The following is a 72,089-nucleotide window of genomic DNA, read 5'->3' as shown; positions in this document are numbered from 1 at the left end:
GTTAGAAATATAAATGAAATTTTAATGAATGTCTTAGACAGACATATAGAGAATAGGAGACGATATGGCCTTACAGGATTAAAACGTTTAATTTCTTTTTGGCTAAATTTCATCTTTTCCTGTATAAGCTTCATGCTTTTTTCCTTTTGATCAACAATATTTTTCCTGGTATCCTGTACACAGGGACATTAGCTCTAAAGAAAATGTAAGATGAGAAAACAATCTGAGAGTAAACCTACGAAAGCTTTATCTGCTGGTGTGGAATCACGGAAGAAAAAAGTTATAGCTTCCATAGCCTGCTCGGGCAAGTCTAGACGTAGCGTAAGTCCCATTTCTGCCATGGCAGACAAAAGAGCTACGTGGTCCCCCTTTGACAAAGACAAAAATAATTATTTCTTAATCTGGAAAGAGAAACAATTTGAAGAGATGTCGAACTAGAAATACATAAACAATAAATAAAAGGGTTAGAAATCGAATTCAAAACAAGGTTGTTAAGAAATCACTTGACCTAAAAGATTAAGCTTTTAGGTAAAGGTCAGACAATTGTATTTAAGTTATACCATCCCCTTTCCATGCACTTGCATATAGAGTAGGGGTGTTAGCCGAGCCGAGCCGAGCCGCTCGCGCTATAGTGTCGAGGCGAATTCGAACACGCCAGTACTCAGCTCAACAAGCTCGTGAACCGAACCGAGCTCGACATATTATAACTTATTTTTCCCCTTATCTCTTCTTTCTCTCTTTTACCCCTCTTCTTCATCTCATCTCTTCGTCTTCTTCTTCGTCTTTTCTTTTTTCATCTTTCTCCAGTTTTGCTCCTCATTCTATTATCTTCCTTTCTTTTTTTTATTCCCTCTTCCTTTCTTTCTTTTTATTTTCTCTCCCCTCATTCTTTCTTCTCTCACTTTTCTCTCTCTTTCTTTTTTTTCTTGGTTTACCATGGCTGCCATGTCTGACTGAGGCCATAAAAGCGGCCAAATATGGATGGCCATGTGGGCTACGATGCCGGCCATATCTAGTCAACTGTGTAGCCCATGTGGCTGGCTAGATCTGACTGCCCACATTGGCCATGCCAACGGCCAGTTCTGCTTGACAATGTGGTGAGTTTTGAGTTTATGATGGATTTTAGAATGGGTTTTATGGTGGCTTTTGTTGTGAGTTATGCTAGATTTTAAGGTGGAGGGAGATGTTTGATGGTGGCTGGGAGATGGTGGGACACGATGACGGTGGCTGGGAGATGGTGGGCTTGATGGAATATCATTGGCTCAAGCTCGAGTAGGTGTTATTTGACCCAAGCCCGAACCAAGCTCAAGCTCACCTTTTCTTGGCCGAGCTCGAGTTCAACACTGTAGCAGCCGAGCAGAGCTCAATCGGCCATATACTCTGCTCGGCTTGGCTCGGCTTGTTTACACCCTTATTATGGAGCATACACAATCAAAAACACAACTTATCATAGTTTTCAACAAAAGGCCATTTTGTCAACTTGACTCTGACAGCATGTTAAGCAACCACTTCTCTCAAAAGCTCAAGCTTATAGATAAGAATTTAACAATAGTATTTAAGCTCAACCANATTCAATTTCATATAATTAATTAATTATATAAATATCATAATCATTAATATAAGTAATTAAAATTAAGATAATAAAATTGAAATATAATAGAATTATATTAAAATGAAATTATAAATTCATTACTTTATTTTATAAATAATCAACTAACCTATTAATAAACATAAAGACTAAATTAAGGTTAAACCTATTATATTCTTCATGCATCACCAGCAACAAATGAAATAACTTAAAGGAAATTCATAATGCAGGCAAACACAAGTAATCTCTAATCCTACAGTATTCAGCCTGATCATAGTGATTAGCCTAACAAAATCAAATTCAGACTTCCATAATCTTCTACTATACATTTGTTAATTTAGTTAAACACTCACTGTAATAAAAGTTTATAAATTAACAAAAAAACCCTCACCCATCCAATAATTGTTGACAGTCAGCCACTACCGCCGAACGGTGGCCAAAATTGCTAGAATGGTGCACGACCTGCTAGATCTGGCCTTTTTCGGTCAAATCTACAATCAAATATCCGGCCGTTGACAATAGCCAAACGACGGCCAAGATATTTCCATCATTTGGCCACCAAGATATGGCCGTCAATGGCCAGATCTTTGACAGTAGATCTGACTATTTTCAACCAGATCCATGGTGGATTAACCAGAAACAAACAGATCGACGTACAACTAGCCAGATCCAACCGGTCGTGTGTCATTCCGACGATTTCCAACCACCATCCAACATGGTGGTCGGTTGTCGACAATTATTGAGTCGGTAGGGGTATTTTTGTTAATTTTAAATTTTTTATTGAGAAAACTAATTGTTAAATGTTTTGAGTTAGATATAATAGAATTGAATTTTGAAGAATATTAAAATAAATACATTTTTTATTTTTTAGGATAAGATAGTGGAAGAGGATAGTATTAGAATAGGGTACTAAACGCAGCCTTAATTACCTTGTAATCCAGGAAAACTTTGAAAGCCAGCTTGTACACTTTGATGCGTCTTATGTAAATGTTTCCCCACCCCATCTGAAATAACAAACACAGCCTTTTTAACATTTAAAAGAAATCAGATTTATTATTCATGTAAACTAAACAAAATTACCTCAGCGTCTGAAGTTTGTTGATAGATCAAAACGAAAATTTCTCCTTCTTGTGTTCAGTGTCATATATATAGTGTCATTTCATTAAGAGAATATGGGGTGGCTTAAGCCTTAATTAAAGCTATCATTAATATGTTAATAATTAATAAATAGTAAAATTAGTTTTTGTTTAAGATAACCTCTGTAATAAAGATATTCTTACCTTCTTGTTGTAGTTCCTTCCTAGGTTCGAAGTTAGTATTCCTACCAATTGTATATATTTAAATTTTAAACAGTTGTATTGTACGCTGTTTAATTAGGCTAACTAATACACAGTAAAAAAAATTATTCCTTTCTGCTCGTTTGCCTTAATTAGTTGGTCTCTGCATTCTTATAATATTGAACTGAACTATATCTATTATGTCTCTTCCAAGATGTTTATGTTTTCTCAGTTGAACTGTCCCAAAAAATAAAATCCGACTTCTTATTAATTTACTCCTTAAACCACAAGAACTATAGAAAAAAGCTACGAACGCCATACAGAAATCGACTTAATAACCGATCTCCAATGGATCTCTTACTGCAACAATGGCGTCGGTATGATGTGTGATTGCGTGTTTTATTTTATAGACTTTGTGGTTATGACAACATATAAAGATTAGAAAGTCTATCACAACTGCTATGCTTTTATTTTGATTTCACTGATCAATGAATATGCGGTCTAACTTATTAGCAATATTTTGTATATATGTTATTAGAAATTGTACTTTGATTTAAGAGTTTGGACATATGGTCTTAACAATTGTTATAAACCATGAATTAATTTTCTTTTAATCTCGTTATTTATCGACAGATCCATCATTGGATGATGATAAATTATAATATATGTTCAATATGAGATGACTTAAAAAATTGATTTCCACTAATTAGCCACAATTTCTCCAATACAATGATACATCGAGCACTATTATATTATATATAGTATAACGTTTACGATGATGTTATATAATACTATGTTATACGATACAATATGTGATACACCAAATATGCCCTAAATGAACTTGAGTACCTTAAGGGACAATACAAATATTATACTTAACTTTATCTAAATTGTTTTAATCCTAGATCTTTTAGGGGCCGTTCGATTATGACTTCATGCTCACATTTTCCATTTTTTAATCAAGGAAAGTGTGAAGCGGATGTTCGGTAAGCATTTGCTCGAAGTGTTAACTAAGAAAAATAAATAAATAAAATATTATTTATTACACAAGCGTGCAACTTTTTTTCTCTCTCTAACTTTTAATCCGCCATAATTTATAAACACAATGATCTCTTTGAGAGTTTAGAAAGTCAATATGATCAGAGCCGTAGCCAGAAACTCATTTTAGGGGGGGTCAAGACGTTGATTAAACTTAATAATACAGTTATAAATAAACTTATAATAAATAATATATAGGGTATAAGTTATGCAACAATATGAGTATATATTTATAATGCCATTTATAATTAATATATTTTTGATTGTGTTAGACGATATTAAATAAATTTATAATACTTTAACGAGTGCAAAACAAAACTAAGAAAATTTACTAATGAACAAGTTATTAAGCCAACACAAATAACAACACCTCCAAATTAAACTATAGTAAAATTTCTACTAATAAAATTAGAGGTGGACAGGGACCGGTCCCTTGCGGGCCCAGGCCTGGGCCGGTTTGGGACTGGTCCCAAATGGGACCAGTCACTCATGGGCTTGGGACCGGTCTCAGGCCCATGAGAAAAACCAGGACCCGGACCAGGCCCTAGGCCTGGTTGGGACTGGTCCCATGGGCCCAAGATCGGTCCCATGGGACTTAGATAATATATTTCCCCCCTCAATTTTTTTTATATTTTAGGGGTAAAACAAAAATTTATAGGGGGTTTTTAGTATTTTTTAGGGGTAAAATTTATAAATTTTTTAGACCTGGAAGATTTTTTTTTTTATAAATTTTGTAAAATTTTATTTTAGCCCTCGTAATTTATATTTATTTTAAAATTAACAGGGGATTTTAGTAATTTGGCAGGGGACTATATTGAAAAAATACAAAAAATTTTGGTCCCAAGCCAGGGCCTTGGAGGAGGGCCCAGTGGAGGGCCCGGGCCCTCCTCCTTAGGCCTGGTCCCGTTTTAAGACCAAGCCTCCTAGGTCCGGTCCTCTCAAGGATCAGTCCTAGAACCGGTTTTTGGAGTTGGGCTTTTGGGTCCGGTCCCAAATGCCCAGCTCTAAATAAAATATTCAAAGATTTATCTAGCTTTTATAGTAAAATATTATAACTTTTGTTGTAATTTCACTTTTATGTTTCGACCTCTTAAAATAATGCATCAAAATACATATTTTTATATTTATCTTTTTGCCCTAACTTCAATATTTTGATATAACCCATGTGTGGGTAGTCTAGATGGTTAAAACAAATTGGGGATATTGTGGATAAGCATATGGTCTTAGGTTCGATTCTCCATTTGAGCATCCGGAATTTAAGCGGGGGGCCGTGATGGTGAATTGTAAGCTAGCCTATATATAGATATATAAGTATTGAAACACAAAACAATTTACAGTAATTTAATTTGACAAACAAATTTTAGAAATAATATTTATTGTATAAAATATATAAAAAGATATACAAACTTTCTTCATTTTGTTGTTTGTACAATTAAATAACATACATATAATTCATTATATAATTTATTAAATGTATTTGTGAGATTTTTTTTGTAAAAACTAAAAATTTAATTTGATATATTTGATTAATTTAAAAGTCAATATGATCACCGCTTAAAATCATTTAACTCTTTTTGTTTCAAACAAAATTACATCTAATGAAAGAGTATTTTGAAAAGGTTAAATAAGATTCCAAAGTTGGCGTTTGATCTATGTTTATATTTATTTAAGCTCTATTTAAGTTTGACAAACATATTGAATACGTTTTCATTTATTATCAAAATATTGTTTTGATAACGAATACATATAATTTAAATTAAGACTTTAAAAATATTTTCAATAGTATCACAAAACACAAAATGATTCCTATAAACGAACAAACTCTAATAACACTATTTTTGTTATATGTTCTTGAAAACTCATCCATTCCTTCATGGTAAGAAAGGTGATAGAATAGTGCAATCATACCTAAATTTCAGTCAATGAATCAAGATTGTGCAATCATATATAAATTTCAGGCTCCACAATTTTTTAATATCTCTTTACAAATCTCTTTGAGCCTAAGAGGTTTAATTTTTCCAAATTCCTTAGACCGGAAGGCCATGAGGATTATAATAATTAAGATATGTATATGTTTTAATTTACCAATTGCTTTTAGAATAACTTAAATTGCTAAATAGTGAAAATACACACAAAAAATTCCAATAATAAAGTTGTATCTACTATTTACTTCTACAAGCCATCAACAAATTTGAATGTATATTAAAAGAACCTAAGTTGTCTATAGGGAAAAATATTAAATATGCTGCCACCATATCCTTGTCATGATCAAAAAAATTATATATCAAATTATTGATTTCTAAAGATGGGAAAGTGAGTATAAACAACAATTTGAAGCTTACACATTTGGGGGTAACCTAGATGGTTAGAGAAAATTGGGGATAGTATAGATAAACGTATAGTCTCAAATTCGATTCTCCGTCTGAGCATCCTCGATTTAAGTGGGGGGTCGTGACGGTGGATTATTGTGCTAGTTTTTCTAGATGATTAGTCGAGGTGCACGTAAACTGATCCGAATACCTTGGTTTTAAAAAAAAAAAAAAAAAAGTTTGAAGCATTGTGAAATAGACATATAGTTGATAGTCCTAATGGCAATGTGAAGCCAAGGGAAGAATGCACAATTATGAGACCCAATACGTTGTGGAAGGTATTGAATTAAATAATTAATATCAATTAAAAAAGCAATAAATAAACTCATCCTGACCTTCTTGGAGCCATCGATCCCTCATAGTCTTAGCAATATACATTTTGATCACCTGCATTTTCCATTTACTAATATATCAATTAAAACCACAAATTTTATGTCCACATGTATTGATATAACAAGTGCAGACATTCTTATTTATTTTTGAATGAAAATTTGAACATACATTCTTGACAATAGGAAGCACTAACAGACAAATTGAAAGTCAAATTTTTCGCATCTGAAATCTACGTTTTTTTTTTTTTTTTTTTTTTGTTTGGTCTTTTAAAGAAAATTGAGACATCCGTAAGAGAGAACTAATGTTCAACAATATACAATATTAGAATACCGTAAGTGATACATTTCGGAGCTCAAATTAGAAGCTACAGGTGATTCATATGCATCAATCGTAGACTTTATTTGCTGCTCTTATGAAGGACAGGGCTTTAAAGAGTAAGCCTAATATCAATTTCCACAAACTATGTTAATTTGGAAATAAGATATCAGTAGTGAGATGAGAATTAACAAAGAAGAAAAAGAAAATATCATTAGAGCTCGATACATACAATTTAATGACTATGAAGAGGTGGTCAGATGTACGAACAACTAGTGATTCCTCTTGAATTTCCATATGCCAAGTCAAGGAATCTGAACAAACTAAAAATATAATTGAATAAATTAAAGAAATGATAATATATAAAATTACTCCTAAAATCACGAAACAGGTTGTGGTTAAAAATCTAGCTTCCATTCAAAGTTGTTTTATATAGTTTTGGAAGCATTACTTCAATGCTCAGGCTATTGCAAGCCACAACTCTTCACATTATATAAATGAAAAGGAAGTTAAAAGACAGCAAATATTCTATTTGACATGAAAGTTTGTGTTTAATCTAGTTCATTAAACATTTGTGAAATAGGTTGATTATGTTCATTAGTGCTCGGAGGAATGGTCATTCAACATCAACACAATATCATGCATGAACCAAAAGTAAAGCACTCAAGGATTTTTACGTGGTTCGGTCAATAGCCCGACATCCATGGGACCACTTCCAGATCAAACACTATAGAAATTACTTGCAAGTCAATTACATAGTTTAAGTTAAGTAAAACAATGTAAAACACTCCATGTTCTACAACACTGTAACTCCACCCTCTAATTGTTTCAATGCTCTACTACAATTTGCTTGAGTCCAAGAAACCACCTGAACAGCTCGAGCTCCACTCAAGCTTCAATGGTCGAAATCAACTTTCAACTCTACAACTTGAACAACCATCAAGCTTTCAGCAAAGGAACAATGTTCCAACAAAAACACTCAAACAAGATATGAGAATATTAAAGAACAAACAACAAAAGGAACCTAAGAAAATGAATAAACTCTGTAAAAACTTTTAGAGAACAATTAATGGAATATTCAAGTTCAAAGAAGACACAAGGAAGAAGAAGATATTATATAATCCTTGCTCAACAAACCCTTAGTACACTCAACCGACAAAGCCTTACACATGTTAGACTATTTTAGGAAAGTTCTCAACAACTTTGTTGGACTACATCTGAAAAAGCACAACTTTCCTGGACCACTTCTGAAACATCAGACACTTGTAAATAGACCTTTCATGCGGATTTCAAAACTGGAAAAATATCCTAACAAGTAATGAAAACACGACACTTGTACTAAAATATCTAATTTGAAAAATGTTTACAAAACTGAGTAAAATGTATACATATTTGCAATAAGTTCAGACAAAGGAAATGTGTACACATTTATACAATATATTACTACATGTGTAAACCACAGACATGGTTGTGCTTTAAACAACTTAATGTGTAAACATTAGAAAATAATGTACACACAAATAACTTCATAAGTTCCCCTTCTCAAACTTATGAACAAAACACAATCTTAACCAAAAGAACAACTCTAACAAGTCTAAAACAAAATCAGCGTTATAGCACAAAGACAAGAAATAAAACAAGAAGTCATATCCTCAAGAAACATCATCACCACAAGGCAAAAATATAAAGATATGAAAGCATCATAAACAAATTCAATTCTGAAAAAAATAAATAAACAGTTCAACATAACTAGAAACTTAAAAACAATAACCAAAACCAAACTCCCCCTGAGTGTCAGACCATTTCACACTACAACATCATAACGTCATCAAAACAAAATACCAACAAAATATACCTACTCCCCCTCTTTGTTCATAAGGTTTGAACAAAACCTCAATATTAACTAGATCTTCGGGTAGGTAGCTTTCCTCTTTAGGCTCTTTTATTGATTCTTTTGCCTCCATGAGAAGCAGTTGATTGTTGTGGAGCTGATGTTGAAGCTTGAGGTTGAGTAGACTCAGCAGGATCAGGGGCAGCAAGAGTTGGGGAGGTTGGAACTGGAGTAGACTCCTCTTGATTTACTTCTGGATTTGTTGTTGAAAGGATTGGGATTAGCTTTCTATAGCTTCCAGATTCAGATTATTTCAACTTAACAGGCTCAAATTACGCCATTTGCACTCAAAATCGTCATTTTTGCTCAAAATCATAAGCCTACAATGCGTAATTAATAGAATTAAGTATCAATTATGACTCAAAAAATGTATTAAAAGTAGACCTGGAAAAATGGGTCCATGCCCATGGGTGGACTTGTACCCATCCAAAACATATAGGATACGGTCCACCATTTTGGACTCGTTTTGTTTTTACATGGACCGGCCCCTTTTTTAAACAGGTGGGCCGAGTATACCATGGGTACCCATAAAAATCAAATTTTTTTTTTTTTTACCTAAATCCATAAAATTTCATTGTCCAACTCTCTCGACAGTTCGACTCTTCTCCTCATTCTCTTCCTATCTAAAAAAAACCAATTAAGAAATCTACCAAAAAAATCAATTAAGAAATCAAAAGAAATGTTGCTGAAATTGTTCAGATCTGAAGTTGTGCTCAAAAAAAGAAGAAAGGATTGAGGAAGAAGAATAAAAGAGGAAGGAAAAGGGATCTAGTGTGCCAAAGTTGCTTAAACCATGGCAACCGAAACTGTCAAGAGTTGGCCAACTAATAATCATAAACCCATCCATAAATAATGAAAGAACTTCAGATTTAAACAACCACAAACACAAAAGCAACCCACAAATCCTTACCCATTTACTCAAATAAAGAAAATAAAATAATGGAGTGAAGAAGAAAAGAAAATAAAGAAAAAAGATAAATGAAAGGAAAAATAAGAAACGACAAGGAAATGGATTGTGGAGTGAAGAAGGAGAAGAGGAGAGAAAAGGGAAGGAAAATAAAAGAAAAAAATCATTACCCATTCACTCAATTGCCTTTATTTCAAGTTGATGTGCATAAATAATGGGGGTGTAATTATAAAAAATGAAAACTGCAGGAATTTTTAGGGTGTAACTATCATAATTTAAAACTTTCGTGATTAGTGCAGGTACCAGCAGGTCCACCTGTACCCGCATAGGGTATGGTGTGGGTCCAATATTTTGCATCCATTTAGATCGATCCATTTAGGGCCCGTATCCATGGGACTCGCACCCGTTTTGACCCGACTCGTACTCGATGCACCTGCCTATCTTGCCAAGTCTAATTAAAAGTATCATAAATCTTATTAAAGTTCAATGCAAAATCACTATGAAAAATATGATTATCACTTATCCATAGCAAGCCCCACCTATAACGATCAGTCGCCTCAAGATTGAAATCCTGGATCAGCCACTGATCCCTTTCTTCCATGTGAAACCCAATATCACCTAAGAGACGATTCAAATCATTGAAGAAAATAATAGAAGAAAGGTGCATTTGACATAGAAAAGATTGAATAAATTGGAAAAGATTTTTCCCTTAGAGAGATGAGAAGAAAGACAGAGACCAAGAGGCAAACAAAAAATAAAGAAGGGAAAGCTTTTAACTTGAAAATAGGTTTTTTTAACTTGTGTTTATATGGTTTCCTTTGAAATGACGCATGTGCCCCTGGTCAATGACGCTTGACCATGAGGAAATGGTGCTCAAGGGAGGTAGTTGAGGAAAGCTAAAATGTGAAAGGAGGTTTTTGGGATTTCTTATATGCGGGAGGCACTTAAGAAATTCCGATACCCCAGGGAGTATATGATAATAACTCTTTTTTAATTTATTAACTATGTTAAAATTACATTATGAATTTTTATTTTTTTGAGATTAAATAAAATAATTTTAAAAATCAAGAAGGTGCAGTCGGCTCATAACATTAAAATATGATGAAAATGCAAAGAGAAATGTAATAATTAATTTCTATATATTATTTCAGTGAAAGAATTTCAAAGATATGGCAATGTCATAAAAAATCTTATTAAATAACAGAGCGTTGCAGTTAAAACATCTAGTAAATAACATAACTCTGAGATACCTATATATATTACTGTCCAACTATTTAGGGGGTGTTTGTCGAAACTTATAAGCTGATTAAACTAGTTTATAAGCTCTAAAATTAAGTTCATCTGTTTGTTTATAACTTTTTTGAGTTTATAAGTTGAGCTTATAAGCCAAAAAAAATAAGTTGGGGGAGAATTTTTTTTTTTTTTTAATAAAAATGAACATCGACAGCCCAATATTATATTATCTCTAGTATAACGTTTACGATGATGTTATATATACTATGTTATACGATACAAATTGTGATACCCAAATATGCCCTAAATGAACTGAGTACTTAAGGACAATACAATATTATACTTAACTTTATCTAAATGTTTTAATCCTAGATCTTTTAGGGGCCGTTCGATTTGACTTCATGCTCACATTTTCCTTTTTAATCAAGGAAAGTGTGTGAGCGGATGTTCGCGTAAGCATTTGTCGAAGTAAGTGTAACTAAGAAAAATAAATATAAATAAAATATTATTATTACACAAGCGTGCAACTTTTTCTCTCTCTAACTTTAATCCGCCATAATTTAAAACACAATGATCTCTTTGAGAGTTAGAAAGTCAATATGATCAGAAGCGTAGCCAGAAACTCATTTAGGGGGGGTTCAAGACGTGTGATTAAAATTAATAATACAGTTATAAATAAAACTAATAAATATATATCGGGTATAAGTTATGCACACAATTATGAGTAAATTTATAATGCCTTATAATAATATATTTTTGATTGTGTTAGACGATATTAAATAAATTTATAATACTTTACAGAGTGCAAAACAAAACTAAGAAAATTTACTAAATGAACAATGTATAAGCCAACACAAAACAACACCTCCAAATAAAACTATAGTAAAAATTTTAATATAAAAATTAGAGGTGGACAGGGGACCGGTCCCTTGCGGGCCCAGGCCTGGGCGGTTTGGGACTGGTCCCAAATGGACCAGTCACCATGGGTTGGGATCGGTCTCAGGCCCATGAGAAAACCAGGACCCGGAACCAGGCCCTAGGCCTGGTTGGACTGGTCCCATGGGCCCAAGAGCGTCCCAGGGGACTTAGATAATATATTTCCCCCTCAATTTTTTTATATTTTAGGGGTTAAAAACAAAAATTTATAGGGGGTTTTTTAGTATTTTTTAGGGGTAAAATTATAAATTTTTTAGACCTGGAAGATTTTTTTTTTTATAAATTTGTTAAAATTTTATTTTAGCCCTCGTAATGTATATTATTTTAAAATTACAGGGGATTTAGTAATTTGGCAGGGGACTATATTGAAAAAATACAAAAAATTTTGGTCCACAGCCAGGCATTGGAGGAGGGCCCAGTGGAGGGCCCGGCCCCTCCTTAGGCCTGGTCCGTTTTAAGACCAAGCTCCTAGGTCCGGTCTCTCAAGGATCAGTCCTAGAACCGGTTTTTGGAGTTGGGCTTTTGGGTCCGGTCCCAAATGCCCAGCTCAAATAAAATATTCAAAGATTTATCTAGCTTTTATAGTAAAATATTATACTTTGTTGTAATTTCACTTTTATGTTTCGACCTCTTAAAATAATGCATCAAAAAATATATTTTATATTTATCTTTTGCCCTAACTTAAATATTTGATATAACCCATGTGTGGGTAGTCTAGATGGTTAAAACAAATGGGGATATTGTGGATAAGACATAGGTCTTAGGTTCGATTTCCATTGAGCATCCGGAATTTAAGAGGGGGGCCGTGATGGTGAATTGTAAGCTAGCCTATATATAGAATATAAGTATTGAAACACAAAACAATTTACAGTAATTAATTGACAAACAATTTTAGAAATAATATTTATTGTATAAAATATATAAAAAGATATACAAACTTTCTTCATTTGTTGTTTGTACAATTAAATAACATACATATAATTCATTATATAATTTTATTAAATGATTTGTGAGATTTTTTTTGAAAACTAAAAATTTAATTTGATATTAATTTGATTAATTTAAAAGTCAATAGATCACCGCTTAAAATCATTTAACTCTTTTTGTTCAAACAAAATTACATCTAATGAAAGGATTTTGAAAAGGTTAAATAAGATTCCAAAGTTGGCGTTTGATCTATGTTATATTTATTTAAGCTCTATTTAAGTTTGAAAAAATATTGAATACGTTTCATTTATTATCAAAATATTGTTTTGATAACGATACATATAATTTAAATTAAGACTTTAAAAATATTTTCAATAGTATCACAAAACACAAAATGATTCCTATAACGAACAAACTCTAATAACACTATTTTGTTATATGTTCTTGAAAACTCATCCATTCTCATGGTAAGAAAGGTGATAGAATAGTGCAATCATACCTAAAATTCAGTCAATGAATCAAGATTGTGCAATCATATATAAATTCAGGTCCACAATTTTTAATATCTCTTTACAAATCTCTTTGAGCCTAAGAGGTTTAATTTTCCAAATTCCTAGACCGGAAAGCATGAGGATATAATAATTAAGAGTAGTATAGTTTTAATTACCAATTGCTTTTAGATAACTTAAATGCTAAATAGTGAAAATACACAAAAAATTCCAATAATAAGTTGTATCTACTATTTACTCTACAAGCCATCAACAAATTTGAATGTATATTAAAAGAACCTAAGTTGTCTATGGGAAAAAATATTAAATATGCTGCCACCATATCCTTGTCATGATCAAAAAATTATATATCAAATTATTGATTTCTAAAGATGGGAAAGTGAAGTATAAACAACAATTTGAAGCTTACACTTTGGGGGTAACCTAGATGGTTAGAGAAAATTGGGGATAGTATAGATAAACGTATAGTCTCAAATTCGATTCTCCGTCTGAGCATCCTCGATTTAAGTGGGGGGTCGTGACGGTGGATTATTGTGCTAGTTTTCTAGATGATTAGTCGAGGTGCACGTAAACTGCTCGAATACCTTGGTTTTAAAAAAAAAAAAAAAAGTTGAAGCATTGTGAAAATAGACATATAGTTGATAGTCCTAATGGCAATGTGAAGCCAAGGGAAGAATGCACAATATGAGACCAATACGTTGTGGAAGGTTATTATTGAATAAATAATAATATCAATTAAAAAAGCCTAAATAAAACTCATCTGACCTCTTGGAGCCATCGATCCCTATAGTCTTGCAATATACATTTTGATCACCTGCATTTTCCATTTACTAATATATCAATTAAAACCACAAATTTTTGTCCACATGTATTGATATAACAAGTGCGGACATTTTATTTATTTGAATGAAAATTTGAACAACATTCTTGACAATAGGAAGCACTAACAGACAAATTGAAAGTCAAATTTTTGCATCTGAAATTACGTTTTTTTTTTTTTTTTTTTTGGTTTGGTCTTTTAAAGAAATTGAGACATCCGTAAGAGAGAACTAATGTTCAACAATATACAATATTAGAATACCGTAAGTGTACATTTCGGAGCTCAAATTAGAAGACTACAGGTGATCATATGCATCAATCGTAGACTTTATTTGTGCTCTTAGAAGGACAGGGCTTTAAAGAGTAAGCCTAATATCAATTCCACAAACTATGTTAATTTGGAAATAAGATCAGTAGTGAGATGAGAATTAACAAGAAGAAAAAAAGAAAATATCATAGAGCTCGATACATACAATTAATGACTATGAGAGGTGGTCAGATGTACGAACAACTAGTGATTCCTCTTGAATTCCATATGCCAAGTCAAGGAATCTGAACAAACTAAAAATATAATTGAATAAATTAAAGAAATGATATAATAATAAATTACTCCTAAAATCACGAAACAGGTTGTGGTAAAAATCTAGCTTCCTTCAAAGTTGTTTTTAATAGTTTTGGAAGCATACTTCAATGCTCAGGCTATTGCAGCCACAACTCTTCACATTATATAATGAAAGGAGTTAAAAGACAGCAAATATTCTATTTGACATGAAAGTTGGTGTTTATCTAGTTCATTAAACATTTGTGAAATAGTTGATTATGTTCATTAGTGCTCGGAGAATGGTCATTCAACATCAACACAATATCATGCATGAACCAAAAGTAAAGCACTCAAGGATTTTTACGTGGTTTCGGTCAATAGCCCGACATCCATGGGACCACTTCCAGATCAAACACTATAGAAATACTTGCAAGTCAATTACAGAGTTTAAGTTAGTAAAACAATGTAAAACATCCATGTTCACAACACTGTAACTCCACCCTCTAATTGTTTCAATGCTCTACTACAATTTGCTTGAGTCCAAGAAACCACCTGAACAGCTCGAGCTCCACTCAAGCTTCAATGGTCGAAATCAACTTTCAACTTACAACTGAACAACCATCAGCTTTCCGCCAAGGAACAATGTTCCAACAAAAACACTCAAACAAGATATGAGAATATTAAAGAACAAACAACACAAAGGAACTAAGAAAATGAATAAACTCTGTAAAAACTTTTAGAGAACAAATATGGAATATTCAAGTTCAAGAAGACACAGGAAGAAGAAGATATTATATAATCCTTGCTCAAAAACCTTAGTAACTCAACCGACAAAGCCTTACACAGTTAGACTATTTTAGGAAAGTTCTCAACAACTTTGTTGGACTACATCTGAAAAAGCACAACTTTCCTGGACCACCTTCTGAAACATCAGACACTTGTAAATAGACCTTTCATGCGGATTTTCAAAACTGGAAAAATATCTAACAAGTAATGAAACAAACGACACTTGTACTAAAATACTAATTTGAAAAATGTTTACAAAACTGAGTAAATGTAACATTTTGCAATAGTTCAGACAAAGGAAATGTGTACACATTTATACAATATATTACTACATGTGTAAAACAGACATGGTTGTGCTTTACTAAAAACAACTTTATGTGTAAACATTAGAAAATAATGTACACACAAATAACTTCATAGTTCCCCTTCTCAAACTATGAACAAAAACACAATTAACCAAAAGAAACAACTCTAAACAAGTCTAAAACAAAATCAGCGTATAGCACAAAGACAAGAAATAAAACAAGAAGTCATATCCTCAAGAAACACTATCAACAAGGCAAAAACAATCAAGATAGAAAGCATCATAAACAAATCAATCTGACAAAATTGTACTTTGATTTAAGAGTTTGGATATATGGTCTGAACAATTGTTATAAACCATGAATTAATTTTCTTTTAATTCTTTTCTAATCTCGTTATCCATCATTCGATGATGATAAATTATAATATGAGATGACTTAAAAAATTGTTTTCCACTTATTAGCCACAATTTCTCCAAGAAACAAAAATACCATTTCCACATTTAAGTAATAGTCTGCAACACTCTAAATTAGGACTACAATTAATAAATTAGAATTTTATTTAAAAAATAAATAATTATTGATTTAAATTAATATTAATAAAAATTAAGTTTATTTTTTTTTAAAAAAATTTTTACTAGCATAAGTTTAAGGATTTAATAATAAAATTTTACTTTCATTTTTTAAATAATTGATTTAAATTTAAATTAAAGGTAAAACAAAAATTAAAATTTTTAAATGTATTATTAAATGTAAATAATTTAAAAACTTAATTGTAAAATATATATAAATTAACACTATTATATTATATATAGTATAACATATACGACGTTATATAATACTAATATCATACAACGCACAATGCAATATGTGATACACCAAATATGCCCTAAACGAACTTGAGTACCTTAAAGGATAATACAAATATTAAACTTAGCTTTATCCAACTTGTATTCTAGATCATTTAGGGGCCGTTCGATTATGATTTCATTTTCACATTCTCCCTTTTTTAGTCAAGAAAAGTGTGAAGAAGATGTTCGGTAAGCATTTACTCAAAGGGGGCGTTTGAATCATATAATATTTTATTATAGGGGGATGTTATATTAACAAAAAGATAGATTACTATTGGATAAGGGGTACACCCATGATGGGTTACCCCAAGCGACGTGTATGAGATGAAACTGCCAAATGCAGTTTCTCTCTAACCGCTGCCATATAAAAGGAAAACTTTTTCCTTTTAGAAAAGGTTACGAACACTGTTATTCAAAGAAAACGCAAGAAAAATATACGCTCTCTCTCTCTAGAATTTGGAAAACAATTTGTGGTTTTTCTTCTAGATTACTTTGTTGCTTTAGAGATAGGGAAAGGATGTATTTATGCTGTGTAAATTCATTGTAGTTCATTTATATACAAATGTGATTGCAATGGTGACTATGATCTTGGGATTATGTTAGGATATATGTTATTCTATTTAATTTCCAACAATTACTTTAAAGATTATTGGACGTTTGAATTTAATTGTTGGAGCTTTTGGATTGATTGTTGTTGTTTTGAAATTTTATTATGCCATGTTGTCATCATTTAAATGTCACCTATTGAACCGGTCGATCCAGGAACCAACCCCTTCACAGAGTCAAGGCTCGGTCCAGGTCTTACAACATTGCTAGCACCGCAGGGAGGTTGAAGGTATATACATACCGTATCATGGGTCTCTTCACCATTTGTCTTTTGTTTTATGGTTAGAATCCTTAACATAAACTTTTCGTTTATTCTATAAGAAGCTCGATACTTATCTCTCTGAAGCAAAATATCTCGTAAAAAACATGCAACTTTTGTTTCCTCTTATGCTTTTGTGACATGATGTGAAAATGCTTTGATGGTTGAGGTTGGTCACGATCTGGAAATAGGTAGAGTTTCATTTTGGTTAATGTTATTGACAAGTAAATAATAAATAAGAGAAAATAATAGATAAGAGTTTTATTTCTATATACAATACACTTCATGAATTAGGGATGTAAAAACACTAGGCCCAAGTCAACCTCACCCGGGCTTAGCCCATGTTTTTTGTTAAATCCAAGTTCGGGCTTGGGAAAAAGTCGAGTTTTATAAACCCGGGTCGGGCTTACCCAGGCTTTAGGCCTGGGTTTTGTTAACATCAACAACAAGGGATTTTTTGTAATTTTACTTTATAGGTGGGGTCCTAGAGTGATTTAGTAGGGTGTTATTAGAACTTTTACATTGACGAAGGTAGCTGAAGAAGACTTGGCAAAACGGGTATGTTCCCACGGGTGAACCGCTTGTAGGCTGGTTGTATGGTCTTAACAATTGTTATAAACCATGAATTAATTTTCTTTTAATTCTTTTCTAATCTCGTTATCCATCATTCGATGATGATAAATTATAATATGAGATGACTTAAAAAATTGGTTTCCACTCATTAGCCACAATTTCTCCAAGAAACAAAAATACCATTTCCACATTTAAGTAATAGTCTGCAACACTCTAAATTAGGACTACAATTAATAAATTAGAATTTTTATTTAAAAAATTAATATTTATTGATTTAAATTAATATTAATAAAAATTAAATTTATTTTTGTTAAAAAAAAAAATTACTAGCATAAGTTTAAGGATTTAATAATAAAATTTTATTTTTATTTTTTAAATAATTGATTTAAATTAAAGGTAAAACATAAATTAAAGTTTTTAAATGTATTATTAAATGTAAATAATTTAAAAACTTAATTGTGAAATATATATAAATTAACACAATACATCGAACACTATTATATTATATATAGTATTAATATCACATTATACAATATGTGATACACCAAATGTGCCCTAAATGAACTTGAGTACCTTAAGGGACAATACAAATATTATACTTAGCTTTATCTAAATTGTATTCTAGATCATTTAGGGGCCGTTCGATTATGATTTCATTTTCACATTTTCCATTTTTTAATCAAGGAAAGTGTGAAGAAGATGTTCGGTAAGCATTTACTCAAAGGGGACATTTGAATCATATAATGTTTTATTATAGGAATGTTATATTAACGAAAAGATAGATTATCTTAAGGGCCCGTTTGGATCGGGTTGAAATGTTTTAACAAGGGTAATATTTGTTTAATTGAGCATATTACCGTGTTTGGCATTTTTGTACAAAAACCTTACCGGAAAATAAGATGACAAATAGTGCCAAAAAGGCGATAAATCACCGGGAATAATATTACCTGGGGGGAGGGTGGTATTAAAATATTACTTTGGTAATCCAAATTTCTGTCCAATTTTGCCCCAAAATAGTGGACAATGTGGATGAAAATATCCTTGGCTTTGTTAATAATTACAAAACACCCAATTTATAAAATGACAAAAACACCCCCACCACCACAGTGCCAGATTCCGGCCACCATCGCTGGAATTTAGTCGAAATCTGCCGTTACGACTCAAACCAGTCGAATCTGGCCGGTGGTGTGTCGAAATGGTCTTTTCTGGCCAGATCCACCATGGATATGGCCGGAAAATGCCAGATCTACGACTAGATCTGGTTATCGACGGCCGCAAAAGGCCAGATCTGGCTGTCAGAGACGACCAAAGAGTTGGCCGTCGTTGACCGGAGTTGGCTATTGTTGACCGTCAACGACGACCATTTCTTTGGCCGTCATTGACGACCAGATCGGTGAATAAACGACCATTTTCGGTCTTTTTTAGGTCGTTGTGACAGATTCCGGCCACCACTGACGGTGGTTGTTAGAATCTGGCAACTATGGGTTGGTGGGGTTGTTTTTGTTAATTTTTAAACTTTTTCTTCTGGGGGTGTTTAATTAAGTTAATAAACTTAAAGGGTCTAAAAGTAATTAAAAAACTAGAATAGTATTTCCCAAATAATTAAACAAATAAGTATTTAGGGAATAGGATAGAGAATAGGGTTTGAAATAATAAAACAAACAAGCCCTTAATTATTTATATCTAGTAATCATCTAAATGGCATTCTAGTAAAAGGGTATTTCAGGATATCTGTTATTACTATCAACCAAATACATCGATTATTAATATATCCCAATTGAACCAAGTACAATAATAATTTAAACCCGGTAATCTACAATATAATCTTTCTTTCCGGTAATCATTTTACTAAGATAAACAAATATTATATGATCCAAACGGCCCCTGAAGATTACTAGACGTTTGAATTTAATTGTTGGAGCTTTTGGATTGATTGTTGTTGTTTTGAAATTTTATTATGTCATGTCATCGTCATCTAAATGTCACCTATTGAACCGGTCAATCCGGGAACCAACCTCTTCACCGAGTCAAGGCTCGGTCCAGGTCTTACAACATTGCTAGCACCACAGGGAGGTTGAAGGTCTTCACCATTTGTCTTTTGTTTTATGGTTAGAATCCTTAACATAAGCTTTTCGTTTATTCTCTAAGAAGCTTGATACTTATCTATCTGAAGCAAAATATCTTGTAAAAAACATGCAACTTTATGTTTCCTCTTATGCTTCTCTAACATGATGTGAATATGCTTTGATGGTTGAGGTTGGTCATGGTCTGGAAATAGATAGAGTTTTATTTTGGTTAATGTTATTGACAAGGAAATAATAAATAAGAGAAAATAATAGATAAGAGTTTTATTTCTATATACAATACACTTCATGAATTAGGGATGTAAAAACACTAGGCCCAAGTCGACCTCACCCCGGCTTAGCCCATGTTTTTTGTTAAATCCAAGTTCGGGCTTGAGAAAAAGCTGAGTTTTATAAACCCGGGTCGGGCTTACCCAGGCTTTAGGCCTGGGTTTTGTTAACATCAACAACAAGGGATTTTTTGTAATTTTACTTTATAGGTGGGGTCCTAGAGTGATTTAGTAGGGTGTTATTAGAACTTTTACATTGACGAAGGTAGCTGAAGAAGACTTGGCAAAACGGGTATGTTCCCACGGGTGAACCCGTACCTGTCCAAAAAAATATAAGGTACGGATCCATAAAATTGGGTCCGTATTTTTTTACTTGTACCCAGCCTAGCCCCTTTTTTGGTCGGTGGTCTAGGTACACTTACGGGTACCGTATTTAAAAAAAAAACTGATTTATACTTTTCTAATTCTAGGGTTTTTCATCTTTTCAATCTTCTTTATTTTTTTAATCAACATTCAACAACACTAAGAGAGACAGCCCCCGCTGCCGACCACGAGATCACTCCTTCTCTTTCTACTCTCATATTAAGACTAAAAAAATGAGCTTTTATGAGTAATTTTTGATGGGATATGTTGGAGTTTGTAGAATCTTAGAGATTTTACTGTGTTTATATATGTTGATTATGTTTCCTTCTCTTGTTTGTTCAAGAAAATTGAAAAAAGTTGTATTCTTTGATCTAGGTTTCTTCAAAGTTTAAGACTTTCGTAGCTTTGCTTTGAGTTTTCTAGTAAATATTGTGATGATTTTGGAGGGTTTGCTCTATTTACTTGTAACTGAATGTGATTTTGTTCCTATCCGTGCTTGTTTTTGGATTTACATGTTAACAAATGCTTATCTCGGACTAGGTTGGTTGAAATTTTCTAATATTTTGTTTCTATTGTAGTTTTTGAAGGAGTTGAATAGGATTGTCAAGAGATCATAGGGGTCTTGGTTGAACTTAAATCCTTATCTATAATTCACGGTTGAGTTTAATTGTAGTTTTTGTTTCCAATGGTTTATTTTTGTTTTAGTGGTATAAAGGGAGTGGTATTGGAGATTGATTGAATTGGTCGTGGAGCTTGTATAGGTCAATGCTTAAATGTTAAACGAAATTTTGATTTTGTATTCGATGACTATGTTTATGATCTTATGCCTAGGTGTGCTACTTTTTAGTAGTTTTGTGGGTTTTAAAATTCTTAACATGAATAAGGTTCATTGTCATCGAAAATGTTACCTATTAGAGAGTTGAAAAATGTTGTTGTTAATGTATGGGCACTGAATGACTCCTATTATAAGGACGGTAGGTGTACCATACGACAAGAATTCATTCACATCCAGTAAGTTAACTTTGAGTGTACCATGTTACCTACATTTTGCTATAAATTGCCCTGGATGGAGATTGGGCTTGAGGTTTTCTTTAAATTTACATATGTAATTTCTTGTGTTTGTACTTGTGTTTTAGTGTTTATGTATTTGTTTTCTATAGACTATATGCTTACTGGTCTTAAATTGATGAGAAAATGAGTTGGTTGTGAACTTATTTGGTGAATTACTCAATTGAATTGGATTTGGAGTAGTTGATTGTGTGGGTGTAATTGTAAAAAATGAAAACCCCAAGAATTATGGGGATGTAACTGTTAAAATTGAGAATTGGAGTGAACAGTACGTGTACCCAAGGGTCCATTCCTAGCTGTATAGGGTAGGGTCCGGTCCAAAATATTGGACTCATTTAGAATCGATCCATTTTAGGCTTGTATCCATTGGGCCTGGCCCGTACTCGGCCCACTTGACTACTTTGTCGAGCCTAAGTTGAAGTAATTGTGGGGGCTTTCATAAACTTTTTAGGGAGTTTATGTAATTATACATAAGTGGCTCTACGTAATTTTATAAATCTTATATAATCTACTCGGGCTAGGCCTTAGTGTACCGTGGGCCTGATTTTCTAAGCTTAGGGTTTATATATACCTAGGCCGAGCTACCTTGGGCTTGGGCTGGGTTTTTTTACATCCTTATTTATGATCTAGGTTTATCAAAAATAAAAATTACAATGAACAAGAACTTGTACAACATATCAATGCAATCTAGCTTCAAAATCCTTATTTCAAGGCGTCCAATGATCTCTTTTTTTGTTTTTATTTATTTTAATCCTAACCTTGCCTTTCAAACCTCACAAGTATGTAAATTTAAAGCCGGTTTTCTTAACTAATGGAAAGTTCAGAGAAATGTAATCTAAAAGTAAAAACGATGGAGAGAATGAATAGGTGAAGAGAGAGAAATGATATAAAATTGCATTTTAAATAAATAAATAAAAAAGAGTAAACGACATGCCCCCACTCAAGGTTTAACAAAATCCTAAGTTGATACCTTTAGTTGTATTTATTCCTAATTTCAACCCTTAAACTAACACTGCTAGGGAGTGTTAGGTTTTGACACAAATGCAGCAACTGCAATCACCAAAACGCCCTTGAAACACCCACTTAGGTTGAGTGGCGGATGACGATCGGTGAGCAACCACCATTCGGTGAGATAGGGGTTTTGTTAAGGAGATGTCGATGGTGTTGATGGTGGAGGAAGGTGGAGTTTTAGCATAAGGAACAATCAGGATTCAACCAGGAAGTGAGAGGTCGCGAGGTGGGTGGCAGACGGTGATCAATGAGCAACCATCATCCGATAAGATGGGGGGGTTTTCTTACGGAGATGTCGATGGTGCTGATGGTGGGGGCAGGTGGAGTTTTTGGCTTTAGGAACGACCGGTTAGCCTAAAAGTGGCAGTCATGCAGGTGGAAGGGTGCTTGTTGCAAGTGGGCGCGTTGGCAGGCAAAGCGCACAAGGGCAACTCGTGTAGGCGTTGTCTGGGTCTTTTCCTCGAGCACTTGGTGTGCCCCCCAGAAAAGGAGAGTTGAGAATTGTTGAGGATGGTGGAAACCCAGAAAACACCCACAATCATACTAACAAATGCAACACAACACTCTAATAGCAACAACCAACCCAAAACTACAAAAAATAAGCCTCCAAAAAGCTCCAAAACGAGCAAATAGCAAAAACCCAACAACAAGAAGGCAACGTTTCACGATCAATGATTAGAGGGAAACCAGGTGACAAGGTTTGAGAGTGGAGGCCAACCGTTAAGAGGGTGGTGGAAGATTTGATTTTGGCTACCAGAATTTGACTTAGAAAGACAAGAGGCGGCCAGCGAAAAAATGGTTGGTGACAGCGAAAACAGTGGAATTCGGGCTAATTCAAGGTGGGAAAGGGTTGGACTGGCAAAAAGGAGTTGATTTTGGTCAGTTTCAGTGAGAAAACCAGCTAGAATCTACTTGAACCGGCTGCCAGCGACGGCGTCAGTACTTACGGCCAAAAATGAGCAATTAGGCTAGGAATCAGGGGTATTTTGACTCTTTTACCGTTCAACTGTTAAAATAAAGGAATATGTGTTAGTTTAAGGGTGGAAATATAGAATAAATGCAACCATAGATTTTGCTAAAACTCGGGTGTGAAAAAAAAAAAAACATTTTCATTTATTATAAATGTTTTTCATTTTTTTCTTACAGGATATTTATTCTCAGCCCTTGGATTTATCCAAGGGCTATAGGCAAATGGACCGAATTTTTTCAAAATCTGGGTAACCACACTTGAGCCTCATTGCGTGTATAGATATAGGGACGGCAAAAATGCGGGTATAGTTGGGTTGGGCCATACTCAATCTTCAAGATATTAAGAATGGGTTAGGTTGGGCTGCGTTTTGCAGGTGGAGGGTTACACAAGCCATAATTTTTAATACGTATTTGTAACCTAATTTTTGTACTTTCAATCTAATTTTTATATTTTCTGTTTACTTTTTGTATTTTGAGTTTTAACTATTATACATGCTTATATTTTGATTTCAAACCTAATTTATTACAAATAATTAAAATATGAAATTTAATTATCTTTTTTCACATTTATCAACCACTCAATAAATACAATTACAAATTATTATTGTATTTCACTGCAATATAAATNATCATATCCCTCACATAATAGAAATATTGGGATATTAAAATTTATATTAAAGGATTTAGTTATCCCACAATGGGAGACTTGGATTTAATAATTTTAATTGGGGAGATTTAGGTTTAACCTTAGTTAATTAATTTTTTAACATGTCATGTTTAACTAACTTTCATACATATCACATATATGCATAAATTAAAGCATGTGGGTTGATCATGGGGCTTTTCGAAAATACATCCTAAAGGTAAACTATTTACCGTAATCCTATATCTTTGATCAGATTATCATCTGAATGCTCTTCGGGTTCCCGTCCAGCCGATTCAATTACAAATTGGATCTTAGGCACGCAGGCCTGATTAGAATAAATAAATAAAATTTAATTATTACAAGCCATTTAATAAAAGAATACTACAAACACTTTTAAATATTTTGAAAACTAAATGGCACCCATGATCAACCCTCTAATCTAATATTCATCCTTCACATAAATAAATATTAAATATTCATACCAAATATAATAAACATTTATTTAAAGGCATGAATATAAACAATTTAAAATATACATATATATTTACTAATATATATAAATATATCTCATATAGTAACATATATTATTTATGAATATGCATGTGGTAACTTTATGATAACTTTGGGGCATGCAACAATTACACATTTCAAGGGAATCATTGCACAAACACTTTTGCCATATTCCATCCAAAGATATAATAATGATTTTGTTATTTAATTATTAACAATATTTCAAGACTTTTCAAAAAAGTCATGCATGACATAAATAAATGAGTTTCATTACTTCAAGAATAATCATTCTATGACACAAGTTACTTTAAATAAAGTAATAATTTTTTTGACATATTTATCTTCTAAAAAACAATCATATCATCTGCATCATCATTTTTTGAAACTATTCAAAAACAAATTATTGCATTTCAAAAATATAATACATAATATCATAATTCATCACATGAATTAATAATCCGTAACCTCATGCCAACGTGATTTTCCGCCACTAAACACTTGCAACACTTGCAACACTTGCATACTCTTCATACAAAATACACTTTAATCAAATTAAAGGATAACACTTTTAACATGTTAAAGCATAAACAATTTAATCAAAGTCATGAAAATGAATATGCATGATTATTTCTTTAAATAAATCATCATGCAACATTTCCCAAAACATTATTCATCAAAGCGTGAATGAGATAACAAATTTTATGGCAAAAATAGTCATGGCTGAACATGACAAAGAAGAATGCCATAATAGAAAACATGCATGTAGTTCTCAATATATCTCATGTAATAACCATCATCCAAGCATACATTATATCACATTTCAACACATCTAATCATATTAGAGCAAGATGAAAAACACATTTTCACAAAGTAAGGAGATGGTCAAATCATATACATGCATCAAACATACTTATTCCAACTAACAACTCATTCAATACAAAGGCATGCTTATTATCAACATTACTATCATTCAAAACATATAAGAATGACATGAAAAACAAACATTTACCTTTGATCTAGGTGTGGCCAAGACATGCATGTAAAGAGTTGGGATGGAAAACTCATTTTTGAACCAAAGGACTAACATGCAAACTCAACCATGTATGATGAACATGTGAACACATGGAATAACATGACTTTTGCTCAAAACCAATATGCAAGGACCTTTTAAACTCTGATACCATTTGGAAAAAAAAAAAAAAAAAAAAAAAAAAAACCATGAAGAGGTGGCAAAAAATGTTGATTGGAAGCATGTAAACAAGACATACATGTAAATATATGAATTAATAGGATTCAAAAAGTGCAAATAAAGCATAAAAACATTATACCTTCTCCTAGTGCTTAGGTTTGATGAAGCTAAGATTCAAAAGGATTAATCCTCCACACTTTAACACCACCTTGAGAAAATGAAAGAGTGGCCGAACCTAAGAGAGAGAGTTTGTTTTTCTTTTGAGTGAACAAAATGAACACTTAACCTAAAATGCAACCATTTGCATTTATATATACATGGGCTATTTTGTAATTAGTTGTTTTTCACTTGCATGCCCCAATAAAATGTTATTCTAAAAAAAACCCAAGCATTTATTAATTTTCCCTTTAAATAATCAATATTATACAAGGCCCATGTAACCTAAACTAGTTTACATTAACAACCCATAAGTTTACCCCTTTGCCCTTTAACTATTAAAATGTTATTTTAGTTCATCTCATTTATCTTAACACTTTAAGATATAATAATTAAATACAATTAATTATTGCTTGACCATTTTAACCTTTAAAATATCAAAAATAATTTTCTATGTAACTATTATCATAGAAATCCTGTCGTTGGCCTCGAAAGGTGCTAACCCTCTTCGGATAATCATTTCTCTCTCTTATCCTTCTTCAACTTCTCAAGGCTATTGGTGTGACCATGTAGGTCCACCGTGGATTAGCCATAAGCCGGTTCTGGATGAATCTGAAAACCTGTCTGGAGGCCCAACGATTATGGTAAACATCTAGCAATGTGTCATAGTCCATAAACCACAATGAAGAAATACTTCATCAAACCCTTTTCAGATCATATGTACCATGCAGGTAAAGTCCCTCCATTGATATATCCTGATTGAGTACAGATTCATGGAACGTCAAAATCCTAAACTCGATCTTCTACCGAATTGTCGATCAATATGTCCGGAACTTGTCATCACGAACTTTCTTTCGTATGACTAATAATAGACTCTAACTAGAGATTCTGATTTCCGACATTTATCGATGTTTGTCCAAGAACTCGAATCTGGATGGAGTCAACAGTACTAATGATCTTATATTTCCGAGTCAATGGATCATTTCTTGACCATTGTTCATTTCCGCATATGAACAATGCATGACCAAATAGGCTTTATCATACGAAACATGACTAGTTTTGTACTTATACATCGTATGAACCATACACATCTGTATCGGATCCGAACACAATGTCTCAGGTCTAAGGACTACATCGTGCACTGATATCACCAAACGATAAATCATTGACTACATGCTTTTCAAAGTGATTTGTTGTTATTCGGTCACGTTCGAAAAACAATTCACCAACCGCTAATCCATACTAATGCCCTAGTGACATATCATCATCATCCATACTTATATGAACTCATGATATCTTTCGGAAGCATCTAGTATGCCTACTATGCAATATAGTTGCCCAAATTATATTGCTTCCGTAGGGAACCTTTTGATAAATTCATTTAACCGATTAAATGAATCATCTGGACAATTCATATACATACTTTATTTTAACTGCATGACTGAATAAATGAAGCAATTTATATATTGAATCGAAGAACTCTTTCTTCTAGTATTTATGATATATTGATATAAGACAAAATGCTCTAAAACTGAAAACATGAATGGTTTCTAGGGCATACACTAACACAAAAGTAGGGGAAAACAAGTGGCGAGTAGCTGACCAAAGGGCTCCGAGGGACCAGCGAACATCGGTTATGCAACGGGTAGAATACCGATAGCATTGCAACTCGACGACATGTCGCAGCATGAGCCATCCCATGCCACGTTGCATTAGCACTCCCACAAAAGTGCAAGGCAAGGAGATTCCCAATATCTCTGAAATGACGACCTTGACCGTCATCATGCGAGGAACTCCCGTCGTCCGCGGGTCAGTTCGGACCACTGCGAACATGGGGAAAACTCCTCGAGCCATTCAATATCTTCACATGACCCCAGCCAGCATGTGTCAAGGTTTGTTAGAGCTTCCGACCGAGTTGAGGAAAAGCCCGATTTGCGGTCTTTCCTCAACCGCAACCGTGAGGATCGAACACATGTTGCAGAAAGTGATCCCCAGATAGCTCCGCTGCCTCAGATTGAGGAATTACAGCAAGTTTTGGATCAGCTCAAGGCTTAGCAGAATGAGCGTGGGAAGGTCACAGAGACATCTCTCTTTTTTCCAACAACTTTAGCTGTTCCTCTCCCGTCGAGATTCAGAATGCCTGACATACAGACATTCGATGAGAATTCAGATCCTCAAGATCACCTTTATGAGTTCAACGACCTCATAGAACTCCTCCAAGTAAAAATAAAAGTTTACATTTTTCAAAACATACATATTATTGCAATTAAATTATATGTACATCTCAAAAATAAGCGATAAATATAATTTCTCTCTTTTGGGGGTGAAATCACTGCTTAGGTCATCCCAATATATCAATATACAGTTTTGTTATATACAAATTATTGGTAAAAACTATCTCTACAAATTGATGTGTCACGCCTCAATGTTTGACATAATCTTTCTTCAACTTGTTTAATTTATCTTTAATTTAAAAACATAAAATCATCTTTAAACACTTCACTTTGTACAAATGTATTAGCTTGAGCATAAAGTACTATCTATCAACATATCATCACTAGATGATCAAATTCTGAACCCCGCCCCCAAGAACAAAACAAAGATGGCACTGTGCCTTCTCATGTTCAATATAATTCCTCTATGAAATGTTTGATAATTCATCCTCTATGGAGGCAATATTTGATTTGGATATAGTTTATACAAAGGGGCTATGAGATACTCAATTTCAGCGAATGAGAGGCTTCTCAAAGTGCTTAACAAATGAAAACTCAACCGGCAGTGGGATATTTAGCTCTGAACAAACAAAGTCAACGATTTTTGCAGTTGTAGCACCATATGACAATTTGTTAAAGGACACCGAGACAGAAACCTGTTTTTTATGTCACAGAAACCTGTTGATCCACCGATGCCCGAGTGCCCATAACCAATAATCGTTCCATCTGCAGCTTTATTTCTCTTAAACCCCAGTCCAAATGGCCCATTCGGAAAGGTCAAATTCTCATAATCACCCACACCCAAGAATGCATCATGGATTTTAGGGTTACTAAAAATCATGCTACCAATATTTGTGAGTCGAGTGTAACCATCAACACCAGCATCTTTACCTTTGTTGTTTGTGCTTTCCTTTGAAGCAGCAGTTACCTCCTTGCTTTTCTTACCTTTTGGCTTTTTTGACTTCTCCTGTGAAGGAAATTTGGGGATGTGGGTGTGACTACCAAGTAGTGGCTTGGATAGAGACGAATGTGGGGGTGGGATCACTCCCCCATCAGCTAGGGCTGCATAGTAGCGTGCAACTGCACGGGCTGAGCAATGTCCATTAGTAGCAGGTAAGATGGCACGACGAATGTTCAGCATGTTAAAGAAAACAGGCAAGGTGGTGATAAGTTCTGTAATTTGGTCAAGACGGTAAGTAGTGGGTACGTCAGAATGGTAACCTCTGTTTTGGTACTTCCTGAGATCATATTCATCTACTGTAAGAGTTGCAAGTCGAGATTCCACACCTGGAGGGCAGCCATTGAAAGGCATGATAATTCCATTGATGACAGCTACTTCAGTTTCATAGTTACAGTAGACTACATAATTTCTGTTCTTTTTTATAGAACATGATTGTGTGCACATATTCATGCAAACTTATATTTGCTGTACTAAGTGACATGAGAATATTAAAAAAGTGAAGTTTGACGAGTACCTGGTGGAATTCCAACATATAGCTCGCCTTCAATATTTAGAGGTCGAATGAATGCTTGTTCAAGTATCTCCTGAAATTTCTTCCCAGATGCACGCTGTTTCATCCAAACATATTATTAGAATAGGGGAGTACATAGAGAAGATGACAATATAGTCAAATTCTTTGATCAGTCTGAAGGCCAGCAAAAAGATCAAATTCACAATCAATCAACCTGGCATACCTAGACATAGCACCATATAAATATAGGCAAAATATTTGCCATCTACAGATTTCAGGGTTCATAAAGTTTCATACTTTAATCATAGTCAACCACTTATAATCAACTGAAAGCAACATTAACATATGCTATAATACCTCGATTATTCCACCACACAGCCAGCCGAAAGTCAGATAGTGATAGACTTGCTGTTGGCCCAATTCAGTTTCAGGTTCAGGTTTTGACATGGCAATCTGCCTCAAACATTCATCCCAGTCAGCAATTTCCATAGGATTTTCTGATCCAAACTCAACCAAAGCATTGTGCAAACCACTTGTATGGTTAAGCACATGATGGACCTAAAATCAAAAACCAAGTTGCATTGAGTTACTGACATAAAAACTATGGCTAACCAAAGGATGTGTTCAAAAGGTCATAGTATAAGATTTACACCTTTATGATATCTTTTCCGTTTGATCCAAATTCTGGCCAAATCTTAGCAACATTCTCCTCAAGCTTGAGTTTTCTACGAGACAACATACCTCGATTTGTTAAATTGCACAAACAGTTAAAGAAACATTGACATCTTAGATCACACAATGGTCTCCAGGTCTAGTAATCTTTATGCATCAATTTGCTCATTTCAGCTAAGTTAAAAATCTTTGACAAATTGAGTGAATCTTTCTTAAATGCTACAGGGGTATTATTGAATAATTATGTAGTGAACTGAAGGCATATGATTTTAAACTCCACCTAAGTAAATATCTCAGAGTACACCATTGGGACATAATGAAAGAAGCTCCAAAATCCAAAATATGAATTAGATTTTCTATCAACTGGAATGAAGAATTTCTGAATATCCACTGTTTCACTTTGTAAAAATGTATTACTTGTCTCTCACGTCTTTGTGCCGCTAACATAATGATTTCTGTTATTTTATGCAAGAAGAATGATATGAAATGCACAAATATATTTAAAATATTGAGTTACTGTGAGTAACAACAATCAATAAAACTAGAGGCAAGGTCGCAAGGGACATTTTCGTAGCCAAATCTTTTGCTTTGTTTTTTCTTTAATTTTTAATTTCCTACACGAAACCAAAGTGATAGGTATGTCACGAGAAACTCAAGGTTTGATGACAGTTAGGGCCTTTACAAATGCACAACATAATTAGTTTAAAGGTTCTCAACCAATATAATTACAGAGTCATCTGTTCTTCATTTACCCAATTAACCGAAAAAATTCTACATTTCTTCCAATAACAAGAGGAATAAATCTGAGTCCAGGGAACAATATTTTGGGCTGTATCCAACTGTATTACAAAATGCGATGATTCTAAATGAAATATATTTGCTTTATTTCCAAAAAGGGAGGAAAAAAAAAACCACATGAAAATGACCAAAATTTTCAAAAAGGTCATGCAGCTAAATCTCTATCCATTTCATAATTTAATTCTGCTGGATCATAATGAATTAAGTGCTCCTTTTGACAATGTCCTCTAACATGCAGTTGATGAGGACCATCAAAAACATCAGCAAAACACGTTGTTCAAAATTTTTTAAAACTTCTCAAACAATGTCTAGCCAGACCTCAACAACTTAAATTAGAAACTTAAGAGCTTTGCTGTTAAATTGCAGGGAACAGCTATTAATGGGCATACATATAACGAGGCAAAATAGAACTTTTGCACAGCAAAGCAGGAACATTTACCCATTGTCAACAAGCCAATGCACCATGCCTGCTGTGATGCCCTTTGTTACCGAAAAAACATTAAAAAGACTATCAGGCTGGACAGGACAAGGATCATATCTACCAAGCACTCCAGCAGCAGTATCTATAATGACCTCACCATCTTTGTACGTACAAACCTTAAAACATCAGAAATTAAAATCTCATAAGAAGGCAAGAATAATCATAGCCACAGTTTTGCATTTTCATAGTTTGGCAGTCAAAAATAGAGAAATAAGCTTATTAATCATCCTACAATTGTTAATATAAATTTCAAACTAAAAAGTTCAAAAAAAATAAAGGTGAACCAACTAAAGGTACAGAAACTGGAAGAAAATAATTCCGTTTTGTGATACCACCTAATTTCATTTATTGGACACTATACATCTCTTTGTTCAAAATTCACTAAAAATACCTATTCCTATGACACTTTCACTCAATGTCAAAATAGTATAAACATGCTATTTTAAGCACTCTCCACTTTAATCTTAAAGTGGTAGATAAAGGGTTTTGTAGGCCGTGTCTTAAACAAAAGTAAATCTCCGATAGTAACGATTCTTGCTGAACTCAGCAATAAAGGTGATTTTCAGGAATTTAAAGATCTTGGAGATTAGCTGTACTAGTCAGTCAATAAAGACCTAAACTTTCAGCGGTCTTGGATGAACCACATAAATGTCCTAAAGGAATCCCCAAATATAAAGACAATATGTCTTCCTATTTTTAAAGTTGTATGGAGTTTCAATTTTGTGGTCTAATTGCTTGGGATATTCTAGCAAGAGACAGACCCTCAAAGTTTGATAAAGTGATTGTCTATGGTATGATAATGACAATTGTCCCACTTGGTGCAGAAAATTCCTTTCCTCATTTAATGTCAAGCATTGGTCGAACTTCGTGAAATCCTGACTTCCATGTCACAAGTGTAATCACCATTCTGATGAAATTCATATATTTACTTAGGGGAGTAAATGCAATGTATACTTTTCAAGAAGAAATGTGGAAAATCTAAAAAGGAATATCCTATAATAACTGATAGTTAGCAAGATCTTTGAGACCAAAATATTGTAATGATCTTAGGCTTCATAAATCTAAAGGTGTATCATTTAAGTTGTACAAGTTCAGTCATTAATAAGGAGGTTCCAATGTGCTTGGAAAAGCAATATCATTAGTAGAAGCCATCTAAACATGCACAATGTTTGCGAGATTGTCCACGAGGACAAACTTTTGATAACATAATTTAAGGGTGAAGCTGCAATTACAGAAATACCACGTAACCAAGTCCGTCATATACTAAATACAAGTAGCTCAACAATCTGTCTCCAATCCAATAAATTTGCAGATATAGTTTTCTATCAAATAACTGGGTACCTCCAACATAATGGAAAAAGAAAAATGAAGGCTTCTAACAAAATCAATAAGCTCAATCAACTAGTCCCCATTAACTGAGACTGCTACAACACCCATAGCATGGAAAACTAACAGCTTCAGAGGTAGAAGGGAAAGAAACAAAAAGTAGTGAAAAAAATATGAGAAGCTATTAAAATGACATAACTGGAAAGATAATGAACTAAAACTGGCGCAGACCTGAATTCCAAGTATTCTGTCCTCATTCCCCAACTGAACTAAGAATTCCCCCAGCTTGGCCTCTACTTCAGAATGGATTGGAGTATCATATATCCACCGGGGATTTGCTGCTGGTCCCTTATTATGTTTCTAAGAAGTTAAATCATATTGTAGTCAGATATGAGCCAGCAACAAAAGCAATGAAATGACAGATCAAGGTTAAAATGGACTGACCCTTCTAAAATAGATTCAGCAAATGATCTCAAAATATCCAGATAGACTATACAAACATTCATCATGGACGAAAGCCCTGAACAATGTTAGATAATGAGATAAAAATGGACAGTTGGTTTACACAAGGTAAAGAATGGAGGTCTCTATACCATACCTCTAAGGAGAGAAAGGACTTTTGAAAACATTACAAAATCACCAGGAAAGGCATCGAACTGGAACCAAAGTGTGTAACAATGTTAGAAATATGAATGAAATTTTAATGAATGTCTCAGACAAACATATAGAGGAAAGAAGATGATATGGCCTTACAGGATTAAAGCGTTTAATTTCTTTTTGGCTAAATTTCATCTTTTCCTGAATAAGTTTCATGCCTTGTTCCTTTTGATCAACAATATTTTTCATGGTATCCTGTACACAGGGACATTAGCAAGAGGTAAAGAAAATCTAAGTTGAGAAAACAATCTGAGGGTAAACTTACGAAAGCTTCATCTGCTGGTGAGGAAGCACGGAAGAATAATGTTGTAAACTCCATTGCCTGCTCCGGCAAGTCTAGACGTAGCGTAAGTCCCATTTCTGCCATGGCAGACAAAAGAGCTACATGGTCTCCCTTTGACAAAGACAAAAATAATTATTTCTTAATCTGGAAAGAGAAATAATTTGAAGAGATGTCAAAACTAGAAAGAAATTAACAATAAATAAAGGGGTTAGAAATCAAATTCAAAACAAGGTTGTTAAGAAATCACTTGCCCTAAAAGTTTAAGCTTTTAGGTAAGGGTCAGACAATGGTATTTAGCGTACCACCCCCTTCCATGCACTTGCATATGGAGCTTACACAATCAAAAACACAACTTATTGTAATTTTATTAAATATAAAGATTTCAACAAAAGACCATTTTGTCAACTTGACTCTAACAGCATGTTAAGCAACCACTTCTTCCAAAGCTTAAGCTTATAGATAAGAAACTAACAATGGCATTTAAGCTCAACCAAAGGTAAACCAATTCAAACACTACAAGACTGATATTTACAATTCTGAAATTAAGAACTCCCCTATTAAATCAAGCTAGTAACATTACAATGAATACTTAACAAAAGTACATAAAATAATAAAGCTATAGCCTGATGCATTTAATCAAAATAATTTAGGCTAAGAGAAAGTAAAAGATTACTGCTAAAGTAGAAACAGAAACAACTCTCTCATGCTAGAGAAATTAACTCATAGACACTCACACAATCAAGACATTTAGTCATCAGATAATTCTTCTAATTTCTACAATTCTGTAAAACATTTATTCTATGATGAAAAAGATAACGAAAAGTTAACCCAAACCTCTGCAGCTGCCAACAACATTTTTGCTAGTGCTTGTTTCACAGAGTTTGATAGTTTCTTTGTGAGCCCAAAGTCGGGCAAAATTGGACGATGAGGAGCCTCCTTGCTAACAAGGAAACTTCCTGCATTAAAACACCCAAGAAACATTTGGAATAGAAAGAGGGAATTGATTGTTGCACAAGCAGCATGTTATGTTATCAGACAAAAAACCATCTTTTATTGTAAACCTAGTATTATGGCTTGTTCTGAAGGCCAAACAAATTTTCAAGACAACAAGGGTAAAAAGAAGAAATGAGCAAGAACAAGTACCAGGATGAGGGTCACCATTGAAAATCCATCAACATAAATTTGGTGGGCATATGCCTATGTAATTTCTTCTACAATCTTCTGCTTGTCAACGCCAAAAGCTTCCAGGGATTCAGAGTCATTTATACGTATCCCATCCATATACTCTAAAATCAAGACAGCTTCAGTTGACTGTCAATTTGGAAAAAAAATGCAAATTTTGTTATTTGAAATCAAAAAGGCAGTGTTCTCTATTCTAAGAAAGTCAATTTCCAAGGCAAACAGTAGATCAAAGTCTAGCATTAGTAACAATTTGGTAAACCTACCAATCCAAACTTTAAAAAAAAAAAAAAAAAACAAAAAAGGGGGGCACTCCTTCCCCATTACATAACGACCAAGGAGGAGGACATATATACAACATATCAGATCCAGGGAAGTGCTTACATTGACAAATCTAACAGTTATAGCCAAAAGATTAGCCCATTTGTTAAAAGAGTATGCCTGAAATATAAGGGTTTCATATCGAGTAATAAACTTGAACTTGTTTCTTCGGCACAAAAGTTTCCTGTTTCACTAGATATTCACTTAGATTTCTCTGATAACTTATGATAAAACACGAGTAAAGAAATAAATATTTCCAAACTTCCCATCCTTCAAATTTAACATAGCACCGAGTAAACTAAACTCCAGATTGCAAACTAAGCACATTAGTTTAAAATAATAGTTAAAACCATGCCTGAATAACTTCCGGAACAAGAACATCCACTTGCTTGGCAGCCTGCTGTCTTCGCCTCTGTTTTTGCAGCCAAGATTTCTAACACAGTTCTAGTATTTTCTAGAAACACAAAACAAGCATCAATAAGAAATAACTTCGGAAATGGAAGCATTTATCATACTAGGAAGTGCAAAATCTGTGACTTTTTTTCCTGTCATTTCAAGCTTACCCTTAGATATTCTAGATTAGTAAAAATATGCACATACCCAACTGAGAAATACGAGGCCTTAGCGCGGCACATTTAGAAGCCCCCACGCGGCGGTCAAATCTGGCCAGCTGCGTGGGGGCTCAAGCAACGGAGGTGCCACCGCAGACCAATTTTCTATCTTTTCATTTTTATTTTTATTATTATTCTTTTGTTTGATATTTTTTAAAGATCCGTGAAATTTGATGATTTGATTGGTCAATGAAAAGGATTTGTGTTTGATGAAGGCTGGAAGATGAGTTCAATGATGAAATTTTGGGAATATTTTGATGAACTTTGCTTATTAAATAAGAACAAAATTTGATAACTTTATAGGATGGATTGTGAAAAGCGTTAATACTGTAGGCTATGTTTGGGACATTGGACTAAAGGTGGGATTAGACTATTTTTTTAAATAGTCCAGTCCCGCGTTTGGTTCAGGTCTAGATAAAGACTCTCGTGGAGAAGTAAGTGACTCTTTGTCTTAATAGGGATAATTTTTTTTCTTTTTATATTAAATATATTTTATATAAATTTTATTATTAATAGTATATTAGCTAATGATATATTCCTAATTAATTAATTTAAAAATGATAATATTCCTAAAAACATTTCATTTTAATTTTCTAATAAAAAAATTATATAGAGTAATTTTAAATAGTTTTGGTCATATTATGAAAATAATTATCAGAACGCTAAATTTTTAGTTAAAATTAATGCTTTAATGATTAATATATTTCCATTCAATTTCATATAATTAATTAATTATATAAATATCATAATCATTTATATAAGTAATTAAAATTAAGATAATAAAATTGAAATATAATAGAATTATATTAAAATGAAATTATAAATTCATTACTTTATTTTATAAATAATCAACTAACCTATTAATAAATATAAAGGCTAAATTAAGGTTAAACCTATTATATTCTTCATGCATCACCAGCAACAAATGAAATAACTTAAAAGAAATTCATAATGCAGGCAAACACAAGTAATCTCTAATCCTTCAGTATTCAGCCTAATCATAGTAATTAGCCTAGCAAAATCAAATTTAGACTTCCATAATCTTCTACTATACAAGTTTAAGTTGAAAGGTAGAAGAAAAACCACCTCTTGTAAACGACAAGGAGGAAGCTAGTCTTGTAATTGTTTGAGAAGAGTTATGTACTCCACCAGAAGCACATCGGCATGCCCCGATAAGTACTGTCCAAGTTTTACCCATAAACCATTCAACTCTGTTATCAGATTCACAATACGCTTACCATTTTGGTTATGAGCTTTCTCCCATAAACCATCTCTTTTAGATTTTTCAGTCCATTTCGCTTTTATCTTTGTAACCTTTAGTTAACATTAACACCAAATAAGTCAATAAGATTTCACATCAAAATAGTAAGTAATTAAGCTGCAAACTAGACCTGGGCAAGGACCGGTCCCAACTAGGTCTGGGCCCGGGACCCATGAGAAATTTCAGGGCCCAAACTGGTCCCTAGGACCGGTCCCATGGGCCTTGAAAATTTCGTTCCACCCCCAATTTTTTTTTTTTTATAGTTAAGGGGTTAAATAAAATTATGTAGGGGGGTTTATGTAATTTTTAGGGGCTTGGAAAAATTTTTGCACCCAAAATTTTATAAAATATCAATCTAACCCTCAATATTTTTGTCAATTTCAAAATTACAGGGGTTTATGGATCTTTTTCAGAGGACTTTTTTGAAAAAAAAAAAAGTAAATGGGTTTGGACCGGGCCTTGAGGAGGGCCCAATCTAGGGATCGGCCCCTCCTCCATGGGCCTGGTCTGGGTTTGGGACTAGGCCTTGTAGGACCTGTCCTCACATAGGACCATTTTTTAGGACCAGTCCCAAATGCCTAGGTCTACTGCAAACAAAGAAATCAATTTTAGGCTCTGTTTGTTTAGTTTTTTAGATAGTATTGTATTCTAAATAGGATTTAATAAAATATAATAGGATTTTGAGAATGTATTTGGTACATTTTTAGAAAATATTTTTTGAAAATATTTAGATTAATTTTAACCCCCTACATTTGTTAATTTAGCTAAACACTCCCTGCCATAAAAGTTTATAAATTAGCAAAAACATCCTCACTGTAGTGACTTCTTTCTACTATTATACTTTAGAACATATACAATAAAAACATACATAAATAGCATAAGGAAATTAGTTGGGCCCAAATTTTTATTTACTTATAAAATATAATTCTTTACATATATCAAAACAACAAATACAAAAACTTAGCAACGGTGGATAGTAATGCCAATCCTCTCCGCTTGTCGACATCCTTCCGACCGCTGCTCACCTATTCCCTGCAAAAATATGGAAAAACAACGGGGTGAGCATACAAATGCTCAGTAAGTAAATCCCTTAACTCTTCTCCTTCTTTAATTCTTTCTTTGCTTAATTCTCTTCTTTCTTTCTTCCTTAATTCTTTCTCTTTTCTTTCTCTGTTTCTAACTCTCACTGTTCTTTTCTTTCTTTCTGTTCTTTCTTCCTCACTCTTTCTATTCTTTCTATTCTTTTTACTCTTTCTATTCTTTCTAACCATGATGGAATTCATGGTAATATGCATGAATTGAATGTATATACAATAATGCATAAAAATGCATTTTATTTCTTCTTTCTATTTCTTTTTCTATTTTCTATTTTCTATTCTATTCTTTATATTCTTTTCTTTTCTTTCTTTCTTTTCTCATTCTTATTCTTATTCTTTCTTATTCTTTGCCGATCGGACTCGGTTGATGGATGGATTTGGAACCTTGGCGTGTGAGTGAGTATAGTCCTCATCTACATGCACTCTTGCGGAACGTACAATTTCTTCTTTTCTTCTTAGGCCACTCAATTAAGGTGGCGTGCATGTAGGAAATTCTTCTCGGTACAACCCTCATCCACATACACTCTTACGAGTCAATGACAATTCTTCTTCTCTTATGCCACTCAATTAAGGTGGCGTGTATGTGAGAATTTCTTCTTAACACTCACGTTCCCATCACAACAACCTATTCTTTTCTCTTCTTTAACACTTTTTAATTTTTTAATGCTTATTCTTCCTTTCTCTTTATTCTTAGAGTGTTTTATTCTTCTTTCTTTATTCTTTTTCTTTTATTCTTTATTCTTCATTCTTCATTCTTTATTCTTTCTTAAATTTCTATACATATACAATTATATGCATATGGATGACTCATGCTTAAAATTCTTACTTAAATGCACTTATGAAATGCACATATGCAATATTGCATAAAATTAAGGTTTCTACTCAAACTCATACTTCTCTTAGGCATTTCATCAAAAAATAATTGTGCATAAACAAACCCTAACTTAATTATCATTCTATTTGTTTCTTAAACCATCCAAATTGAGAGAAAAACTCTCTTGTATCATCACCATACCTGCACGGCACAAACACTCCCAAAAGATTTCTCCAATTCTTCCAATTCAACCCATCATCATACCATCACATACACTTCTCATACTCAAATATATCCAACAACAAACATAATTCATCATCAATCTCATTTCAATTTCTCAATAATCAAAACATATGCATGCTTAAAAGAAATCTCTACTCACTTGAATTCTTAAACTTTAACTTAAGTTGGATTTTGAGTGGAATTTACTTATCTAATGCTTGAGTAGTCTCTACTAAGCTCTCTACTCTTGTTGGATTCAAACTTTCTTCTAACCCTAAGCATAAACTTCATAAGAACTCAACTTTTACACAAATAAATCATAGATAAGGAGCCAGAATTCTTACCTTTTGATACCTAGAATCAAAACCCTATAAAAATTCACTCAAAATCCCTCAAAATCCTTAGAGAATTGAATGAAAAATTGAGAGGAAATGGAGGAGAAGAGTGGCGGTGGAATGAAGGAAATAAGGGTTACAAACCCTTATCATCTTATTTTATAAATACACTTTCCCATTTTGCCCTTATACTTTTCTAGAAATTCCATCTTTGTCCCTTAGTCAATTACCATAATGCCCTCATTTTTATTGCATCCTCTTTGTAATTTTATATCTTTTCACTCCCCACAACTTCAACTAGTTTTGAGTGAAAAGACCATTTTACCCTTAATACAAGTTTAAGGCATTTTCTTCATATTCTCTTAAAATAATTCTAATAAAAATTAACTAAGGGCTATAAAACATAAATTAAATCATGTACCTCCATGTTGGGCGTTACACCCACCCACCCAATAATTGCTGACAGTCGGCCGCCACCACCGAACGGTGGCCAGAAGTTACCGGAATGGCGTACAACCGGTTGGATTTGGCCTTTTTCGGTCAAATCTACAACCAAAGATCCAACCATTGATGATAGCCAAACGACAGTCAAGATATTTCCATCATTTGACTACCAAGATATGGCCGTCGTTTGGCCATCAACGGCCAGATCTTTGACTGTAGATCTAGCTATTTTCAGCCAGATTCATGGTAGATCTGGCCGAAAATAAATAGATTGGTGTACAACTGGCTAGATCCAACCGGTCGTGTGTCATTCCGATGACTTCTAGTCACCGTCCAACGGTGGTGGCTGACTTCTGACAATTATTGGATAAGTAGGGGTATTTTTGTTAATTTTAAAATTTTTATTGAGAAAAATAATTGTTAAATATTTTGAGTTAGATAGAATATGATTGGATTTTGAAGAATATTAAAACAAATATATTTTTTATTTTTTAGGATAAGGTAATGGAAGAGGATAATGTTAGAATAGGGTACTGAATGCGGCCTTAATTACCTTGTCGTTCAGGAAAACTTTGAAAGCCAGTTTGTATATACTTTGATGCGTCTTATGTAAATGCTTCCCTACCCCATCTGAAATAACAAACACAGCCTTTAACACTTAAAAGAAATCAGATTTATTATTCATGTAAACTAAACAAAATTACCTCAGCGTCGGAAGTTAGTTGATCGATCAAAACGAAAATTTCTCCTTCTTGTGTTCAGTGTCCATCACCCCGTATCATATATACAGTGTCATTTCATTAAGAAAAACAGAGGTCCATCAGTAAGCGAACACGTCATCCAATAAAGAATATGGGGTTGCTTAAGCCTTAAAGCTACCATTAATATGTTAATAAATTAATAAATAGTAAAAGTAGTTTTTGTTTAAGATAAGTTTTCCTCCAAAAGATATTCTTGCCTTGTTGTACTTGCTTCCTAGCTTCGGAGTTACGATCCTAGTGCTCCTACTAATTGTATGTATTTAAATAGTTGTATTGTATGTTGTATTATTCTAATCAATACACAGTAAAGTTTTTTATTCCTTTCTCCTTGTTTGGCTTAATTAATTGGTCTCTGCATTCTAATAATATTTATTGATACTTAGTTTTGACACCAACTACCCACACGTGTAAAATGCTAAAAAGACTTAGAAGTCACACGTGATATGAGGGGATTGAATTAAATAAAAGATGAAGAGTAATATTTAAAGTGGTTCGGATGCTCAAAAGCGAATCATACGTCTACTGCTATTGTATTAATAAGAGAGAGAGGTCAGGTCGCGTTTAGCGAGCTGAGTTACAGTTTAGAGAGAGAATACAAGAGAGAGAGAGAGCTATTTCAGAGTAAAATTAGCTAATCCCCCACAAATGAGAGGGAATTTCTCTATTTATGGTGAGAGAGTTCAAGGTAATGATTATAAAAGCTGCAAATGGGTAGGAGCCGTGCAAATCATTTCTTTGTATCCCATTGGTCACCTGCCTGAGGGATTTCCTCGACTAAAGCAGGGCTTTGACACGTGGGCGATCTCCAGCCGCTTGCTGGCCTGACATTCACCTGCTGCACTGATAGGAGCTATACCACTTGTGCTAGGCGCGATGTGGCCGCACCTGGACGATACAAAACCCTTCTGAGCTCTGGCCATCCTTTACTGACAAGGCTTCATGTCAGTCCTACTTTTTTAGGCATAACAATATTGAAGTTCAGTGAGCTTTTCCTAGTAGCTAGATTGAACCATATCTATTATATCTCTTCCAAACTAATCTAGATGTTTATGTTTTCTCAGTTGAACTGTCCCAAAAAATAAAATCCGACTCCTTATTAAGTTACTCCATATTTTATTTGCTCCTTACACCACAAAAACTACCGAATATAGCTATGATTTGCACTAATTAGCTACAATTTCTCCAAGAAACAAAAAATTATTGATTTAAAATAATACAATTTGTAGCTATGATTTCCACATTTAAGTAATAGTCTGCAACACTCTAAATTAGGACTATAACTAATAAATTAAAATTTTATTTAAAAAATAAATAATTATTGATTTAAAATAATACAATTTTTACTAGCGTAAGTTTAAGGATTTTAAATTTTTTATTAAATGTAAATATTTTAAAAACTTAGTTGTAAAATATATATAAATTGACAATACAATAATACATCGAGCACTATTATATTATATATAGTATAACGTTTATGATGATGTTATATAATACTATATTATACAATACAATATGTGATACACCAAATATGCCCTAACTGAACTTGAGTGCCTTAAGGGACAATACAAATATTATACTTAACTTTATCTACATTGTATTAATTCTAGATCTTTTAGGGGCCGTTCGATTATGATTTCATGCTCACATTTTCCATTTTTTAATCAAGCAAAGTGTGAAGCAGGTGTTCAATAAGCATTTACTCGAAGTGTTAACTAAGAAAAATAAATAAATAAAATATTATTTATTACACAAGTGTGCAACTTTTTTCTCTCTCTAACTTGTAATCCACCATAATTTATAAACACAATGATCTCTTTGAGAGTTTACAAAGTCAATATGATCACGGTGTAGTCAGAAACTCATTTTAGAGGGATCAAGATCGTTGATTAAACTTAATAATACAATTATAAATAAACTTATAATAAATAATATAGAGTATAAGTTATACAAAAATATGAGTATTTATTTATAATATCTTTTATAATTAATACATTTATGATTGTGTTAGACGATATCGAATAAATTTATAATACTTTAACGAGTGTAAAACAAAACAAAAAAAATTTACTAATGAACAAGTTATTAGGCCAACACAAATAACACCTCCAAATTAAACTATAGTAAAATTTCTACTAATAAAATATTTAAAGATTTATCTAGCTTTTATAGTAAAATATTATAACTTTTCCGTGATGGTGAATTGTAAGCTAGCCTATACATATATATATATTGAAGCACAAAACAATTTACAATAATTTAATTTGACAAACAAATTTTGGAAATAATATTTATTGTATAAAATATATAAAAAGATATACAAACTTTCTTCATTTTGTTGTTTGTACAATTAAATAACATACATATAATTTATTATATAATTTATTAAATGTATTTGTGAGTTTTTTTTTGTAAAAACTAAAAATTTAATTTGATATATTTGATTAATTTAAAAGTCAATATGATCACCGCTTAAAATTATTTAACTCTTTTTGTTTCAAACAAAATTACATGTAATGAAATAGTATTTTGAAAAGGTTAAATAAGATATCAAAGTTGGCGTTTGATCCGTGTTTATATTTATTTAAGCTCTATTTAAGTTTGACAAACATATTGAATACGTTTTCATTTATTATCAAAATATTGTTTTGATAATGAATATATATAATTTAAATTAAGACTTTAAAAATATTTTCAATAGTATCACAAAACACAAAACAATTTCTATAAACGAACAAACTCTAGTAACACTATTTTTGTTATATGTTCTTAAAAACCCATCTATTCTTCCATGCTAAGAAAGGTGATAGAATAGTGCAATCATACATAAATTTCAGTCAATGAATCAAGATTTTGCAATCATATATAAATTTCAGGCTCCACAATTTTCTAATATCTCTTTACAAATCTCTTTGTGCCTAAGAGGTTTAATTTTTCCAAATTCCTTAGACGGGAAGGCCATGAGGATTATAATAATTAAGATATGTAGATATTTTAATTTACCAATTGCATTTAAAATAACTTAAATTGCTAAATAGTGAAAATACACACAAAAAATTCCAATAATAAAGTTGTATCTACTATTTACTTCTACAAGCCATCAACAAATTTAAATATATATTAAAAGAACCTAAGTTGTCTATAGGGAAAAATATTAAATATGCTGCCACCATATCCTTGTCATGATCAATAAAATTATATATCAAATTATTGATTTCTAAAGATGGGAAAGTGAGTATAAACAACAATTTGAAGCATACACATATGGGGGTAACCCAGATGGTTAGAGAAAATTGGAGATAGTATGGATAAACGTACAATCTCAAGTTCGATTTCCCGTCTGAGCATCCTCGATTTAAGTGGGGGGGTCGTGATGGTGGATTATTGTGTTAGTTTCTCCTGAGGATTAGTTGAGGTATATGTAAATTGGTCCGAACACCTTGGTTTTTTTTTTTTTAAAAAAAAAAAAAAAGTTTGAAGCATTGTGAAATAGACATATAGTTGATAGTCCTAATAAGTTGTGGAAGGTATTGAATTAAATAATTAATATCAATTAAAAAAGCAATAAATAAACTCATCCCGAGCTTATTGGAGCCATCGATCCCTCATAATCTTAGCAATATACATTTTGATCACCTGCATTTTCCATTTACTAATATATCAATTAAAACCACAAATTTTATGTCCACATCTATTGATATATTAAGATAATTTAGCAATATGAAAATTAACAAGTGCAGACATTCTTATTTATTTTTGAAAAAAAATTTGAACATACATTCTTGACAATAGGAAGTATTATCAAACAAATTTTTAGTCAAATTTTTTGCATTTGAAATCAACTTTTTTTTTTTTAAAGAAAATTGAGACATCTGTAAGAGAGAACTAATGTTCAACAATATACAATATCATAATAAATTAGCCAAATTCCGTAAGTGATAAATTTCGGAGCTCAAATTAGAAGCTACAAGTGATTCATATGCATCAATCTTGCTCTTATGAAGGACATGGCTTTAAAGAGTAAGCCTAATATCAATTTCCACAAACTATGTTAATTTGGAAATAAGATATTAGCAGTGAGATCGAGAATTAACAAACAAGAAAAAGAAAACATCATTAGAGCTCGATGCATACAATTTAATGACTATGAAGAGGTGGTCAGATGTACGAACAACTAGTGATTCCTCTTGACTAAAAATATAATTGAATAAATTAAAGAAATGATAATATATAAAATTACTCCTAAAATCACGAAACAAGTTGTGGTTAAAAATCTAGCTTCCATTCAAAGTTGTCTTACATAATTTTGGAAGCATTACTTCAATGCTCAGGCTATATAAGCCACAACTCTATATAAATGAAAAGGAAGTTAAAAAACAGAAAATATTCTATTTAACATGAAAGTTTGTGTTTAATTAAACATTTGCGAAATAGGTTGATTATGTTCATTAGTGCTCGGAGGAATGGTCATTCAACATCAACACAATATCATGCATGAACCAAAAGTAAAGCACTCAAGGATTTTTACATGGTTCGGTCAATAGCCTACATCCATGGGACCACTTCCACATCAAACACTATAGAAATTACTTGCAAGTCAATTACAGAGTTTAAGTTAAGTAAAACAATGTAAAACACTCAATGCTCTACAACACTGTAACTCCACCGTCTGATTGTTTCAATGCTCTACTACAATTTGCTTGAGTCCAAGAAACCACATGAATAGCTCAAGCTCCACTCAAGCTTCAATGGTCGAAATCAACTTTCAACTCTACAACTTGAACAAGCATCAAGCTTTCAGCAAAGGAACAATGTTCCAACAAAAACACTCAAACAAGATATGAGAATATTAAAGAACAAACAACAAAAGGAACCTAAGAAAATGAATAAACTCTCTAAAAACTTTCAGAGAACAATTAATGGAATATTCAAGTTCAAAGAAGACACAAGGAAGAAGAAGATATTATATAATCCTTACTCAACAAACCCTTAGTACACTCAACCGAAAAAGCCTTACACATGTTGGACTATTTTAGGAAAGTTCTCAACAACTTTGTTGGACTACATCTGAAAAAGCACAACTTTTCTGGACCACTTCTGAAACATCAGACACTTGTAAATAGACCTTTCATGCGGATTTCAAAACTGGAAAAATATCCTAACAAGTAATGAAAACACGACACCTATACTAAAATATCTAATTTGAAAAATGTTTACACAATTGAGTAAAATGTACACATATTTGCAATAAGTTCAGACAGAGGAAATGTGTATACATTTATACAATATATTACTACATGTGTAAACCACAGACATGGTTGTGCTTTAAACAACTTAATGTGCAAACATTAGAAAATAATGTACACACACATAACTTCATAAGTTGACAAAAATTTTACAATTTCCCCCTCGTCAAACTTATGAACAAAACACAATCTTAACCAAAAGAACAACTCTAACAAGTCTAAAACAAAATCAGTGTTATAGTACAAAGACAAGAAATAAAACAAAAACAAAAACAAGAAGTCATATCCTCAAGAAACATCATCACCACAAGGCAAAAATATAAAGATATGAAAGCATCATAAACAAATTCAATTCTGAAAAAAAAATAAACAGTTCAGCATAACCAGAAACTTAAGAACAATAACCAAAACCAAACTCCCCCTGAGTGTCAGACCATTTCACACTACAGCATCATAACCTCATCAAAACAAAATACCAACAAAATATACCTACTCCACTCCCCCTCTTTGTTCATAAGGTTTGAACCAAACCTCAATATTGACTAGATCTTCGGGTAGGTAGCTTTCCTCTTTAGGCTCTTTTCTTGATTCTTTTGCCTCCATGAGAAGCAGTTGATTGTTGTGGAGCTGAAGCTGAAGCTTGAGGTTTGAGTAGACTCAGCAGGATCAGTGGCAGCAAGAGTTGGGGAGGTTGGAACTGGAGTAGACTACTCTTGATTTACTTCTGGATTTGTTGTTGGAAGGATTGGGGATTAGCTTTCTATAGCTTCTAGATTCAGATTATTTCGACTTAACAAGCTCACGTTACGCCATTTGCACTCAAAATCATAAGCCTATAATGCGCAATTAATAGAATTAAGTATCAACTATCGCCCAAAATGTATTAAAAGTAGACCTGAAAAAATGGGTCCATGCCCATGGGTGGACTCGTACCCATCTAAAAAATATAAGATATGGGTCCACCATTTTGGACTCATTTTGTTTTTACCCGGACCGGCCCCTTTTTTAAACGGGTGGGCCGAGTATACCCATGGGTACCTGTAAAGAAAAAATAAAAAATTTCACCTAAATCCCTAATTCCTAAAATTTAATTGTTCTACTCTCTTCGATTCAACACTCAACAGTTTTACTCTTCTCCTCATTCTCTTCTCATCTAAAAAAACCCAATTAAGAAATCTTCTAAAAAAATCAATTAAGAAATCAAAAGAAATGTTGCCGAAATTGTTCAGATCTGAAGTTGTCCTCAAAAAAAGAAGAAAGGATTGAGGAAGAAGAATAAAAGAGGAAGGAAAAGGGATCTAGTGTGCCAAAATTGCTTAAACCATGGCAACTGAAACTGTTAAGAGTTGGCCAACTAATAATCATAAACCCATCCATAAATAATGAAAGAACTTCAGATTTAAACAATCACAAACACAAAAGCAACCCACAAATCCTTACCTATTTACTCAAATAAAGAAAAGAAAATAATGAACTGAAGAAGAAAAGAAAATAAAGAAAAAAGATAAATGAAAGGAAAAATAAGAAACGGCAAGGAAATGGATTGTGGAGTGAAGAAGGAGAAGAGGAGAGAAAAGGGAAGGGAAAAAAAAAGAAAAAAAATCATTACCCATTCACTCAATTGCCTTTATTTCAAGTTGATGTGCATAAATAATGGGGGTGTAATTATAAAAAATGAAAACTACAGGAATTTTTAGGGTATAATTATCATAATTTAAAACTTTGGTGATCAGTGCTGGTACCTATGGATCCACTTGTACCCGCATAGGGTAGGGTGTGGGTCTAATATTTTGATCCATTTAGATTGATCCATTTAGGGCCCGTACCCATGAGACTCGCACCCATTTAGACTCGACTCGTACTTGGTTCACCTGCCTATCTTGCTAGGTCTAATTAAAAGTATCATAAATCCTATTGAAGTTCAATGCAAAATCACTATGAAAAATATGATTATCACTTATCCGTAGCAAGCCCCACCTATAAGGATCAGTCGCCTCAAGATTGAAATCCTAGATTCGCCACTGATCCCTTTCTTTCATGTGAAACCCAATATCACCTAAGAGACGATTCAAATCATTGAAGAAAATAATAGAAGAAAGGTGCATTTGACATAGAAAAGATTGAATAAATTGGAAAAGATTTTTCCCTTAGAGAGATGAGAAGAAAGACAGAGACCAAGAGGCAAACAAAAAATAAAGAAGGGAAAGCTTTTAACTTGAAAAGAGGTTTTTTTAACTTGTGTTTATATGGTTTCCTTTGAAATGACGCATGTGCCCCTGGTCAATGGCGCTTGGCCATAAGGAAATGGTGCTCAAGGGAGGTATTTGAGGAAAGCTAAAATGTGAAAGGAGGTTTTCGGGGATTTCTTATATGCGAGAGGCACTTAAGAAACCCCAATACCCCAGGGCAGTCTATGATAATAACCCTTTTTTAATTTATTAACTATGTTAAAATTACATTATGAATTTTGTTTTTTGAGATTACCTAAAATAATTTTAAAAATCAAGAAGGTGCAGTCGGCCCATAACATTAAAATATGATGACAATGCAAAGAGAGATGTAATAATTAATTTCTATATATTATTTCAGTGAAAAAATTACAAAGATATGACAATGTCATAAAAAATCTTATTAAATAACAGAGCGTTGTAGTTAAAACACCTAATAAATAACAGAACTTTGAGATACCTATATATATTAATGTCCAACTATTTAATTGCACTTTCTTTAACACTCAAAACAAATTTTTTTTTTTTTCATCAAGCTCTCAAATTAATAAAATTCTATGAAGATTCGCTAAGGAAAAAATCTAACTTTTTATAAAATAATAAACATAATTAAGTTATAATTTTAAGTATATTTCAAAAATAGGTGGTATATATAATTTCTTTCCTTCTGGGTGTGCAGAATTTTTTAGGCAATAAAGATTAGCTGACCAACGAATCTCACAAATTTTCTCTCATATACGTGATGTGAAAAAAAGTTTCTGAAATTCTGTTGTTAAAATAATATTACCTCTTTTTTGGGAAAAGAAATCACCAATCGGGTTGCTCCAATTTAACAATATATCACTAAATAATTTAACTTCTGAATTCCACCCCAGACCCAGATGATAAAACAAAGATGGCAAAGAAATAACTTTTTCTTATTCAATATAATAACTTTATAAAATGTTTACTTATTCATCCTCTGTGGAAGCAATGTTTGATCTGGATATAATTTATACTCATTTTCAGCGAGTGAGAGGCTTTTCAAGGTCCTTAACAGATGAATATTCCACCGGCAGTGGGATATTGAGCTATGAACAAACCAACCCCATGATTCTTGCAATAGCAGCACCATATGACATTTTGTTCAATGACACCGCTATAGCAAATCTGTTTTTTATGTCGCAGAAACCTGTTGATCCACCCATGCCCGAGTGCCCAAAACCGATGATCGATCCATTGTCGGCTTTATTCCTCTTAAACCCTAGTCCAAATGGCCCATTTGGCAAGGCCAGATACTCATAATCACGCACACCCAGGTACACATCATGGATTTTAGGGTTACTAAAAATCTTGCCACCAATATTTATTGGCCTAGTGTTATCATCACCACTGGCATCTTTACCCTTATTATTTGTATTGTTCTTTGAAGCAGCAGGTAACTCCTTGTTTTTCTTACCTTTTGGTTTTTTTTTTGTTTTTTTTTTTTTTTTTTGGGGATGTGAGGGTGACTACCAAGTGGTGGCTTGGATAAAGAGGAATGTGGGGAGGGGATCACTCCCCATCAGCTAGGGCTGCATAGTAGCGTGCAACTGCACGGGCTGAGCAATGTAAATTAGAAGCAGGTAAGATGGCACGGCGAACGTATAACATGTTGAAAAATACCGGCAAGCTGTGATGATCTTGCAACTTTGTCGAGCTGGAACTCAGGGGGTAAGTCAGAATGATAAGATTTGTCCGCATATTTTTGAGATCATATTCATCTATTGTAAGAGTTGCAAGTCGAGATTCCACACCTGGAGGATAGCCATTGAATGGCATGATAATGCCATGATGACAGCTATTTCAGATTCATAGTTACAGTACACTACAAAGTTTATGTTCTTTTGAATATATATACTGTGTGCACATATTCGTGTAAACTTTGTACTAAGTAACATGAGAAGATTAAAAAAGTGAAGTTTGATGAGTACCTGCTGGAATTCCAACATATAGCTCGCCTCAATATTTAGGGGTCGAATGAATACTTCTTCAAGAATCTCCTGAAATTTCTTCCCGGATGCGCGCTGTATTATCAAACTTATCATTAGAATGGGATACTACATAGAGAAGTTGAAAATATAGTCAATTCTTTAATCACTCTGAAGGCCACAAAAAGATCAAACTCACAATCAATCAAGTTGGCATACCTATGATCACATGGCATCTAGACCACACCATATAATATAGGCAAGATATTTGTTATCTATAGATTTCAGGGTTTTTAAAGCTTCAGACTAAACCATAGTGGACAAGTTATTTCAATTGAAAGCAACATTAGCATGATACAATACCTCAATTATTGCACCACACAGCCCACAAAAGACAGGTAGTGATAGACCTGCCGTTGACCGGGTTCGTTTCAGGTTTTAATGCCACAATCCATCTCAAACAATCATCCCAGTCAACATAATCAACAGATTTTCTTCTCCACCTCAACCAAAGCATTGTGCAAACCACTTGTATGGTTAAGCACATGATGGACCTAAAATCCAAAACCAAGTTATATTGGGTTACCGACATAAACTATGGAACAGGATATGATTAAAAGGTCAAAGGATAAGATTTAAACCTTTATGAGATCTTTTCCATTTGATCAAATTCAAGCCAAATGTTAGCAACATTATCCCAAGCTTGAGTTTTCTGCAAGACAAAATGCCAAAATTTGTTAAATTGCTCGACATCTAATAACGTTGACAATTTAGATCACAAAATGGTCTCTCAAGAACCAAAGTATCCATTAATTTGAGAATCTTTATGGATCAATTTGCTCATTGCAGATTTGTTGACCCTAGTTCAAAATCATTGACAAAATCACAGAATCTTTATGGAATTCTGCAGGGGTATCCTAGAATAATTCCACAATGAACTAAAGCATATGATTTCAAACTCCGCTTATTTAAATATCTCAAAATACACCATGCAAGACTAATGAAAGGAGCTCCAAATCTACAATATGAATTACATGTTCCATTTACTAGAATGAAGAATTTCTGAGTCTCCACTATTTCCCTTTGTAATATGTGTCATTTGTCTCTCACATCTTTCTGCTTATTGGACTAAATATTAATGTCGATAAACCTCTACTATATAGCTTACGCTTTGGGTAGAGTGGTAACTTAAAATGGTATCAAGCCAAAGATCCAAGTTTAATCCCCATATTTTAACTAGATAAAAAAAAAAAAAAATGAAAAAAATCCAAGTTTCATGTGAAGAGTCTATTGGAAAGATATTAATGTTGACAACCCCTCCCCACCTACTAGCTTAAGATTTTAGATAGAGCGGTAACTTAGCGGCTAACATAAGATTTTTGCTATTTTGTTTTGAATGACATGAAGTGCACCAAAATACTTGAAATCTTCGGCTACAGTAGTAAAACTAATGAACAAAACTCTAGGTGACTGGTAGCCATCTCTTTTGATTATACTTGTTCAATTCTAATTTCTTATATAAAACCCAAGTGATAGGATATCAAAAGAAAACCAAAGGTTTGATGCTAGTTAGGACCTTTACAAATGCTATCTTTATTAGTTAAGAATTCTCGAGTAATATATTACATGGTCACTTTTCTTCATTTACCCAATTACCAGAAAGAACTCTACTTTTCAATATGAAGAGGAATAGATTCAAGTCCGGCATCAATATTGAGGGCCATGTCCAACATATTGCAAAATGCCATGATCCTCAACAAAATACATTTTGTAGATTTCCAAAAGGTACACCACACCACACACCCCAAAAAAAAAAAAAAATTGCCAAAATTTTGAAAAAGGTCATGCTGTAATCGCTACCATGTCAAAATTTAATTTTGCTGGATCATATTGAACTAAGTTCTCCTTGTAACATGTCCTCTGCATGCAGTTGATGTGGACCATCCAAAACATCAGCATAATCATGCATTGTTCAAAATTAATAAAACTTCTCAGATTATGTCTAGCCAGACCTCAACAACAAAATTAGAAACCTAATTATTTGTTGTATATGTGCAGGGAACAGCAACTAGTCAAATAAAAGTTTTGCACAACAAAGCAAAAGATTTACAAACATAAAGCATAGTACCCATAGAACAATTACATACCCGTTGTCAACCAGCCAGTGTAACAATCCTGCTGTGGTCCCTTTGTTACCGAAAAACATTAAAAAGACTATCAGGCTGAACAGACGAGGATCATATCTACCAGCACTCCAGCAGCAGTATCTATTCACCTCACCATCTTTGTACGCACAAACCTTAAGCATCATTAATGAAAATCTCATAAAAAGTGAAGAACAATCGTGGCTACATTTCTGCTTTTTCATATTTTGGCATCCAAAATAGAGAAATAAGCTCTTAATCATCCAACAAATGTTAATATGGATTTCAGACTAAAAAGTTATATATAAATAAAGGTGAACCACTAATGGTACAGAAACTGCAAGAAAATAATTCCTTTTTGTGATTACCTAGCTTCATGTTGAATGTAAAATAGGAAATAGAATTATTTTCTTTGTAATAAGGAAATGAATTATTCTCTTGTAATATAGGAATAGAATTATATAGGAATAGGAATAGAATTATAATAGGAATGTACAATTTACTTCCTAGATTAGTTTTTTGTTTTTGCTATAAATTCATTGTACATTTCATTATGAATACACAAGAAAATATTTCTCCACACGGTATCAGAGCCAAGTGTCTGAATTTTCAAATTTTTTTTCTTCTCTCTTTCTCGGAATTTTTTTTTTTTTTTCCGCGACTGTTCTCTGGCACACGATCAGAATCTAGTCTAATCACACCAAACTGATCGTCTTCCCATCGTCGTCATAACCCGAGTGATTTCGTCGCTGACCGCCGCTGCACGCGCGTCACGCGTTGCTCGTTTTTCCGGCAGCCCCGTCCTATCTACTTTTCCGGCGAGCGTGAGTTCTCACCGCCACAAATCTTGTTCCTCTCCACCTCGTCGGCAAATCCCTTCAAGGTGTTTTCGTCAGCTTCTGCTCCGATCTGGTTTTCCAGCGAGTATTCTGTTTTTTCGGTGCACGAAGTTTTTGCTTTTCTGTCAGTTTCAAGACACTCTGACCTTCTCATGGATTCCTCAAAATCACCTCTCAGTCACATACAAGTGGTTTCTTTTTTATCTCTCCCTCCCATCACCACCGAGTGATTAATTGAACTTCTAATTATTCATCATGGGCTGCCTCTGTTGAATTATGGTCTATGGGTCAAGGTTTGGAGGATCACTTGACCCCAAAGCTGCCAATATTACGTCAGATAAGTCTTCCTGGACTAAAATTGATGCTATGCTGTGTAGTATGTTATGGCAAACTATTGATCCCCCTTTCACCCTATTTACAAATCTATCGCTCTTGTGTTGATATTTGGAGTCAGGCTAAACTTCTCTATATAAATGACATTCAGCGTTTATATTCTGTTGTGTCCAACTTAGTTTTCTTAAAACACAAATAATGATATGTCGACTCCCTTGGTAAGATGGCCTCCCTTAAGACAGAATTAATCTGCTGTTACCTGCGGTAAATCTGTGGCAGAAGATTTGGCTCAACGGGACAGTTCTTATGGTCCTAACACCTGCAGCTCTCGATCCAGATCTTACACCTGTTCGAGATCAAATTCTTTCTGGATCCACCGTGCCTTCCCTTGATAGGTTTTGCCAAATTACTTCGGGTTTCCTCCCCTACTACTGTGCATTCCCCAGGTGACTCTGTCCTTGTTTCTCAGTCCCACTCTTTTCGAGAACAGGGCGATCGAAGTGACAGGGAAATCGGCCCAAGTGTAGTTACGTCATTGGCTGGGGCATACCAGAGAGAAATGTTTTAAGTTACATGGTCGACCTACCCGAGCTGCTAATATTGCTCAGGCTGATCCTCTCTGATCTTCATTCTGAGTCCTCTCCAGTGCCAGCTCAGCCCTCCTTAACTCTCACAGGTACTGATTATGAGGAATACTTACAGTATCAGGCCAGTAAGCAGTCTTCTTCTCCATTGCCTCTGTCGCTCAAACGGGGTAATTCAGTTGCTTGCCTTTCTAGTCCCGTCCTCTTTAGGACCTTGGGTCCTAGATTCAGGTGCCTCGGATCATATTTCTGGTAACCCTCGTTTACTTACTCAGATTACAAATAATGTACTTACCTCCTGTTACTTTAGCCAATGGGTCTAAGCCGATGTTCAAGCTATTGGATGTTCAAAACCCCTCCCCTCCTAGCATTAGACTCTGTGCTTTATATTCCAAATGTCAATTTAATCTCGTGTCTGTTAGTAACTTACCTGCTCCTTAAATTGCTCTATTCATTTTGATACTGACTCTTTTGTTATACAGGATCGCGACCACGGCGGATGATTGGCACAGGACGTGAGTCACAGGGTCTCTATCATCTCCATATCCCATCTACAGCATGCATTGTCTCCAGTCTCCGGATCTCTCTTCATAATCGTTTGGGCCATCCTATTCTTTCCAAACTTCGGAAAATGATCCCAAGTCTATCTAAATTATCATCCTTGAGTTGTGAGTCGTGTCAGCTTGAAAAGCATACTCGTAGTTCTTTTCCAAAGCGTGTCATAAACGGGCTGCGTCCCCCTTTGAGTTAGTGCATCAATGTGTGGGGTCCTTGTCGTGTTAACTCTACTTTGGGATTTTAATATTTTGTTACATATGGATGACTATTCCCGTTGCACTTGGTTATTTCTTATGCGCTCTCGTTTTGATTATTTTCCTATTTTTCATCATTTTGTGCTGAAATTAGACTCACACAATACTACCATTCGTATATTACAATTGATAATGCTCGTAAATTTCTCTGATTCCTTTACTAAATCATGACATCTCAGGGAATTCTTCATAATCTTCTTGTGCTTATATTCCCCAATAGAATGGCATTGCTGAGCGTAAAAATAGACACCTCATTGAAACTACTCGCACTCTCTTTTACATAGCCACATCCTTTCCGGTTTTGGGCTGACGCGGTTCTAACCCGCCTGTTACTTAATAAATCACATGCCTTCTTCTGTCTTACAAGACCAGGTTCCTCACTCCATATTATTCCCTGATACTCCATTTTTCTCTTTCCCCGCGTGTCTTTGGGAGCACCTGTTTTGTTCACTTTTCCCTCCATGTCAGGATAAACTGTCAGCCAAGTCTACGAAATGTATTTTCTTAGGGTATTACAATCTTCAAAGGGCTACAAGTATTATTCTCCCCGCCACACATCGCTACTTCATCTCTGCTGATGTTACGTTCTTTGAGTCTTCTCCATTTCTTCCTCATCCTCCAGCGGAGTCTGATCCGTAGTGATGTTCTACCAATTCCATACGTTGCTTTCCCATTTGTCTGTTTCGATACCTTAGTCTGCTACTAATACCACTCTTCCTGTCGACATAGTCTTGTTCCTTTTACAGGTGATCCTGATGTTCCCGCTGCCGTTCCTGAGATCCTTTTACTGCAGGTCCTGTGCCCGATTCCTCCAAGCCACGATCCTGTCTCCAGCTGATCAGTTTCCCATTGCTATTCGTAAAGGTATGCGGTCTACACGCAACCCTCATCCCATCTACAATTTTTGAGTTATCATCGTTTATATCCTTCATATTATGCCTTTGTCTCCACCCTTTCATCGTTCTTGTTTCTGTTCCTTGCAATGTTCATGAGGCACTTTCTCATCTCGGTGGCGTCAGGCATGGTTGAAGAAATGTCTGCTTTGCAACAAATCATACTTGGGAGTTAGTTTCCTTACCTCCGGGCCATTCGACTGTTGGTTGTCGATGGATTTACACTATAAAGGTTGGTCCATATGGTAAGGTTGAACTGAAAGCCCGTTTGGTGGCCAAGGGATACACTCAGATCTATAGGACAAATTATTTTGACACTTTTTCTCCTGTTGCTAAGATGTCTTCCGTCTGGTTGTTCTTTGCTATGGCTGCCATTCGGAACTAGCTATGCATCAATTGGATATAGAATGCTTTTCTTCATGGTGAACTTCAGGAAGTATTTATATGGAGCAACCTCCTGGTTTTGTTGCTCAGGGGGAGTCTGTTTTGGTATGTAAACTTCGTCGTTCTCTATATGGTCTAAAACAGTCTCCTCGTTTTGGTTTGGACATTTAACATAGTTATCTAAGAGTTTGGTATGATTCGATGTGAGTCTGATCACTCTGTTTTCTATAGACATCTCATCAGGGCAGTATCTATCTGGTTGTCTATGTCGTGATATTGTTATTACAGGAGTGATCAAGATGACATTGACAGTTGAAGCAACACTTGTTCAAACACTTTCAGACGAAAGACTTAGGGCTACTCATACTTTCTTGGCATAGAAGTCGCTCAGTCTAAATCTGGTATTGTTACCTCTCAGAGGAAGTTGTCTCGGATATTCTAGAGGAAACAGAGATGTCAGATTGCGGACCAATAGACTCTCCTATGGATCCTAATTTAAAACTTTCACCTAACAGGGGGAGCCCTTTATTGATCTTGGAAGGTATCGAAGACTTGTTGGAAAACTTAACTATCTTACTATCACACGACCGATATTTCCTTTTCTGTCAATGTTGTGAGTCAGTTCCTTCAAACTCCGTGTGATAGTCATTGGATGCAGTTGTCCGGATTTTGAGGTATATCAAGGGGCACCAGGTAGGCTTACTGTATGAAAATAAGGGTCATTCGCATATTGTCAGATTTCAGATGCTGATTGGCAGGTTCTCCATCTGATAGACGTTCTACCTCAGGATTTTGTTTTTCTTGTTACGAAACCTATTTTTCATGGAAAAGTAAGAAACAAGCGGTTGTTGCAAGGTCAAGTGCTGAAGCAGTATCGTGCAATGGCCTTAGCCACTTGTGAGCTGGTTTAGTTAAAACAACTAATTCAAGATTGAGATTTGTCGAAGTATCACAAATGAAGTTACTCTGTGTAATCAGGCTGCCCTTCATATTGCTTCAAATCCATGTTTCATGAGAGGACTAAACACTAGAAATTGATTGTCACTTTGTTCGAGAGAAAGTTCTATCAGGGTATATTGCAACTAGTTATGTCGTTCAACGACCAGTTAGCAGACATCCTCACTAAGTCTCTCAAAGGTTCTCGTGTTGACTTTATTTGAACAAGCTTGGTGCATATGACTTATATGCCCCAGCTTTAGGGGGAGTGTTGAAATGTAATATAGGAAATAGAATATTCTCTTTGTAATATAGGAAATGGAATTATTCTCTTTGAAATATAGGAAATAGAATTCTCTCTTTGTAATGGAAATAGAATTATACTAGGAATGTAACAATTTACTTCCTAGTTAGTTTTTTGTTTTTGCTATAAATTCATTGTACTTTTCATTTGAATCACAAGAAAATATTTCTCCACACTTCACATATCGTACACTGTAAATCTCTTTTTTCAAATTCACTATAAATACCTATCCTATTAAACTTTCACTCAATATCAAAATAGTATAAACATATTGTTTTAGCTCACCTCCACTTTAATCTTAGAGAGGTGGATAAAGGCTTTTGTTGGTCATGTCTACAACAAAAATAAGTTCTCTCATGGTAAACCCATGTTACCAACCTCTTGGGAGCATAGTTTTGTTTTCCTGCTTTGTTTAGCAGCAATACAGGTGATTTTCAGGAATTTAAAGATCTTGGAGATTAGCTCTACTAGCCATTCAGCAAAGATCTCACCACTTCGAGTAGTTTGGATGAGCCACATGAATTTCAGACTAAATAAGTGTTATTATTTTTAAAGCTGTATTGAGTTTCAATTTTAAAGTCTAATTGCTTGGAAAATTCTAGCAACAGACAAACCCTCTAAGTTTGATAAACTGATTCTCTATGGTGATAATGACAAGTGTCCCACTTGGTGCATAATATTACTTTCATAATTGCATGTCAAGTACGTCCAAGTTTGTGAAAATCTGACTTCCTAAACAAGTGCAACCACCATTATGATTAAATTTATTTTTTTTACCTATGTTACTAAATGCAACGGATGCTTTTCTAAAGGAAATGTGGAAAAATCTAAAAAGGATTATCCTATATAATAATTGATAGTTAGCAATATTCTTTGAAACCAAAATATTGTAAGGATCTTAGGCTTCATAAATCCAAAGGTGTTTCATTAAAGTTATACAAGTTCAAGCATTAATAAGGAGGTTGTAGTATGCTTGCTAAAAGCAATATCATTAGTTGAAGCCATCAAAAACACATACAGGACTTCTTTAGGAAATTCTCTACGAAAGGAGGAACTTTTGATAACTTTGCTTCAGAGGTTTTTTTTAGGTAATGGAGGTATCCAGGCCCATATTGGAGCCTGCCTAATCCTCAGGGCCTCTCCTACGACTTGAACACAAAACCCTCTGGATATAGCTAACCCTAATGGCTAAAGGGTTTGCCATCCGGCCACAAGGGGAGAGGTGTTTCAGAGTTTTTTTGTGACATACTTTAAGGTTGATGCTGCAATTACATAAATGTCAGGTAATCCGGTTTGTTATATGCAAAGTCCTGCATTTACTTACAGATCTATTTCCAGCAACATATTAAATGTCACCTTGCCAAATATAAGTAGCTCAAGAACCTATACGAAGTCTATTACATTTGCAGATCCTAGATCATCCTATGTTCTCCAGGGGATAGAGGCATTATTTAGTTATCATTGTTTCTTGGTTGTATTGTTATTATTTTTTCTATCTAATAACTGGTTACCCCAAAATAATGGAAAAAAATGTAGGCTTCTAACAAAGTCACTGAGCTCAATCAACTTGTTATCTTTTAATTGAGACTACTACAACACCCATAGCATGGAAACTAACAGCTCCAGAGGTAGAAGGGAAAGAAATAGAAAGTAAAAAAATATGACAAGCTTTAAAAATGAAACAATTGGAAAGATACCATTCAGGTTATTAAGCTGCATGCAAAAATTAAAATTGATGCAGACCTGAATTCCAAGTATTCTGTCCTCATTCCCCAGCTGAACTAAGAATTCCCTCAACTTGGCCTCTACTTCAGAATGGATTGGAGTATCATAAATCCAGTGGGGATTTGTTGCTGGTCCCTTGTTCATGTTTCTAAGAAGTTAAATTACATTGTAGTCAGATATGAGCCAATAACAAATGTAATGAAATGACATATCAAGGTTAGAATGAACTGACCTTTCTAAAACAGATTCGGCAAATGGTCTCATAATATCCAGATATACTATGCGAACATTCATCATGGACGAAAGACCTGAACAATGTTCGATAATGAGATAAAAGTGCACAGTTGATTAACACAAGGTGAGCAATGGAGGTCTCTATACCATACCTCTTAGAAGAGTAAGGACTTTTGAAAACATTACAAAATCTCCAGGAAAGGCATCAAACTGGAACCAAAATGTCTAACTATATTAAAAATATGAAAGAAATTTTGAATGCATGTATTAGACAAACATACTGAAAAAAGGAAATGGTATGGCCTTACAGGATTAAAGCGTTTGATTTCTTTTTGGGTAAATTGCATCTTTTCCTGTATATGTTTCATGCTTTTGTCCTTTTCCTCAGCCAAAGTTTTCATGGTTTTCTGTACACAAGGAGATTAGCAAGAGAATCCAAGTTGAGAAGAAAATATCAGAGTAGTTTAAACATACATGAGCTTCATTTGCTGGTGTGGAATCACGGAAGAATACAGTTGTAACCTCCATAGCCTGCTCAGGCATGTCTAGACGCAGCTTAAGTCCCATTTCTGCCATGGCAGACAAAAGAGCTACATGGTCCCCCTTTGACAAAGACAAAAATAATTATTTCTTAATCTGGAAAGAGAAATAGTTTGAAGAGATATTGAAAGCAGAAAGACAATATCAATTGACAAAGTGGTTAGAAATCGAAGTCAAATCAAGGTTGTTAGGAAATCACTCTTCCCAAAAGTTAAAGCATTTATGTAGAGGTCAGACAATAGCATATGGAGCAAACTGCAATCACAAATACAACTTATTATAATTTCATTAATACAATATGGAGAATCAAACAAAAGCCTACTAGTCAACTTGGCTCTAATAGCAGGTTAAGCGACCACTTATTACGAAAGCTTAAGCTTATACATAAGAATCTAATAATAGTATTTAAGCTCTAACAAAGGTAAACCAATTCAAACTCTGAAGGACTAAGATTTAAAATTCTGAATGTAAGAAAAAACCCTTCCACAAATACTAAGCATAAAGTTGGTGAAAATTATTGAAATTGAGATATTCTCACCCATCAAATCAAGCTAGTAACATTATGATGAATACTTAACAAGCTAAGTACATGAAATAATGAAGGTCTGGCCTAAGGCATTTAATCAAAATAATGAATGCTAAGATAAAGTAAAAGATTACTGCTAAAGAAGAAACAGACACGAGTCTTTCATGCTAGAGTGATCAACTCATAGACACTCAAACAATCAATACATTGCGTCATCGGATAATTTTTCTAGTTTCTACAATTCTTTACAATATTATTCTAAGATGAAAAAAAATAACAAAAAGTTAACCCAAAAAGCCAAACCTCTGCACAAGCCAACAAAAATTTTGCAAGTGCTTGTTTCACAGAGTCGGATAGTTTCTTTGTGAGCCCAAAGTCTAGCAAAATTGGACGGTGAGGAGCCTCCTTGCTAACAAGGAAATTTCCTGCATTAAAACACCCAAGAAAGAATTGGAATGGGTAGTAGGAATTGACTGTTGCACAAGTGGTATATTGGTAAACAGAAAAAACCAACTTTCATTGTAGCACTAATATTGGATTCAGTCTGAAGGTCAAATAAAATTTCAAGACAACAAGGGTAAACAGAAGAAAACATGTGAGAATAAGTACCAGGATGAGGGTCAGCATTGAAAAATCCATCAACATAAATTTGGTGGGCATATGCACGTGTAATTTCTTCTACAATCTTCTGCTTGTCAACCCCAGAAGCTTCCAGAGATTCAGAGTCATTTAAACGTATCCCATCCATGTACTCTAGAATGAGGACAGCTTCGGTTGACTGACCAAAAAAAAAAATAAAAAACCGATGCATATTTAAGCATTTGAAAATGAAAAGGCAGTGTTCTGTATTCTAAGAAAGTCAAGTTGCGAAGTAAACAGTAGATCAAAGTCTAGCATTGGTACCAATTAGGTCAACTGCCAATCCAAACTTAAAAAAAAAAACTCCCTCCTTCCCATTACATAACTACCATGCTAAATGTTACATAATAGTTATAGCCAAAAGATATGCCCATTTGTTAAAAGGGTATGCCTGAAATTTAAAAATTTTATATTGAGAGATAAAACTTGAACTTATTTTCTTTGGGACAAGACTTTTCTGTTTCATCAGATATTCTTTTAAACTTTTGCCATAACTTAAGCTAACATAAGAGTAAAAACAAATATTCCAGACTTCCCATCCTTCAAATTTAAACATAGCACTGAGTCAACTAAACTCCAGAATGAAGACTCAGCACTTTAAATTTGAAACTGTAATGAAAATCGTGCCTGAATAACTTCCGGAATAAGAACATCAACTGTATTGGCAGGTTTATTATCTCCGGATCTGTTTTTCCAGCCAAGATTGCTATACACATTTTTAGTATTTTCTACAAATAAAAAACAAGCATCAATAAGAAAAATAAGTCAGCATCAATAAGAAAAAATAAGACAGCATCAATAAGAAAATTTATCCATACAATGTAAATGCAAAGTCATTCCCTAATTATCTTATCACAACTCATGCACGTACCACATTATGCAGGAACAGAAAACAGCTAATTTTTGTTTAAAAAATACGAAGAATCTTCAGTTCATTCAGAAGAAATTATCATACCAGCTTCAAGATTGAAGTCAAGTTCTTTTGGAGTTTCTCTGCACCATTCGTCTAAAACAGGATTGAAGTCATATAGCGGTTCTGCCCACGCTATCCAGTCAATAATCGATTTTACATCCTTCAAGTCCTATTTAATAAGAGCAAACCTAATAACCATTTAATCACTGCAGGTTTTACTTAGCATCCAAAATTTATATACAAAAGCATGTAAAACCTCCAACATAATTGTCTTGATGCCCGGATGTTGAACTTTGACAACCACATCCAGCCCATTAATCAGCTTGGCACGGTGGACTTGTGCAATCTGCATAACGTAAAACATAAAACTCCCAGAATGTAGTGACTAATTCAATAGCTCATACTACCAATTATAGTTGGAGGATCTTACTGATGCTGTTGCCAAAGGAGTTTTGACAAAATCCATGAAGATATCATCCATGGATTTACCCAACTCTTTCTCTATGGTCTGACAAACCTGTGCAACCAAAATTTACTACACTTAGATATTCCGAAGATGTCAGAAGAATACGCACATACCCTACGTGAGTCCTGGCGGCGGCCACATTTAACCGTTGAGAAGCTCCTACGCGGCGACATGAGGCTTCAAGGGGCAGCCATGGCCACCGCACACCAAATTTTCCTCTTTCCATTTTATTTTTAATTTTCTTAAAGCCCATTAAATTTGATGATTTTGGTTTGAATACGAGAATGATCTTGTTTAATATAGGCTGAATGGTGAGCATAATTGATGAATTTTGAGAATATTTTGATGAAATATTGTCGGATTAAGGAATTATTTTTGATAAATAAGAAAATTTGACGACTGATTTTTAGCTTGCAGTTAATATTTAGTAGTACCTTTCATATGTTAAAACAAGGGTTTAGTGATTTAAACCCCTCGAGGTTTAGCAAAATATATAAACCTTGTAATTACTCTGAACCCCATGCCGTCAAGCCTCTAAAGTTTCCATAGATAGTTTTAACATAATCAAGGGAAAAAGAGTAAAGTACACCTCGATTTATTATTAAGGTTTACTGAGAATTGACTGAATTTGATGAAACACAATCACGAATTATGCTAATTGTATTTTGAAGTTGTCTAATTTACCATAAAATTTATTAGCACCATTTTAAATTAAAAAAAAAAGGTAAAATAACTAATAAAAGTTCTAAAAATTCTTAAATAACACAAATGCATAACCTTAAATTAAAAATTCTAATAGAAAATGATTAAAAAAAAAAGGTTTAAAGATTTTGAAAACATAATAGCACTTTAAAACACTATCACAACAACCTACAAAAAAAAATAGAGAGAAGATCAAATCTATAAAAAAATTTAATTTTTTCAAATTTATATTAATTTTCAGTATTTTATTTATTAGTTTCTTTTCTATTTTATTACAAAATTTTGTAATATTTTACATAATTTAATATTTTTAAGCCCAACATAGGTATGAAGGGCTGCTAGAGATGAGGCGAAAGTAGGGCGTGGGTTGTAATTAATGTGCACAATAGATGAGGGCATTACGATCATTTACATTTGGGAAACGGCTTACACGTACGCAAGGTTTGGCGAAACGATAGATTAGTACGTAAAAGGTTTGAAAATGACAAATAAGTATCTTCTATCATGTGCTGTTAGTGATTTCCGTTTGCTAATGGTGAAAAGACTAGAATGTCCTTGAAAGTTTGATATTTTAGTTTTTTTTAAATTTATAAAAAACCCCTAGGTTTGCTAATTTAACTAAACACCCCAATATATAAAAAAATTTATAAAATGACAAAAACAACCCCACCACCCGTAGTGCCAGATTCTGGCTATCGGAATCTAGCCGGAAAATTACGTTATACCACAGACCGGTCGGATCTGGCGTGTAAGGCATTGATATGGTCTTTTCTGGCTAGATCCACCACGGATATGGCCGGACAATGCTAGATCTACGGCCAGATCTGGCCGTCGATGGCCGCAACACTCCATCTTTGGTCGTCACTTTCCGGCCAGATCTAGCCTTTTCCGGTCAGATCTGGCATTTTTCGGTCAGATCCACTATGGATCTGGTCGGAAAATGCCAGATCGGTGAATTACCAGCCATTTCCGGTGGTGGTGTAGACTGTTGTGACTGATTCCGACTATCACCGGCGGCGACTGCCGAAATCTGGCAAGTATGGGTGGGTGGGGGTGTTTTTGTTAATTTTTAAACTTTTTTTCTGGGGGTATTTGATGAAATTAATAAACTTAAGGGGTCTAAAAGTAATTAAAAAAATAGACTAATATTTCTCAAAGGGCATTCTAGTCTTTTCACTATTAGCAAACGGAAATCACTAACAGAATATGACGGAAGGTACTTGTTTGTCGTTTTCAAACCTTTTGGGTACCAATCATCGTTTCGCCAAACCTTGGGTAGGTGTACTCATTCGGCCTTTACATTTTACCCTTTCTACTGTTAAAAGTAATCAAAAGACATTGATGGCACTTGGCAGTTGGCAGGGGGTTGAAAGTAATTATCAATACTAAAGGGAAGTTTAAGTAATTTCGAGTACTACAAGGGGTTTACTGTACTTGGTCGAACCTTGAGGGGTAATCCCGCTTAAGCAAACCTTGATTCCCTAGTGGCATAAGGACCCCAGCCGGTTTTCTGCTATTTTTATATTGTAACGGACATTGCTGGCAAACTCATTTCTATTTTCTAGTCGGAAAATTGCGTTACACCACAAACCGGTCGTAGATAACTACTCAAAACCCCTTGCCATGTCATCATACCCTTTAGGCTGTGTTTGTTATGGATAATAGGAGATTAGTGAGGTGATGTAATTAATCTTATATTACTTGATTACCACATTTGATTGTCAAGTAATATAAGATTCCGGTAGTTCCTATTTGTAATATAGGAGGTAATATGATTATCTTCATTTTCTTAGGTATTTTAAGATTATTTAGTAATCTTATTTTTGTTACAATTTTACCCCTTATTAATAAAATTTTAGGACAATAATGCCTTTGTTTTAAAAATAATTTACAAAAATACTAATTGACTATTTTATCCTTATATACAAAATTTTTAGGACGTAACTACGTTTGGAATTTATAAAAATTACCAAAGGGTGGTGCTCGGATCTAGCCACCATTGTTAGCCGCCAAAAACCACCGCCAGTGGCGATGGAATGGCTCACGGCTGACCTTATCTGGCCGATTGTGCGCCGGATCCATGGCCGGAAACAGCTAGATCTGGCCTTTCACGGCCAGATCTCCACTGTCGCTGCCGCCTACGGTGGTGGTTGGCCGCGAGCAGTGGCTTTGGGTGGGTGTGGGTGTTTTTGTTAAGCTTTAAACTTTTTTTGTTATTGGAGTGTTTTAGCTAAATCTGAAATGTAGGGGGTTAGAGGAAATTATTCAAAAAATAATATTATATTAATATTTAAAAATGAGGGTAATTTAGTATTTTATATAATATACCCATCAATTTATTATAACCAACCAAACACATTTCCCTAAAGACTCATAGTAATCTTCAAGATAATCTTTAACCAAATGAGGATAAATGACCTTAATTCCCTCACCCGTTATGTCCCAATTCCAACTCACCCCGTACTTCATCTCTAGTAGCCTCAACACCCATACTAGGCTTAAAAATTATTAAACTATGTAAAATATTACAATTTTTTATAAAAAAAAAAAATTAAAAGGTCCAAAAAATGGAAAAAGCATATGGGAAAATGGAAAAAATCTGGAATAATTAAAAAAATATATATCTGAAAAAATAAAAAATGACATTATCCAAAACTTGAAAACCTTACTTTTTAAAAAGGCAAAAAATTAATACTAATCTGAAAAAAAAAAAAAAGGAAAACTTTTAAAAAAAAATTGCTTTGAACTTGGCAAATATTTTTTGGATTTTAGCTTCTTATTTTAATGTTTTTTTTTTAGTAGTATTCTAAATTTTTCAAAATATTTAAAGTTTCTTTTAATCATTTTTTTTTTAGTATTTGTGATTTCATGTTAAGGACTTGTGTTATCTAAGATTTTTTAAAATTTTTCTTAGTTATTTTACCTTTGTTTTTAATTTAAAAATGAGTTGTTAATAAAATTTAGGATAAATCAGTCAAGTTCAAAATATAATTACAGTAATTCGTGATTTTGTTTAGTCAAATTTAGTCAACTCTCATATTTGTTGCAATCTGTGTGGTAATTTGGAGAGTTTTTGATATATAAGTTAACTTTACAAGTTATAGGGGGTATAAATGTATTAGCCCTTAATAATTATAAAACTTTAGGTGCTTTTTATATTTTTTACCCTTGATTCTATTAAAACTAACGGAAGATACGTTAGGGGATCTGGCAGTAAGGGGTTTAGACTAGTTGCCAGAACCACAATGGGGCTTATTGAGCTAGGGCAAACCTAGGGGTGTTTAAATACTAATCCCTGATTAATAATATTAACCTAAAATTAATAATACTAATGATATGACCTAAAATTTCTCTAATAAGTACAAGGATAATTTTGTAATATATATGTTAAAAATTAGTTTTCATACATGATCAATATAAAAATAAATAAATTTTAAGATCCATTAAAATCTATGATTGTTCAATGAGAAAACAAACGACTCCTAAATTTTCATTATTTTTTAATATATAAAGTTGAAAGATAGAAGACGAATCACCTCTAATAAAGGACGAGGAGGAAGTGAGTCTTGTAGCGTTTTGAGAAGAGATATGTATTCCACCGGAAGCACATCAGCACGTGCCGATGAGTACTGTCCAATTTTCACCCATAAGCCGCTCAACTCAACCATCAAATTCACAACCCGTTGAGCATTTCGCTTTTGAGCTTTCTCCCATAATGCACCTCTTTTAGATTTCTTGGTCCATTTCTCTTTTGCCTGTACACCCTTTAGTAAATATTAACACCAGATTATAAGTCAGTAAAATTTCCATCCACTTCGCATAAAAAAAGTAAGCAGCAAGGAAGAAACTTTACCTTGTTGTCCAGGAAAATTTTCAAAGCCATCTTGAATACTTTCATGCGTCTTCTGTAAATGTTTCCCCATGCCATCTGAAATAATAACAATTACATACCAATTTGGCATTAAGAAAATTAACTCCAATGCATGCATGAATATAACAAACACTACACCTGAAGGTCTGAAGTTATGTGAAGTCGATTTACAAAGGAACTTCTATCTACTTGTTTTGTTCAGTGTTCACCGTCTCGTATCATATATATTTCATTAAGAAAAAAACTGAGGTCAAATAGTCAGCGAACACGTCATCCACCCCTTTCAATTAATTTAACATTTCATTTCGTTAAATTAATTGAAAGGGGTGGCTTAAAGCAGTTGATTTAAGTTAAAATATAGTAAAATGTTCTTGATCTAGCGTGAAATCTTATCTAGAGATATTCTTACCTTGTTATTGCAGTTCCGTCAAGTGTATTTAAATATATTACCATTGACATTGTGCAGTGAATCATTTAATTAAAGCTAATATACAGTGTAAAGTTTTAATTCCTTTCTGCTCAATTGCTTGCCTTAATTGTTCTCTGCCTTAAGAAAATATTGAAGCTCATTGAGCTTTTCGAAGCGGCTAGATTAAACTATATGTATATCTGTTTCTTCCAAACTAATCCAGGATTTTCCATGGACTACCTTGACGTTTAGTGAAAGAACAAGGAAACGTACATGTTTCAGAATGGAACAATTACACAGTTGCAGTTTCATATAATGCAACGCTTACACCCTTATACTTGAATAATATTTATGAAAAGTATCTATCATAAGGGTAAAATAGACAATACAATAAAAAAAGTTTTTAATTTCCCAAATGTTTTATCAAATTGTTAAATTTAATATTTTTAAATCATTTAATATATTAATATTTTGATCATATGACAAATGTTAGATATTAGTTTTCTTTTTTATAGTAGAAGAAATTATAAAATAAGGGTATATTAGTCATTGTATCAATATTATAGGTCCGAATTAACTTTTTACGAAGTGTCTATCAATTATAAGGGTGTAATTATTACATTCTGAACCCTGGGGGTCTCACTTTCGTTCAGTAAACCTTAGGGGTGTTTATGGAAAGACCTCAAATAATATGGATGTTTGAGGTTTTTCAATGAACTGTCCAAACATAAACTAAATCAGACTAATAACTCAGTCCATATGTATATAACCCGGAGCCTGCTTCATATTGATTTCAGTTAATTAAAAAGTTATGAATCTCTTTTATTATGGTGCTGGATTGACTTGCTAGATGATAAGCCTTTGAGCTAACACCACTAAAATTAAGCAGCTACTTTGTTTATAGCATGATTTTTTTTTTTAATAATCGATGATGTCCAAACCAGCTTGTTTGCGTGTAGTTCAATTAATCTCTCAAGACCCTAAATTCTCCAATGACCACCTTTATTAGCAACTTAAATAGATCAAACTTATGACATTTTGAGTAATACACCAAAGAGTCTTAGTTGACTGTTGAGACACCCAATAGTGGTTAAATTATATAGCATGATATTGTAAAGTACTCGGAAATAAATTATTGTTGCTCTTAAGTGCTCCACCATGCATATATCTCTCTAAAGTAGGACTATAATTAATTAAAAGTTTCATTTTAAAATATTAATATAATTGTTGATTTAAAATAACGCCAATAAAAAAATTTAAATTTATGTTAAAGGTAAGAAAAATTATGGATTATATTATGTAACTCCTATTTTAAGTGTGAGTAGAAAACTAACCCATTTTAAAAAAAAAAAAAAAAAAAAAAAAAAAAAAAGTGCTACACTCTATAGCCTTTTACATTACTAAAAGACAAAAATATCCTTATTGATATAAACCACAATCTGAAGCATTCTCTATTGATCTTCTCTCTATCATAGCAACTTCCGAACATTCAAACAACAAAACAAATATTTTGGGTTGTACAATCATTTTAAGTTTTATGAATCAAATTTTGTTTTAGATCATCGAAAATGTTATTGACCATTTTTTAAGCTTCAGTAATGCATTTTTTGTTTTAATTTTTTCTTATTGAATGTGATAGAATAGGAACAAGTTGTTTTGCTAGGAACGTGTTGAGGATGATCGAATTAGAATCCTAAGGAAACTAAGTCCTTAAAATCCTAATCTTAAGATGCCACAAAAGTTGATCACTCCCTTTGATAAGTCGAGATTCCAGCATTCAATCAAGAACACAAGAAGGCAAAGCAAATAGCTCTCTGAAATAAACTTCAATTGATAATAATCTGGCCCTAAAAATAACATGACTGCCCCTTTTTATAAGCAGCAAACCCTAGAAAAAACCTGAAAAATGGGTTGGGCTTAAGTACAAGCGAATTGGATCTAAATAAACCTTAAATAAATAAAAGACTAAAGAATCTAATGATAATTAAAACATAAAAAAAAAGCCCAAGATTTAAAAAACGAAAATTAAGTCCTAAATTAATCCTTGCATCCAACTTGATCTTCCGAATCTACCTCTTGCATAAAAAGATAATCGATCATCCTTGGTGAAGCTTTGAAATCTTCAAATTTAGTCTTAGAGTCTTCTAGTACAACCTCTTTGTATTGCACTTCCATGATCAAGCCTTGCAAAACCTCTTTCATCCTCTTTGTCTTTGCCCTAGTCATTAGACCGCCAATTTCTTGCAAAGGATCTTGGGAATATTTGGGAACATCAACTTGGTCAGCACCTTGATCTCCATTAGAGTGTTTGGCCAGTTGTATATGTATAACTTTGCTAATATGAACATAAATTTATGCTTAATTCTCAATGTTTGGTGTCTTCTAGTTGGTTGTTAATGAGCCTTTTTTTATTTTTTCTTTTTTCAGTTTTTTTTTTGTTCATTGTAAATTTATTCGCGTGCATCAAGCGCAAAATGCAAGGGATGGGATGTCTTTGCACTTTCTACAATGAGCTAAATGCAAGATAAGATAGCCCGTGATAAACGCAAGATGGAAGTATATTAGGGATCACAAACGGGGTGGGGCTGGTCGGGGATAGCCATCCCTATCCCCTTCCCTGAAAGAAAATGGCACCCCTATCCCTATTGGCAGACCCAGGATTTTTGCTGGTCTCCGCAACTCCATCATTGTTTGCCAAACAACTAGTAAAAATTTTAAAAAAATCATCAAACCTTAAACAACGGTAATAATACCATATCAAGAACTTGAAAGTAAAGAATGAAATAATACAATACTTTTCTATTTGAATAAATCTATGAGAAGTAAAACTTTGAGTAAATGTGTTGAAAATAACATTCAATTCACAAGGAAACAAAAAAAAAAATTGTTTATAGTCAATATTAATTTATTGTTGTTCTTTCAAATTGTTGGTAATGATTTTAATCTCGATAATTGTTTGTGTTGTTTAGTTGTCTTATATACATAAGTTGATAATTTGTAAGAATGCTACGAAATTCGGTCCAACTCGACCAGTTTGACCAGTTGAATGGAAACCAAAGCCTCCACCAGTTTAGACCGAAGATAAACCCAACCTATGAAGTTAACCTGGAGTGATCCGCGATCAGACCATTGGAACAGTAGCAAACTGCCGGTCCGATTGGCCCGGGGCCCAAAGCAGGTCACTGAAAATGCAAAACCAGGTTTAAGTTTTTTTGGATTCCTAAATCCTAATTCAGTACAACCCGATAAGCTTCTACTCTTCTATGCTTCTTTCTTGTGTTTTCCCTCTGGGTTTTAATTTAAAGTTCGAGTCTTTTTCTCTATTGGGATCTGATCGAGTTTCATCTGTCATAATAATGAAACCTATCTGTCCAGGTCTTGTCTTTCACGTTTGTTGTGGAAGTACTTTGTGTTTTTCATTGAATGAGTTTAAAGCTCTCTACTCAGCAAATTATCGGGAAAAAATGGGTTCTTTATTTTATTATTATTATTATTTTTTTGAACATTTTCTTGCTTCACTTGTCTTATTATTATTATTTTTTAAAATGGTCAAGTTCTGATCTGAGACTGAGAGAGAGTAATTGGGGATGAAAGCAGTGAACTTTGCTATTTTAGTGTAAAAAAATCATAAAGTTGATCAGTTCAGTTACAGGCCAAAGAAGAAGAAAAATGATTGCTACTACCAGTAAGGAAGATGGGAAATGGAGGTGGGGTCTTCTTGATTCTCTCTGTTTGAGCATCTATAAAAAGAATGCAGAACTATTCATATTGTAATGCTGATTTTTTTTTTTTCCTGAGTGAAGTAAAGGTGGACGCAAATGATAATCTGAGGACTTTGGACTGTTTGAGAGGAAGATTAATTGCAAAAAGACAAGCTTCAAAGGTTGCAAAAGATGATGCAGAACTAATGGGCATCAAGGTTTGCTTATGATTTACACTTCCTTTTCAGATTTTGTTACTGGGGACATTTGGTTTTTTTGATTGTATGAATTGAAAGAAGAAATTTGAGATTGTTGTTTCCTTTTTTGTGTCTCTGTTCAAAAACTTGTAGTTGTGTATATGGGTTTAAATTGTAACTGAGTGCATGAGAATGTGGTTGGTGTCATGAATCAGAGCATTTAAAGAGCTCAAAACTACTGTTTG

The 72,089-nt window shown here is 33.7% G+C and overlaps 1 protein-coding gene and 1 pseudogene across 1 annotated transcript; both read right to left on the bottom strand.

Annotated features, from left to right (window-relative positions):
* Nucleotides 1-28,968: 28,968 nt before the first annotated feature.
* LOC116144846 lies at nt 28,969-42,192 on the bottom strand. The gene is given in 18 exon segments (XM_031430273.1): nt 28,969-29,190; nt 29,193-29,825; nt 30,014-30,107; nt 30,368-30,568; nt 30,663-30,735; nt 31,920-32,077; nt 33,519-33,647; nt 33,728-33,807; nt 33,886-33,943; nt 34,041-34,139; nt 34,210-34,338; nt 35,062-35,183; nt 35,371-35,394; nt 35,397-35,538; nt 36,083-36,139; nt 37,533-37,652; nt 41,065-41,141; nt 42,105-42,192. Coding segments are annotated over 18 exon segments (2,424 nt in total). The 3' UTR covers nt 28,969-29,050.
* Nucleotides 42,193-49,639: 7,447 nt separating this feature from the next.
* Nucleotides 49,640-67,712, bottom strand: LOC116144834 (annotated as a pseudogene).
* Nucleotides 67,713-72,089: the final 4,377 nt, after the last annotated feature.

The sequence above is a fragment of the Pistacia vera genome, unplaced genomic scaffold, assembly GCF_008641045.1.
Source record: "Pistacia vera cultivar Batoury unplaced genomic scaffold, PisVer_v2 Contig459, whole genome shotgun sequence".
Lineage (NCBI taxonomy): Eukaryota > Viridiplantae > Streptophyta > Magnoliopsida > Sapindales > Anacardiaceae > Pistacia > Pistacia vera.
This window is presented reverse-complemented; position numbering and strand designations above follow the sequence as displayed.